Source organism: Ipomoea nil, unplaced genomic scaffold (assembly GCF_001879475.1).
Source record: "Ipomoea nil cultivar Tokyo-kokei standard unplaced genomic scaffold, Asagao_1.1 scaffold0937, whole genome shotgun sequence".
NCBI classification, from domain to species: domain Eukaryota; kingdom Viridiplantae; phylum Streptophyta; class Magnoliopsida; order Solanales; family Convolvulaceae; genus Ipomoea; species Ipomoea nil.
Genome location: NW_017617365.1, coordinates 2,173,647 through 2,244,648, shown reverse-complemented (window position 1 = coordinate 2,244,648; position 71,002 = coordinate 2,173,647). Strand labels below are relative to the sequence as shown.

General features: G+C 37.9%; 5 protein-coding genes across 6 annotated transcripts; 2 read left to right on the top strand and 3 right to left on the bottom strand.

Moving 5' to 3' along the window:
• The first annotated feature begins 11,805 nt into the window (after positions 1-11,805).
• LOC109179649 (endochitinase EP3-like) lies at positions 11,806-13,607 on the top strand. Its single transcript, XM_019329142.1, has 2 exons — positions 11,806-12,244; positions 13,044-13,607. The coding sequence occupies exons 1-2, from the start codon at positions 11,839-11,841 to the stop codon at positions 13,454-13,456; spliced, it is 819 nt and encodes a 272-aa protein (XP_019184687.1). The 5' UTR covers positions 11,806-11,838; the 3' UTR covers positions 13,457-13,607.
• Positions 13,608-18,336: 4,729 nt separating this feature from the next.
• LOC109179615 (vegetative cell wall protein gp1-like) lies at positions 18,337-19,128 on the bottom strand. The gene has a single exon (XM_019329112.1). It carries the CDS (start codon positions 19,126-19,128, stop codon positions 18,337-18,339), a length of 792 nt encoding a protein of 263 aa, XP_019184657.1.
• Positions 19,129-24,920: 5,792 nt separating this feature from the next.
• On the top strand, positions 24,921-26,500 carry LOC109179651 (stem-specific protein TSJT1-like). Its single transcript, XM_019329144.1, has 3 exons — positions 24,921-25,465; positions 25,661-25,781; positions 26,145-26,500. The coding sequence occupies exons 1-3, from the start codon at positions 25,010-25,012 to the stop codon at positions 26,327-26,329; spliced, it is 762 nt and encodes a 253-aa protein (XP_019184689.1). The 5' UTR covers positions 24,921-25,009; the 3' UTR covers positions 26,330-26,500.
• Positions 26,501-30,259: 3,759 nt separating this feature from the next.
• On the bottom strand, positions 30,260-32,686 carry LOC109179614 (chitinase 6-like). Its single transcript, XM_019329111.1, has 4 exons — positions 32,487-32,686; positions 32,202-32,344; positions 31,288-31,653; positions 30,260-30,672 (listed from the first exon to the last, which is right to left on the bottom strand). The coding sequence occupies exons 1-4, from the start codon at positions 32,684-32,686 to the stop codon at positions 30,260-30,262; spliced, it is 1,122 nt and encodes a 373-aa protein (XP_019184656.1).
• A 20,550-nt stretch (positions 32,687-53,236) lies between these two features.
• On the bottom strand, positions 53,237-70,411 carry LOC109179563 (chitinase 5-like). 2 transcript variants are annotated; one of them, XM_019329061.1, is made up of 4 exons: positions 70,199-70,411; positions 69,830-70,084; positions 69,317-69,732; positions 53,237-53,304 (listed from the first exon to the last, which is right to left on the bottom strand). In XM_019329061.1, the coding sequence occupies exons 1-3, from the start codon at positions 70,362-70,364 to the stop codon at positions 69,320-69,322; spliced, it is 834 nt and encodes a 277-aa protein (XP_019184606.1). In that variant the 5' UTR covers positions 70,365-70,411; the 3' UTR covers positions 53,237-53,304; positions 69,317-69,319. The 2 variants fall into 2 exon arrangements, with proteins under 2 accessions (XP_019184606.1, XP_019184605.1); XM_019329060.1 differs by having other exon boundaries at positions 69,830-70,411.
• Positions 70,412-71,002: the final 591 nt, after the last annotated feature.

Below are 71,002 nucleotides of genomic sequence, written 5' to 3'. Positions count from 1 at the left end.
AATTTTGGGTTGTCACACATATGGTATCAGTCGCTTAAGTTTCTTCCTATGGCCGACGCTACTGACAGTACTGCCGGTGTCTCTTCCGGGCGGACTGTTTCTGATGTCGTTCTTCCTTTTCCCGTTTCTGCCACCACTTATCTCTCGTCTGTCCACCATTTTATATCCATAAAACTCACATCCCGAACCTATTTATTTTGGCGTACCTAGCTTGTGCCGTTTTTAACCACACAAAACGTCCTGGGATTCGTTGATGGGTCGTTCCCTTGTCCGGCTGCCACTGTCGCATCTCCGGCGTCCACTTCAGACCCTCCGGCGTCGGCGGCCTCGCCTGGTCTCTCCGCAGCGGCATGGGTGATTCGTCAACTTGACATACATAATGTTTTTCTCAATGGTCGGTTGGCTGAGACTGTTTATATGCATCAACCTCTGGGGTATGAGGATAAGGCGCATCCTGATTATGTGTGTCTCTTGCAGCGATCATTGTACAGACTGAAGCAGGCTCCTCGTGCTTGGTACTTGAGTTATATGAGTTTCTCGTTTCGGTTGGTTTTCGCCCTTCTAAGACTGGCGTTTCATTGTTTATTTACTCTATTAATGGTGTTTTTGTGTATTTTCTGGTGTATGCCGATGGCATCCTTATTATGGGCAGTGATTCGAAGTGTGTTTTTGGTTTGTTCAGTCAATTGTCTTCCGTTTTTAAAGTTCGTGATATGGTGATCCCACTTTTTTTTCTTGGTATTGAGATTGTGTCTGTGGCTGATGGTGTGTTATTGTCTCAACGTTGTTATATGGGTGATATTTTGAAAAGAGCAGGTATGGTTTATTGCAAGGCTTTGGTTACACCGCTCTCTGTGGCTAAGTCTAAGGTTGAACCTTATGCTGATCCTGCTCAGTACAGAAGCCTTGCTGGTGCCTTGTAGTATCTAACGGTTACTCGCTCGGATCTTTCTTTTGCTGTTAACAAGCTGTGTCAGTACATGCACTCTCCTACGGTTGCTCATTAGGTTATGTTGAAACGGGTCTTGCGTTATATCAAAAGTATTTTGCATTATGGTTTACTTTTGCGCAAGTTTTCTACGAATGTTTTGCATGCTTTTAATGACTCTGATTGGGTTGGCTCGCTTGACGACTAGAAGTCTAACAGTGGCTACGCAGTTTATCTTGGTTCTAATTTAATTTCCTAGTCTTGTCACAAGCAAAGGACTGTAATTCGTTCGTCTACTGAGGCAGAGTATAAGGCACTAGCGGATGTCTCGGCTGAAGTTACTTGGCTTGTTGCCTTACTACGTGAGTTGGGTCTGCCTCTATCTGTGTCTCCTAAGTTATGGTGTGATAATTTAGGAGCCACTTATCTCTGTGCTAATCCTGGTTTTCATGCTCGTACTAAGCATGTTGAAATAGATTATCACTTTGTACGTGACAAGGTGTCTAAGGGGGAGCTTCAGGTGAATTTTATTTCTACAAAGGACCAGATTGCTGATATCTTCACTAAGCCCTTGGTTGGACCTCGGTTTACTCAGCTGCGTGACAAGCTCAATGTTGTTAGTCACCCCACTTGAGCTTGAGGGGGAGTGTTAGAAATATATCTTTAGTAATTATATTCTAGCTTGGACTCTCTATCTTGTGTACTTTGTGTAGGTCTCTATTGTATTTATTATCTTTGCAGTTTCTATTATCATCAATAACAGAATACACGTTCTCATCAATTGTACATACCCTTATTGACACTTTATTATATGATTTATCTTAATTATAATAAAGTCATATGGTCTTGTGAAAATTAAATGTTGATATTAATGGTTAAATGTTGGTATTAACACCATTTAATTTTCACAAGACCATGTTGATATTAATAATTAAATGTTGGTATTAACAACATTTAATTTTCACAAGACCATATGGCTTTAAGAAGCATGCATGCACACCACATGTGCAACCCCAAAGTCCATAAGTTTGAAATTAATATATAGCATAGCTAAGCGGCCTAATATTTAAGATTGTTGATGCGCATATCAAGGACTACGGAGACAACGATGCGTTATTCGTGGATTCATCGGATACTATCCAACAACACTCTCCAACTTAATTGAAGTGAAGTAGGCTTAGTAACATTAAGATTATATTCTTGAATTATTAGTTCTCATCTTTTATTGATTACACACGATAGTATTTGGAAGAAAAAATCAATGTTCGAACTAAGATTGTGATTGTTTGGTCTTTAAAGGTCAATTGAATGTTTCTACATCTAGAGTTAGAAATCTCAAAGTTCTAAAAATTTTGATCCGTGGTGATTCTAAAATTGTAATTCTATTACTATTGTAATTTACTAAGTTCTTAAAAATTTGTAATATTAAATACTATGTACTAAATTTTTAATATAGTTTAAGATTTGTAATAATCACCCACCTTAAATATTATTTTAATTGTAAATATATTTATGTTCATAATTTTATCATAGGAATTCACACATAATAATTATTAAATAACAAAAATTTTATATATGAATAAACCTCATATAGGGTATATATATTTTTATAACATATTTATCGTGCATGGCACGGGACAAATACTAGTTTGTTATAATATGCCCATTGCATGATTAAATTAATGCTCAATATGAAAATTAAAATATGTAAAAATTTAATATAAATTTTAAATATGAAATTTAATTCATATAAAATAAAATTGATTATTTTTAATATAATCAAAATGAGTACTTTCAACTTGTGATAAAAATAGTAGTAGAGATGAGTATTGTTGTAGGTAGTTATAACTCAAGTATTGCTCTGTGTACAGTGTACACTAATGACATTCATAATCTTTCAAGATGATGATTCAAAAATAATTAATATCTTTCAATTTGTTTTAAAGGTCGAATGAAAAAAAAAATCAAACTAATAAGTAAATATTAATATATTTCAATTCTTATCACAAAGAAGAAAAGAGTTACAAAAGGAATAAAATGAAAAAAAAATCATGAGTTCCTTTTTTTGCGTACACTAATTTATTGTTATAATAATAATAATGTCCAAACAAAAAAGAGCATTATTCTTGTTGTTGTTGATGATGATGATGTTGTTGTTGTTGTTGTTAAAAGGTTAGGAAATATTTTTCAATAAATCAAGTTAAGAATACAAATTAGTTAAGGTAGTGTTTGGAAACCTGAAAATTTACTTTTGGAAAATGAGTCATTTTCCATAAAATGTTTTCATTTTTAGTGTTTGGTTGCATTCTGAAAAACTGTCTTGGTTTGTTTGGTTCATTTTCTGGAAAATGAGTAGAATAGTATAATTAAACATTTTGGCTCAGCTTAGGGGATCTATACACGGGCGCAGGGTAGCTAGAGCCCCCCCCCCCCCCCCCCCCCCCCCCCCCCCCCCCCCCATTTCTTAGTTTTTCTTTGCAGATGTGATAAGTGCCAAAGATGCTACATTTTAAGTGGTGTTTAAAAGGCATATTGTGCTATAATTGGAGTCTTTTGAGCCTAATACATGTTTAGAATGGCTTACTTTGATAGAAGTTAGGAGCAAGGACTAATTGCAATTGCCTTTGTAGGAAAAGAGCAAAACATTGTCAATTAAAGGGCATTTCGGCGGCAGTTTGGTGATTGGAGCATATCTTGAGCTAGGAGTGTCCAAATGAGGTGATTCAATAGGCTATAGTTCAAAAACTTCAAGGGCTACAACTTTGCAGAAGACAAGAAGGGCAAATTCCAATGCACACACTCCCACGCACGTTGGGACATGCGTTGATTGAAGGTAGAAAGTTCAACGCACCAACCATCGCGCGTTGGACAGTGCGTTGGATGGTCACTTTCGCGGAAATTTCATATTTATCCTATTTAAAGGCCTAGTTGCGGGATGACTTGAGAAGATATCATTTTCCCTCTTTAGAAATCAGATTTTAGATTCTTGGATTAGGGTTTTAGCTTAGATTTCCATTTTCCTATCTAGAAGACTCATTGTTCTACATTTCTTCAAGGATTGCTAAAGACATTGGATTGAAGATTTGGGTAACATTTCTTCTATGCTTTGGATTTCATATCTAATTTGTGTTTGTGATTTATTGATGATGATGAGTTGCTAGATTTCAAGGATTTGGATTGGAATTGATTTATGATTGTGTATTCATGCTTTGTGTGGATTGAATGATGAGAATTGATGTATGGTTTGTCCTTGAATGCCTATGTTGTAGAGGTGTGCATATAGATCCTCTATCCATTGTAGGATCCCCATGAAAGAGGAGTGTGAGAGTGGGAAAATGGCAAGAGATTGCATTTTCCTTAGTCTTGCCCTTGCAATCCCCAACCTACGATCCGAGAGGGCTAGGTTTGGGGAGGAGATGGTAGACCGCCCATCTAGTGTTTGATAAAATGCCTCACCCGACTTAGAAATTGAGAGTTTAGGTTCTACGCAACATAATGTTTGTGCCTTAGTTCTCCCATTAGGTTAGTCAAGCCTTGCACAATCTCTTATCCACTTTTGGACCAATGAATGCATGATCACGAATCCTTTCCATCCAAATCCCTGTTTTACCTTCTTACTCGTTTCCTTTATTTCCTTGTTTTCTATGCTTGTTTCCACACACAACTTCACTTACTCGTCTCTTGCACCTAGACTACCTTGTTGATACATTGTGACAACGGATTGTCATGCACTTTGCTTACTCCCATTTGTCATCCTTGAGTTTGACACTCGGGAGTTCCAAAATCTTCGTTTACACTTTCTTTCCTATCCATCACACTAAAACTATAACATCAAAATGACGCCATTGCTGGGGATAGCAATAGGTGCTAAGTGAAGTGTGTTCACTATGAGAATCTTGGAGTGTATCAATATGAGTTCTAGGTTGCCTATTTTAGTTTACTTGTTATCCATTGTGCTCATTTGTTCCATCTTGTGCACTCATATTGTTGTTAATTTCACCATTCCATTGTATTGCCTTGTGATTCCAAATTTGTTTTTATTTCATTTGCACTTTGTGTGCTTTATTTCTTCTCTTCTTGAACATTAAATTGAAATTGCTTTGAGCTAACTTGCAACTACTTTTAATTGCAAAATCTTTCTCTTGTACTTTGTGCTTTAATGCTAGATTAATCTTTGAAAAATGGACTCTCAAAGTTATGATTTCCATGATGAATCTATTGAATCCTTCCATTCCTTACCTTACCATTATCCCTACCAAAGAAACACCCCAACCATATGCTTATTCCTACAATCCCCACCCCCAAATCATTATTACACTCAATCACCACAAGAACCATATTTTCAAAATGCCTACTAAATTCTCATGAAGCCTATCATTCTCAATCCTATACCTCTTAGCCAACCCAAGCCTACTCCCCACAATCCTATACTCAATACCTACCTACACCCACTCTCAAGGACCCTATAAAAGGAAAAATGGAGGAAGAAATCACCCAATCACAAACAAGGATAAAGGAAACCCTTAACCTAATGATGAAAGAGCTTACCAAGAACATGGAGATGGAAGCCCAAGATAACGCTTTGAGAAGTGTTGATACACTCCCGGAACCAAAGAGGGTCGAGGATAATCACATGCTAGATGAAGCCCCGGTGCTTGAAGAAGTCCCAATCTACGATTTGGAAAACCAAAGAGGGTTGGAAAATGAATAGGAGAGTGATGAAGACATGGAGGTGGTGTGGGAGGATTAAAGGCCTAATGATGACACTATTTGTGGTATCATTTCCAACCCTACTTGTGTTATGTCGTTTGCAAATTCTTGTGCTAAATTGTGTTCTTGTGAGAATTTGCATGATGTTTGATGATTTTCTTTGTAATTGTGTTGAGTCATTTGCTAAGGGGGGATGTTGAGAAAATTGTGAGTTGTGGTGATGAGGGGAGTGTGAATGGAGTTTATGAGGAAGGAATAAGGGAGGCCATAGCAAAAGATGAGAATAGAAAATTTGAGGTGCAAAAATGAGAAGAAGGGAAGGACCTTTGAAGGCATTATATTGTACACCATTTGAGCTTAACCATGTTCGGAAGTACCAGATACTTAGGGGCATTTCTCAAATCTAAGGTGAACGGGACACATGGTCTGGTTCCCCTTCGTGTGTGTTCCGACGTGTAACCCACATTTTTGTCTAGCCTAAAACATTAAAAGTGGCGTTTCTTGGGAGGCAACCCAAGTAATAATTGTTTTTTCTTTTATTTTACATCGTTCTTTATGTTTGTAGTTGTTTTGTTTCGTGCTTTTTGAGCTAACATTGCAGGTGTAACACCCCATTTTTCTTAAACTTAATTAACAGACTAAACCTTTAAAGATAAACTAAAGCAGTGGAATAAACTTTACTAAACAACTTAATAAAGATCAGGACTATGTGGTCTAATGGTACCTGGGTTGGACTTTCATTTGGAAGGTTGTAAGTTTGAGCCTCAGTGGAGGCGTTATTGGCTCTTTGTGTTTCAATAGGTTGAGAGAGTATATGAATAGAGGTGTCACCGCCATAGTCATCTTTTACGGTGATTGCACAGGCTAGCATCGATCAAACTAGGGGATAAGCCCCCGGTGTCCAGCACCATCCAAACAAGGGTAGTCAACTACAAATCAGGCTAAGGATAAACAAGCTAAAATAAAATAGTTTTACTAGCATCGATCAAACTAGGGGATAAGACCCCGGTGTCCAGCACCACCCAAACAAGGGTAGTCAACTACAAATCTCAAAAAGTAATAACATCAAGAGTTTAAACTACAACTAGCTATCTATGCTAATCTAGTCTAACTCGTACTCTCTCATGAACTGGGTCCACCTGAAATGGCTTAACAAACAACAAGTATAAAACAAACTCGTTAGCACGAAGCTAAGTATAACGCCACTCAACCCTGTAAAGTACTACAGTATATACTTTTGGAAAACAGCTTTCTCATACTTAAATCAAGTATTCTCAAACACTTAAACAACATATAAACATGCTCATCATGGTTTCTATATGATTGCAACATAATTATTCAAATAAGCATGCTTTCACAGATATTTGACTTATCAACAAACTCATACTTTCACATATTTATCTTATCAATAATCTCATAACATCATATATCTCAGTAAGCAATCTCATGCTAACACATAACTCAATAAACGATCTTATGCTATCATATAATCTCAAATCAATCTCATGCTATCATATACTCATCATGCAATCTCGTGCAATCATATAACCTATAAGCAATCTCATGTTATCATATACATAATATGCAATCTCATGCAATCATATAATCTATAAGCAATCTCATGCTATCATATACTCAATATGCAATCTCGTGCAATCATATATATTAAGGTGTGACAAAATTTCCTAAATTGCTTAAAAGCCTATGTCATGATTAGACGTTAAGTAAAGTAAGCTAACTAAACGCAGGAATGAACCTTAGCTGGTTTAGCATGGTATATCCCACATGACAAGCGACCCTTGGGTTGTTAATCACACCCTAAGTCTTGCCACACAATTCTCTCTCTGTTTCTCTTATTTGATCGCCTTGCGTCTAAGCTTCGAGGACGAAGATTCTTGTTAGGGGGGAAGAGTGTAACACCCCATGTTACGCCCTTTAAATTCGGATTAATCATTTAAATTAATCCCATTAACAATAATTAGAAAGGGTTTAATTCAGTCAGGACCCCTTAATTAATTAATGTGGTCCACGATGGATCATGGACCCTCGCCTGATTTAAAGCCTTAAAGCCTGTTAGAAATAAAGAAAGTGGACCTTTACTATTTAGATTCTAATTAGGATTCCCAAGCCTATATATAGGGGATTAGAAAGCATTTAGAAACCCCACCACCCATACTCCTACTACTCGAAATTCCCCAAGAAAACCTAGCCAAGGAATCCACCACCACCAAGCTTAGGGAAAGATCAATTGGAAGGAAATCGTGAAGAAAGATCCTAGGAGTTGTGAGAGATTAAATTAATGCTAAGAGGTAACCCATGTCTTACAAAACCTATTTCCATTGCTATCGTTTATTTATTGGCTCCTTTGATAATCGTATGTATGATCTTGTAATTATGCCTTGATAGAGCTTGTCTTGGGGTTTATATTGTGATTGCTTGATGTTCTTGGTATTCGTAAGTGTTTATATGCACGATCTTGTGTTCTTGTGGTTCTTGATGTTGTTGAACAACTATGTGTTTATTCTTGAGTCTTGGCATGATTAGAGCTTGTTTTTAGGATTTAATTGTGTTGGTTCTTGGCTTATTCTTGATGTTCAAGTCCCTATTACTGTTGTTGTGGATTGGGAAGCGTTTGGACTTGAATTTGGGCATAATTGATGAATTCCCGGGATGAGAAATTTAGCCAAGAAGCATGTTCCAGCGGGTAGTCGGTGGGGAAACGAACCCCCACTCGACCACCCACCGGAAAGAGGCCCTTGTTCCAGCGGGTGGCCGGCGGGTGGTTGACCACCCGCCGGAAGTCCCGCTGGAACATGGGCAGTCCGGCGGGAGGTCGTCCTCCCGCCGTACCGTCCACTGGTACGAGCGGTGCTGTGTGTTGTTTTCCCTCGTTAGTCATTTTCCCGTGTCCCGTTATGTCTCGTTTGGCGTATGCGAGTCTAACATGATGTCTTAAGTGTCGTAACGTGATTTGTGGGTCGTGTCTAAGAATGTGGTCTAAACTTATATTGTGTGGGTCCAAAGTATGGTTTATGTTATTCCCCATAGGTTGTATGTTTTGGTTGATATCCCGTGTCGTTATGAGTCTATTCGTATGTGGTGTCCCTTTCCCTGGTTATCCCTTGATAAGATTGTTGTTGAGTTTCGATTGTTGTTGAGTCTCGATTATTGTTGCCCATGGTGATGAAAAGATATGAGATTTGGGGAAAAGATATGTTGGAGGTATGATGCACTGCGAGTTCTTGAACATTGTGCTATAGGCACGGACCACTTGATTATTGTGCTATAGGCACGGATCATGTTATGTAATGGCACTGCGGGTGCTCGATCATTGTGCTATAGGCACAGATCATGTTATGTAATGGCACTGCGAGTGCTGAGAGATCGGTGGAACGATTGGATGTTATGTTGGAGGGGAGCATGCAGTGCTCCGGAGGGATAAGGGTGTGGAGTACAGGGTGGTCTGGAGGTACAGGTTGGAACTGATATAAGGTTGGAGAGGCATAAAGGTTGGAACTTGGTATAAGGTTGGAACATGGGCGTGTCTTGTTATGTGATCTTATTATTGTCTGTTATTGTTGTCTTGACTTGTAGTCAGTGTTTGCTATGTGTTCCTTATCGTTGTCTTGTCTTATGGTGTTAGTTTGCATGCTGGTATCTTGATGTGGTCTTAACATGTCGGTATCTATGATATACTGTGAGTCATGGTCTGGACTTAGCTTTAAAGCTAGAGTTGCTTAGGACTATATCTATGTATTCCCAAGTCTCAAAATGGTTTTCTTATATCTATATATTGTACTCAACGCGTGGGAGTGGGTTACTTAGCATTATTCGCTAACGGTTGCTACACCATATGTTTTTCAGGTACAAATCAGTAGTACGAGAGTGCGCGCGCTAGACAAGATCATGGTTCCTAGTACAAGATAGTCCTAGTTTAGTTAGACGGCCTGTGAGCCACGTTTGTATCTGGATAATGTTTACAGTTTATGCGTTGTTTATTTAGTTTAGCCTGTGCATCTAGGCTCTCAAGCTTAGATGTGGCATAGCACCCCGATACTTGTGTTTAGTTCTGCTCTTTAATGATAGATTCACCTTTATCTCATGGGCTTTAAATGTTTTAAAATAGATTGAAAATTAGGGGTGTTACATCAGCTACCAAGTCTCCTTGCTCAGATGATCTTCCAACACCTTTTCAAAGAAATAGATGGTTTAGTTTGAAGTTGGACTTTAGAATTCAAATGATTCTCTTTGTTTATCAGACTAAATATTACTTGAAAGCTTAGCTTCTTTTTCTTGTAATCTTAGGAATTCGTAAGATCAACATCTTGTTTTAAGCATGGGGCCATCTTTTTATAGACGATGAAGGAGGTTGAACGCCTATTTGAAATTCAAATATGTCAATTGTTACTCAAGTAAGTGGTAGTCGTCTAAGAACTATCGCCATCCCCAAAATCATGCTGCCAAAGTTATGATTTGCGCTCCTATAGTCCTTAGGGTACGTAAAGATAGTCTCCCTATTTGTGTAAATGAGGGCTTTCAAGGACAAAAACTCTCTTTCTAATTATCACCCATTTTTTCATGGTAGAGCTATTATTGTCAAATAAGCTGGAATGTGTCAAACGACGCTTTTATACCTTTGCATCCTCGAAAACTTTCTAGCATTAACGCATTTCGAGGTTGATGCATTCTTTTTGTATTAAGAGACTAGCCATTGGTCTTTTGACAACCATTGCGAGAAGTTAATCAAGATGATCACATAACTATTTGTGCCAGGCATACTTCTTTCAACTAGCTTCTGATTTTTGTGTATTTGTGATATTCTATTTTGTTGGTTAACTATCTAACTTATCTGTTTGATAAAATGTCTTATCACAAACCCTAAACTTGTTTGTTCGAATAATTATTGCAACAACGATACGACTAAGTGCAGAATGTAAATCAAACAGAAAGTAAATGACACAAGGTATTGTTTACCTAGTTCGATACACAAGTATATAAGTCTGACGTAAGGTTAGCTTGAGTCATGTGATACCCACTCAATCCTTAAAACATTATTTGCTACCTCCCAAAGGTGCTAGGAACCTTGTAGCCTACGTTTCCCAAGATAAAACAAGCTACACTCAAACAAAAGAACCGACGAACGAGAACATAGTTTAGATTACAGAAAATTGAGAAGGAATTCAGTGTGTAAAATCTTACTAAGTCACTCATTTTGGGATTTGATTTGCACCCCGTTGCGCACGAGTAAGAATCTCAATGCTATACAATTCAATATACATACATTTAAAAAGCTCTTGTATATATAGTGGTGCAAATCCCCATACTTTTCCAATGTGGGACAAAGGCTACTTTTAAGCCTTTTGACCTTCATTTTTTAATTCAAATGACTCTACTTTGAAAATCAATTGCTCATTAACTCATTATCCGTTTTGAGCGTACAATATATCAATCTCTTCGTCTCACTACGGAGAACACGAATACACTTTGACCCCGCCGAAATCAGAAGTGGACCCACATATATTTGTACCACAAATAACCACTTACAATGCCATTTTAATACTATTTTTCAAACAATCTCCCACATAAATGAAAATTGATTTTCGGGTTTGGTTTAAAAACAGAACTACTGTGGTCTACGGTATTAATTTGTATCATCAAAATTTACAATTATTTGTAACGTACAATAATAATTTAGTAGAAATTTATGAATTTAATAGATGTTTTTAAATAATTTGTTTTACATACACTGATGCCATTAGACTATATATAATATAAGGTACTTGACAAATAATTTTTTTATTAACTAACATCTCACCTATCATCACACATGACACAACCGTTCTATCATGCAACATTACAACGTCTTCTCTTCTGTTCCCAAATGTAAAAGGCATTGAAACGGAGTAACAAATTCTTAACTTCTGGAAGTTCTGTCTTAGACAGATTGATTCAAAGTCAAAGTCAACAAATACAACACACTATTTTTACACCATTAACATAATTAAGAGTTTCATACGCATAAAAGTCAGAGTGGACAAATACACAAAAAAACTTTGCGCGTTTTCTAGTATAGTTCACAATCATCATTCACGCATTCATACATTTACCAATATGCATTAATCACCTCAGTTTGACTTTGGGCACTATAAATACTCGTATCAGCAACCCACACATTCATCATCACAAACAAACACTTTCGAATGTTAAAAATGGTGAATTTTTGTTCAGTTTTGCTATGCTTTGCCCTTATTGCATTCTCCCTAGGGTTGAGTTCGGCCCAAAACTGTGGCTGTGCTGAGGGGCTGTGTTGCAGCAAGTGGGGGTTTTGCGGCACCGGTGACGACTACTGCGGCCAAGGCTGCCAGCAAGGGCCGTGCAACACCGCCGCTAGCAACGGTGGCTCCGTGTCCGACATCGTCTCCGATGCGTTTTTCAACGGCATCGCCGATCAGGCGGATTCCAGCTGCGAAGGGAAGGGGTTCTACACGCGTGCCTCGTTTCTTGAAGCCGTCAAGTCCTACCCGCAGTTCGGAACCGTCGGGTCTGTCGATGACTCTAAACGAGAAATAGCTGCGTTTTTCGCCCACGTTACTCATGAAACTGGACGTGAGTTTTTTTTTTTTTTTTAAATACTTCTATGAACTGCATATAAGTTACTTCGATTTATTTGTTTATTGAAAGTGAATATTTTAATTTACAAAGATAATAAAAGAATTAAAATATGTGCACTATCCCAACTAAAAGTCTAGCTAAATCAATAGTTGAATTTCACATTTATGTTTATATATTATATACTGTCAACACATCACCTCACCTTTGGTATTAGATTCACTCTGATATCAAATTGAAACATATGTTTCATCTCAACTAAAAGTCTAATTTGATAGTTGAATCGAACCTTTATGTTTATGGAGATGTTTTGTAAATAGTTGTTAATTAGCTGATTAGGTTAGTGGATTTGACGACTTTATAACATTAGCTGATTGTAGATAAATGTTTGGTAAATTAGTTTGTTAGCTGATAGCTGATTACATGTAAAATGATTTTCTCAAAAAGCTTATTGAAAAAGCTGCTCTGAACATCTTTTTGAAGTTTAGCAATTTGAAATAATAAGCTGTTACAAAAAACTAACTAATCAAACACTCGGTGTTTAACCAAGTCAAACATCTAATTGTGATCAAACAAGCCAAAATTAACTATGTTACTAAATAGGGCGTATATATTATATGCTCAACACGCCCATCAATTAACTTTGATATCAAATTGAAACCTATCATGTGTTTCATCCCAACTAAAAATTTAAGCTGATAGTTGAATTGCTCATCTATATTTATATATAATATGTTCAACAAAATGATCTTGAATATATTATCTTCTAATTAGAACCCGTGCTACACCCATGCAGATACTTGCTACATAAACGAGATCAACGGCGCCTCCGGAGATTATTGCGACGAAACCAATACACAGTACCCTTGCGCAACAGGGAAGATGTACTACGGTCGTGGACCCATCCAACTATCCTGGAACTTCAACTATGGACCGGCCGGCCAAAGCATTGGTTTCGACGGCCTAAACAACCCGGACATTGTCGCCACTGACCCAGTTATTTCGTTCAAGACCGGCCTGTGGTATTGGATGAACAATTGCCATTCTCTCATCACCTCCGGTCAGGGTTTCGGTGCCACCATTCGCGCGATCAACGGCCAGCTTGAGTGCGATGGTGCCAATTCGGAGACGGTTAGCAAGAGGGTTGAGTATTACACCGAGTACTGCCAGCAACTTGGTGTTGATACTGGGGATAACCTCAGATGCTAAGATATATAGGACAATAAAATGTAATAAATGCTAGATTGTTGAATATCTAGTCTAGACTAGACAATAATGTCCTTAGTTATACAATTGTTTGTTTATATATTCACATAATTATGTAATTTATATGAATCTTTAATGATTCATTATTTACATATATTGTAAAATTTTCATACTATAAAGTTATCATTATAATATTGTAAAGAGAAAATTACACTTTTGGTCCTGTGACTATTGAGGTCTTGTTAATTTGAGTACTTGACTTTAAAAACTATCAATTTAGTTCCGTAACTATACAATTTTTAACACATTTGGTCCTTCCAGCCAAATCGACGGCCAAATGTTGCCAGAAAAACTTAAACCTTGTTAAATTTTTTCTTCTTGGGGGCAAAACAGTCATTTACATTTAAAATAAAAGTGAACAGTTATTTGCTTCCTTCTTCGCGTACCAGTTGATGCAATGACGAGGACTGGGCAGTTGACGGCTTTTGGCGAGAACGCGTACCAGAACTACGACGAACTTGGCTTCTTAATTCGACGATGGCGACTCCAACATCAGTTGATGGCCTTTTGGCTCTCTTCCCCTGCTGCTGGAACTTCCTCTTGCTGCAGGATGTCGCCGGCGCTGAGAGATGGCGGAGGCGAGCTGGATTCTCCGGTGATGTCGCTGCATCTCTCATCCTTCAAGCGTCGTTGGCTCCCGGTTGCCGCTGTTTCATATCCGCGTTGCTGGTTTTGGGTCGATGACGGGAAGCTTTGGCATTGCAGCGAGGTAGTCCGACGAAGGCGGGCTTGGGTTCCCTGCGAAACTGTCGCTGCTCCCCCCCCCCCCCCCCACCCCCCTCAGGCAGCGAGGTAGTCCATCGGAGTCCTCGATCAAATGACTGAAGATTCCTCTACCGAAGGTCTGAATTTTGGCTTCCAATCAGAATCTCCGTCTCAGTTCTCACTCCAATTTGGGAACGAAAATTGGACACAACAATAACTCTGCAAATTCCATTGATCGACAAACACTCTTACCAAAAGTGTAATTTTCTCTATTGTAAATTATTATGGTCTAAAATGTTGCATATTTATTTAAAATATTACAATATATTAATAGTGTTAGTGGTTGTAATAATGTTAAATATTAATAATGTTATCCCTTGGATAATGTGCCAATTTACGAAAGGCAAAAATAGCCGAGAATGATGATGGGCAAAAGACTTTGTTCATGTTTGGTAAAATAGTTTGCATATCAGTCGATTTTAGTTTATTTGATCATTATTAACTGTTTGACTTGGTTAAGAATCAATATAAGTGTTTGGTTAATCAACTTTTTGTAATTTTAAAATGCTAAAATTCAAAAAGTTACTCAAATCAATTTTTTCAATTAGCTTTTTAAGAAAAGAACGAAATTATCAAATAGCTATCAACAAACAGTTAATTTACTAAACACATTTCTACAATCAGTTAATATTATCAACTTGTTATAATCTCTAACCCAAAAATCAGCTAACAACTATTTACAGAACATCGCCTTTATTGATTATCGTCGATCCTTTGGTAAAACTATATAAGTTGTGCTACTTATCTAAAAGTTCTTACTGCTTAATTGATCCTGAAAAGTCTTGTTGTGTCTGTAAAAAGTGTTGCAAATATTGTAAAATTTTCTTATTATAAAGTTAGCAGTGTAAATTATTATGGTCCAAAATGGTGTATATTTATTTAAATTGTAAACACACACAAAAAAAATTGTATATATGTATATATTAAAATTCCAAAAATTGGGTCACAACAACTATCATATCGTCTAAAATGCGGGTGGCTCATCAAACAGTTTCGATATGAAACGTCAATTTCAAGATGAATGTCGAGAGAACTCTGATCTGTAGAACTTCAATGTGATGAAATGAATGCCTCTATTAATAGGAAAGAAAATGTGAAACTTCCACTTCATTTCAAACTCTTTGACATTATCTCAAAATAAATAAATAAATAAATAAATAAACATTTGAGATGATATAATGAATTATCTAAAAAGTATTTAGCCATTACTATGCTCAGGTTCATGATCCTATTACAATTATAATATTTTAAATTAAAATATAATTTGAATAAATTTTTATCAAATAATTAAATTAATTAGCCAAATAACATAGCCCAAATCACTAAGTATAGTATAGCTTATCTGCTACAATTGTAAAACGCGGATCGTAGGGTCACAGAAAGACTTAGACTTTCCGCGACCATTGTGAAATTGAAAAATGTTGAACATCCACAACTGTTATTAAAAACGAACTGTCGCGGATTATTAGTACATTTTTATAAAATAAATAAAAGGTATCTGCAACCGTTTCTAAGCTGTCGCGGAGGCCCATTTTAAAATAATAATAATAATTTTTTTTATTTGCAAAAAAATGCTTCACGCATCAGGCAAATCCCATACGAAAATCTCTAAAAATAAAATAAAATAAAAATCAAATTACAGAAATTAAACAAATCAAAAACGCAAAAACCAAGTATAAACTCGACATCAAATTCCAACAAAGTTTCACGATATGATTGGACAAACAAAGCATATAATACTGAAAAAATAAGGGCAAAAAGTCTTGGAAAAAATAAAACAAAAAAACAAGGCATGTAATTCTAGAAAACAAGGGAAAAAAAACAAAATAACAAAACCCAATCGTCTGGCGGTCATGATTTCGGTTCGGCCGAGGTTAAGCCGTCATATGACTTTCTTTCTCCGAAGGTTTCTAGTGAAAACACTTTGTAGATATAGCGGTGCATGGAAAAAAAGATAGGGAATGAAGATTCCCCGAATGTCGAATTCAAAGATGACAAATTCAGAGCTATCGAAATGGGCCAATCCAGCACGTACAGACTAATCCGTCTCGAGTTAGACCACAAACGGGCCAGGCTCGTTTTTTTACACTGGTTGGGATTACAACCCAGCCCGTCCTAAAAAAAATTAAATAATTAATTACAAAAATTGTTATTATTAATTTATTATTCACACACTTGTCTATTTATCTAATATTCTAAATTCCTAACAAACAAAATTAGTATTTATATTTAAAGATTTCTAGTTTCAACACAAAAATCAACAATCAACATTCAACAAGGTTTAGATTCTAACTCTGTGGGTGAGTTTACGACCATTTCAAGACATAGCCCATAAGCATCGACGTAGCACTACAGTGATACACGGTTAAAATCCCAGAGAAAATAAATGAATTTCTTGCCTTGAGATGCTAATTCACTTTTCTAAACACACACTTAAAAAAAAAAAAAAGTTATACATTGTGAGAATGAGAAAATAATGTGTATTCCATCATCAACCACAGTATAACCCAGAGTATAAATAGTGGAAATACTAGCAATAACTCCACACCTATTCTACAGGAGATAAAATATAACTATACAGACTTAATCAAATAGACTAAACATGTGAACCACAACTAATGCTTAATACGCCCCCGCAAGATGGAGGAACCATCAGCTACACCAATCTTGGACCGAAACTTCTGAAACAGAGCACGCCCCAACGGCTTTGTCAGGACATATGCCACCTAATCACAAGAGGGGATATGCCGAACGGATAGCAAACCTTCAGCAACCATATCCCTGGCAAAGAAATAATCTAAAGCAAAATGCTTCATCTGGGAGTGAAAAAATCGGATTCTTACAAACATATGTAGCACCCAAGTTATCACACAATAGGGACGGTGGTTGATGCAAGCGAATACCAGCTTCACGTAGTAAGTTCTGAATCTAAACTAGCTCAGTCGCAGCATGAGCTAAAGCCCGGTACTCAGCCTATGCTGAAGACCGAGGCACAGTTTTCTGACGTGCAGACTTCCAAGAAATGATATTAGTCCCAAGATAAACGACATAGGCAGTGGTAGAGCGACCTTCATCCCATAAACTCCCCTAGTCCGAGTCAGAAAAGGCAGTCAAGCGCAAGGGAGCATCAAACTTAAGTAATAAGCCAAGATGAACTGTACCTTTTAATTACCTGAGAACACGTTTGGCTGCTTGCCAGTGGTCTAAATTCGGTGCATGCATGTATTGAGCCAACTTGTTAACAACATATGCCACATCTGGTCGGGTGATGAGGAGGTACTGCAATAGCCCAATCAGACGGCGGTAGCCTTCACCATCCGCAACCTCGAATCAGAAGCCATTGGAGTGGACACAGACTTTGCACCATCCATCTTGAACTAAGCTAGAATATCTGCGAGATAACGTCCCTGAGATAAAAACATACCGAATGTAGTGGTTATGACCTCAACGCCTAAAAAGTGATGAAGCAGGCCGATGTCCTTGAGTGAAAAACGGTTGGCCAATTTAGCCACAAAGGCATTTAAGTATGCAACACTATTACCAGTGAGAATAATATCGTCGACATAGACCAAGAAGTTCACCACAACCCCATCAAAGATATAGACAAACAAAGACGTATTTGCCTTTGAGCGCGTAAAACCTGCAGATATCAAGAAATTTGACAATTCCAAGTACCAAGCACAAGGTGCTTGTTTCAGTCCATACAGCGCCTTACGAAGCTTACAGATATAGGACGGATTATGGACATCAACGTATCCAGGCGGCTGCTCCATATACACATCTTCGTATAGAGTGCCCTGTAAAAATGCATTGTTGACGTCTAGCTGCCTGATAATCCACCTGTTACCCAAGGCAATCGTAAGAATAATTCGAATGGTGACCGGTTTCATGACCAGACTAAAAGTTTCAAAGTAATCTCGTCCGGACTCCTGCAAAAACCCTTTGGCAACCAAGCGTGCCTTGTAACGATCCACCGTACCATCTGGTTTTCGTTTGATACGATAAATCTACTTGCAACCTATTGGATTGTGACCACCCCGTGGAACAAGTACCTAAATCTAGTTTCGACATAATGCGCTAAATTCATCATCCATGGCATCACGCCATAGAGGATCTTTTAAGGCTTGCATAACATTAGAAGGTTCAAGAGAAGCAGGAAGTGGATGCACAGTGGCGGAGTTCAAAAATTTATCCCCATAATATTTTGGGTTTTTGGTTCGAAGACGCTGGGAACGTCGAGGTATTGCAGAAGAGACTAGAACACTGTTGGGCGGTGAAGGAGTTGGGATATATTCAGACATAGAGGAAGAGGACGACGCAGTGGAGGATTCTGACGAGAAAGACACAGAAGGTGACGCTGGAGCCGCCAACATCGTGGAGAACGGGGGAGGTGACGGCGGCGCCGGTGATGACGTAGAGGGCGAAGGGTGCGACTCTGGAACCAGCGACGAAGCGGAAGACTGGGAGGGTGACTCAACCGGCCACGACACGGAAGACTGGGAAGGTGACTCTGGCTCCGGCGATGACGCAGAGGCCGGAGTGGGTGACTCCGAAACCGACGACGACGCGGAGGAATGAGTGGGTGACTCCGGAACTGACGACGACGCAGGGGAATGAGTGGGTGACTCTGGAACCGGCGACGACACGGAGGATGCGACTGCCGCTGGACCTGGTGACGACGCGGTATTAGGCGAAGTGAAGGTAGGCTGACCAGTGGCTGCAGCATTCTGATATTCAGGAGGTGGTGACACTGCATTCTCTGAGTTGAGGTTAACTGGGAATGACGAGAAGAGTGTCTGATGTGGCACGGGTGGATGGTAAATTGGAGATGCAACATTTGGTGAAGACATTTTGGAGACTTTCAAATTGCGAGCCAAACCTGTAGACTTGGAAAAAATATCATCTTGCGCAGGAAAAATATTTTCTATAAATTTTACGTGTCGAGACACATACATTCTTTTAGAAATAGAATCCCAGCATTTATAAGCAGATTGGGGTGTTAAGTATCCCAAAAAAATACAAGGCGTGTATTTTGGTTGTAATTTGGTACGTGTATAAGGGCGCAACCAAGGGAAGCAAAGGCAACCAAACTTTTTAGCCTTTTAAAGTTTGGTAATTTGTGGAAGAGATACTCAAAAAGAGACTGATTTTTTAGAATCGGCGTGGGAAGCCGATTTATGAGGTATACAGCGGTTTGGACAGCATGAGACCAGAACGAAACAGGAAGAGATGCACTGTGTAATAAAGCTAGAGCAGTTTCAACTATGTGGCGATGCCGGCGTTCAGCTGTGCCGTTGTGTTCAGGGGTATGTGGGGGTGATGTAAAGTGTGATATCCCAAATAAATTAAACATCGGGATTAACTTGACAGATTCGCCGCCGTTGTCAGAAAAGACAAACACAATGTTGTAACCAAAGAATTTTTCGACCAGACGCTTAAATTGCGGGAACACTAAGAATACATCAGATTTTTTTAAGGGGGTACAACCAAATGTACTTGGTAAAAAAATCTACAAAAATAACATAATAGGAGTAACCGTCAATGGACTTCTCAGAAGTACTCCATACATCGGTGTATAGTAACTGTAGAGGTTTGAAACTAGACAACGAGTTTTCTGCAAAAGGCAACTTATGACTCTTGTTGATATTACAAGAGGTAAATTAAATGCTTCAATGTCTGCAGATTTAATACCTAACCCGTAACACTTTATTAGTTTCTTAAGGGTTCTGTTAGAAGGATGACCAAACCGGTGATGCCAGGATGCAACGAAAGATTGAAGTGAAATATTTATTTGTGAAAATTGCTTATTAGGTGTGTAGTAGACATCACAGACGTTCTCCCCCTGCAGAAGTGGCGCCCCCGTGACTAGATCCTTCACAAAAAAATAAGTAGGAAAAACTTCGACAGAAACTCGATTAGATTTGCATAACTTTGACACAGAGACTAGATTAGTATGTAACCGTGGAACGCATAACACATTACTTAGGCACAGGGAACGAGGTTTAGCAGGAAGAACAGTGTGTCCAGTATGAGTAATACGTAAAGTCTTACCATCTCCTAAGCTTATTTCATCAGGCCCCCCGTAATTAGAAAATCCATGCAAAGTGGATGTACTGGGTGTGGCATGATGGGAAGCCCCACTGTCAAACATCCATTGAGGGGAAGTTGCGGGAGTGGTGGTGGTTGAGTTGGCCACTGGTTGAGAAGTACGTGTATTTTGAGCGTCATTGAATTGGTAGTTGTTGTCCCGTAGAAAGTTAGCCAGCTTCCTGCAAAACTTGGTATCATGGCCCGAGAATTCGCAGAAGTTGCAGAACCGTCCTTGACGGTTAGTGGAGTTCTGGCCGCGACCACGGCCACGGCGTCTACGGGAGTTGGTGTTGCTAGACTGATCACGAAATGAGCCGAAACCATTTTTGGGCACTTGCCGTTGGGTGACATTCACCGTGGGCAAATACGAAGATTGGTCGGTGCACTGTTTCATTGTGCGTTCGTATTCGGTCAGAATAGTACCAAGCTCAGCGTAAGTAACCGCTGGTTCACGTACTTGAATCGCTGCCATGATTAGATGAAACTCATCACCTAATTGGGTGATGGCATGAACAACAAGATCCTCATTCGAGATAGGGTGTTGGGCTAAAGCCAAGTCATCAGCAACAGATTTCATGTCTTGAAGAAATTCTGAAATCGTCCGGGACCCACGTGGATTTCTGACCAGCTTTGCTTTGATGGATATAATCCGTCATTTTAAGGAGCTAGCATAACTGGCCGTAAGACAGGACCATGCATCTGCGACTGTAGTGGCAGAGGATATAACTGGTTGAATGGTGTCTGTGCAGCTACCAAGAAGAGCAGCAAGAATTATCTGATCTTGCCGTACCCAATTCGTATGAGCTGGGTTTGTCGTTGTTGATGCAACATCAAGGAATGCAGCAGGCTCCTTAACAGTGCCATCAATATAACCCAACAAGTCAAGACCGGTGAGGGTCGAACGAACTTGGCGACGCCACACTGGAAAATTCACATCGGTGAGGCAGATCGAGAAGTTAGTCGGGGCGGACAATTGAACGATCACAGTTGTGGACGTTATCGCCATAAGATTGAATTGGAGAGGAAAAGAAAAAAAAAAACAATCTCGTGAGAGTTAGGCTCTGGATACCATGTGAGAATGAGAAAATAATGTGTATTCCATCATCAACCATAGTACAACCCAGAGTATAAATAGTGGAAATACTAGCAATCACTCCACACCTATTCTACAGGAGATAAAATATAACTAAACAGACTTAATCAATTAGACTAAACATGTGAACCACAACTAATGCTTAATATACATTACGTTTCTAGGACTAATTTTCTTCCAAAAAGTCGAGAACGGGAGACGACAGAGCTTAGCCTTCGCAGAGAGACCGGGAGACTTCTGAGGTCGCAGAACACTAAACCGCCACTGGCAGCGCGCAGGTCAGAGGTCGCCGGTCGCTGGTTCGCCTGGTCGCAGGTCGTCGACAGTTTTCTTCGGCCTTCGCTTTCGCGGCTTCGGTGCTTCGCACTTTGCAGAGAATGCAAAGAACTAGGGATTTTTATTTTTAGGGGAAAATGGGAAATGTCCGTGGGCCTCTTTAGTCAATTAATATTAAAAAAAAAAAAAAAAAAGGCCAGCCCGTTTAATCCGGATAAAATCCTGGTTAAACGGGTTGGGTTGGGATTTCTCCCACCCAACCCGCTAGAACACGGGTTAAACGGAGGGGTTGGGCATGTTTTGACAACTCTAGACAAATTTGGAAGCGTTGAGGTGTTTAAGCGAGATGAAGAGAAGCTAGAGCTTGTCACTTACCAGATTTAAAGAGAGAAATTATCATGGTGTAAAGAATTTGCAAATAAAGAATGCAAGAGAGCAAAGCAATTAAACAAGTAAATCAAGGCCAGCCCCTTTAATCCGGATAAAACGGGTTGAGTTGGGATTTCTCCCACCCAACCCACTAGAACACGGGCTAAACGGTTTGAGAAATTTTTTTATTTATTTATAACAAAGGCTTTTAACTTGGCACCAAAAATAAAGAGATAAATACATGAATGAATAAATTTTATACATTCCCAATCACTCGAAAAAAATAATCCTATCTCCTAAGCTAGATTTACTTTCTTTAATATCTATGGAATTAGATTTCTAGTTGATCTAAAGGTGAAAATTATTTTTCACGTCTTAAATTTCCAAGAAAATTTGATCTTGACTATCAAACACCCTCTAAATTCAAATTTTTAGGTTAGTGCAAGTGTGCAAGTGATCAAAGTAGATAGTATGCATACCTATTCTAACTAAAAATATGAACTCAATAAACATTAAATGAGTCTAATAAGTATGGTAAATCAACTAGTATAAGACAAATTAAAAAATGTGCCAACAAGAGGCCGTAGCAAAACCTATATAGTTGTCATTTGAAAAAATAATAAAAATTTTACTACTTATTTTTATAGATATGTGTGAAAATAAAAAGAAAAAATTTAAAAGTATATAATTATTTATGAAAATTTTGAAACATACCATAAAAATTGATAGGAATAGATGAAAAGCTTGTCTATTTTAGATAGAGAAAAAAGTATGTAAAGAAAGTTGAAAAGTTTGGGGTTCGAAGTTTGAATTTCAACTATTTATATATGTGAATAAAAGTCTACAGAAATTCTATTATTATAGTGTCTATATATAAAAGTTAATAAGTTTTTTATTACAAGTAGATTTTTAAAGACTCCATAAAGATCTGAATCGAATACGAGTACTTTTTTAAAGACTAATTAAAAGATTGAATCGGATACTATTAGACCTTTAAAGTGTTTTAAAAGTTATATTGAATTCAATTAAACTTTTAACGAATACAATTAAACTTTTAAAGTTGTTAAATGTTTTTAAAAATTTATAAAAGCCTTGATTGAATACACACCCTAAAAGTCTAAATCAAATACTAACGAACTTTAAAACTTTTTAAAAGTTTGTATCGAAAACAAATAGACTTTTAAAAAATTTTAAATGTTTAAATCAAGTATCATCAGACTTTTAAAGTCATAAAAATATTTAAAAATTTATAAAAATATAGCTGGAATACACCTCTAAATAATAGAATCAATAGTACACACAAAAAAAAAAAAAGTACGGAGTATAAATTATATTTTATTTTAAAAATATTTTAGTATTTCTCCAGGGGAATAAAGTTAACTAGACGATTACGTGTGTGCATGCCATAAGTCAGCAATTCTATCATAACGATCAGACAGAATACGATGTGCTGACTAGGATATGTGCCAATTTCAATCCGTCGTGTTACTGTTGTGGTTGTGGATAAGATCTCAAAGTCTTGACCAATTCCTCGTACCTCCCAAAACATAACATATTAAATTTAAGAGTTAATTCCACAAAAATTTTCTTGTCTTTGGTTGTAATTTTAAATTTAATTTGAGACTATATTTTTTTCATTTAACATTTGTCTTTCTCTATGACTTTTCTATTTTTAGTAAGGGCAATTTTGTTTTTTCATATTTTTCTTTTGTTATTTTTTCAATTTTAGCAAGTTTAATTGGTTTAGAACTTTAAGTAACCTCTGATTTTTAATAACCATATTTTTCAACCGGTTTTTAGTAAATTTCTAAACCAATTAAACCAGTTGAAACATGAAAAATAACAAAATAAAAATATGAATAGACAAAAATGTCCTTACTAAAAATTGGAAGAGTCATGAGGAAGACTAAAAGTGTTCAAAAAATAATTTTAGTGATGTTAAATGATAAAAACGATAGTCTGTGACTAAATTTGAAATTGCCACAAAAAAACAAGGGATCTCTGGTGGAATTAACTCTAAATTTAATTATATCGATTCACAAGTTGTGCGGAAAAAAAGTGTATAATAGTAATTATGAGAACAATAATCTAAAAACATAATAAGTGTGAATGAAAGTTATACCTCTCATTTATGTCCGTTTTTTCCATTAAGTTTTTTTTATACATTATGCAATAAAGGTTGTACATTAAAATATTTTGGACAAACATACCCCTACCATTATAACTTCCGTTACATTTTCCACTATTGTTTCCATTTAGACGGAGAAGCTCGCTGGCTTCTCCATGAACAGAGAAGAGAAGCTAGCGAGTTTATCCGTCACCACCGCAGCCAACGAGCTTATCCGAAGTGTCTAACGAACGAATTCGCCGGCATCGAACGGACGAATCCGTTGGCAATTATTTTCTTTTATGTTTTTTTTTTTAAAAAAAAATATTTAAATAAAATGTCATGTAGATGCCAAGCAAGCAAAATTAACTTGTTACTTTTTTGATAAATTGTTAAAAAAGGTAATTGCACACTTTTAGTAAGTTTAAGGGTTTAATTGAATTTTATATATATATATTTTTTTGTTTGAGAGGCTAATTGCACTTTGATGGTCTATTTGACCCTTATCCCAATTTTTTATTATTGAAAATGAAAACTAATATAATTGGCCACATGGCCTATCTAGCTGCAGTAGTTGTGTTGTTTATTTAAGAAAAAAGAAATCCACGCGTTAACTAATATATCCAAATGGATAAAGTTGAAACGTGGAATATGATTCTCTTCCTTCTCATTCATTCCTATAAATTCTGCAACAAATTAACCAAAACCAATACCATATTCAGTCGTCGCAAACATACATTATATTGTTCCTTTTAGAGTATTTTGCAAATTTGCAAGAAGAAGAAAGAAGAAGAAAATGTTGGCAATTTTCCAGAAAGAGTTGGTGAATCCACCAAAGGAGCTAAGTAGCCCAGCCTCATTGGGGTCATCTATGAAGGTTGTCCCACCTCAAGAGGCTATCAACAATTTCTTATCTGCGAATCCCAGCAATGGGTTTTCTCTAGGATTTGGTGATAAGGCATTTCTGGCATATTCCTCTGCTCAACCTTGTTCAAACCTCGTACAGCAGAGGTTGTTCTGTGGGGTGAATGACATGTACTGCATCTTCTTGGGGAGCCTGCACAATCTGTGTTCACTCAACAGGCAATATGGGTTATCAAAGGGGGCCAATGAGGCCATGCTTGTGACCCAAGCATATCAGACCCTCCGAGATAGAGGCCCCTACCCTGCCCATCAAGTCCTCAAGGATCTGGAAGGCAGCTTTGGGTTTGTGATTTTTGATCACAAAGCTGGAACAGTTTTTGCTGCTCTAGTAAGTTCAATTCCCACCCCTTCAAATCTTGAAATTATGCGACTTTAATTTATTTACAGACACAATAATTACATGTACAAAATATATGTTAATTGTAGACATCTAATTTTTGAACCAGTGTCCAGGTGCAAGATGGGCCCTGGTCCATGGTATAACAATTAACTAACTTCTGTGTTGGCCTGGTATTGTGGACAGGGTGCTAATGAATCAGTGAAGCTCTACTGGGGCATTGCAGAGGATGGATCTATAATGATCTCTGACAATGTGGCACTCATGAAAGCAAGTTGCGCCAAGTCATTCGCCCCATTCCCCCATGGTATGTATTAGCCCAAAATTCACTACTGGAAATTATGAAATTTCCAACCACTTGAAAGTAATCTTAAGTCAAGTCGAAAGCAAAAGGTGATCGGAAATAGCAACAAAGGATTTTTCGGATACCAAAAGTGATCGGAACAAGGTTTTCGACTTGATTTAAGATCACTTTCAAGTGGTCGGAAATTCCATAATTTCCAGTAGTGATCTTGCACACTGTACTAGATTTATGATAATTTCTAAATCGACACCAAAATGATTAAAGATCCAAATAGCATAATGTTTGGATTCAGTACAAAAGTCATCAGAGTCGATTAGGAGCTTAGAAGTTTCCTATATATAATGAGTTGACAATGGATGGGTGCAGGTTGCATGTATCACAGTGAAAGAGGGTTGATGAGCTTTGAGCATCCAATGAAGCAGATGAAGGCAATGGCAAGAGTTGACAGTGAAGGAGCAATGTGTGGAGCTGACTTCAAAGTTGATCATTACTCCAAGGTAGTTAACACAATAATGCCAAGGGTTGGAAGTGAAGCTAACTGGACTCTTTGATGGCATGCAGCAACAACAAAAATTCTGTTTTGAGTTTGATTAGGTAGTGTTTCCTTTGATTCTTTTGTTTTGATTGAGGTTTATAGTACTTGTTTCACAAAATGTACTTTTGTTTCTTTGAATGTAATCAATCGTGGTATATTGTCAATCAATTGCATCACATTGCTGCAATAAGTCTCTCAAACAAAATTTAAACTAACAGAGTGCCACCGAGTGAATCTACCTAGAATGGTGAATTTGAAGAAAGAGATGAATGTACAGCAAAGGATAGATGAAGATGGGTATTGCTGGAATAATATAATATTTCTTATATTATTATTATTATTAGTAAGAGGAAGAAGAAGTTATGGCGAGAAAGTAGGGAGGATTAAGGGAAGTTGAAACTTCAAACGGGTTACTTTATATAAAGGCTCAGGGATCAACAGACCGTGCCAGGCTCATTAGTCGTAATAATTTGTATGTCTTAAGACATACAAAAGGAAGGGATTTTACTTCCATTATCGTTGTACACACTAATCGTTGGGAACCAAGTTTGTATTCTGAGCCATATTACTTTTGTTGCTTCTAATTTTAACTCTTCATATATTTCTACTGACTGTAACTGCTATTCAATTTTGATGCTTTTTATTGATTAGTTATTTGACTTGCTTTCCCCCAATAGATGCTCTACTCATCATAGGACTACCTGATGGTCCTACAGCTCATTTTAAGCTCTCATGACTTGTCCTGCAGAAGGATCTCAAGGTGGGATAATAAGATTAAATAGAATGATGGTATTGATTAGTTGTGGGCATAGGAGGTGGTGGTGTTGATCATGAGTGAAACCTCATGTAAGTTTTTTCACTTGAAAAGTTTTAAAGATATCTATATATAGAAGCCAAATTATTGAACATGTTTTTTTGTTTATCTTTCTAGTTTCTATATATATCCATCAATTACCTCATATTGCAGTTTGTGTCTGAAAATTGGGACTGAATTAGAGGAGACATTGCAAAGCTACAGGAGGCATTGCATTCAATGCAAAAACAAGTAGAGGAAGCAAATATAAGAGTTGTCTTAGATTCTTGCATGTTTTAGTACAAAAGATGTATAGTTTAATAATCTGTTCTCTTGCATTCTATGTGGAAATATACATGTGAAGCCCTATAGGAATTCTCTTCAAATGAATTTTAGTATTTGTTTTAGAGATCCACTGCAAGCATGACAATATTTTAGGACAGGAAGAGTACTTAATTGTGTATGTAGTTCCATACTTACTGTGCTCAAATTTTGCCTAAATAAATTTTCATTATGTTTTTCACTTGACATTTATTGCAGATTCTGGACTCACTTAGTAATGGCTTATATGTTTACCTTCTGGACATGCTATTTATTGTTCTAGCAATACTTTTGGGAATATCTTATTATTGATCAATCTATTGTATTTTAGTACAGAAAGATATGTTGTATTTATAAGTATTTAGGGTTTATTATATACATATCTTCACAATTAATTGATTTTCTTGAGTTATCCTTGTATTGTATTGTACTTTGATATAGTTTACGTATTTTGATTTTCTTCGTATAATGTATATATATATATATATATATATATATATATATATATATATATATATATATATATATATATATATATATAATTTTTTAAAGGTAACTTTTCGCGACACCCTCTGTAATAATTTTATTTTTTTTTAAAATGCTTTCCGCTACACCCGCCCTGTAGCGGGTGTAGCGGAAAGTCATAATTTTTTTTTTAAAAAAATGACTTTCCGCTACACACGCTGTAGGTGTAGCAGAAAGCTAGGCACTTTCAGCGACACTGGATTTCGCTACACTTGTACAGGTGTAGTGGAAACCCTTTTAAAGGTGTAGTTGATGTGGTTTACTGTACTAGTGCTTCTGCGTACTTTTCTCCTTCCACTCCATGGCCATGGATGCTTTTGTACATGTACCTGCAATACATATAGTGGATTTCGACTTGGCTTAGTCTAAAAGGCCCGTGATTTTTACCGTTGTGATTTCCATAGTTAAATATCCTTGGGTACTGCTTATTTATCAATTTCCTGCAAATACTTTATCACTTTATACTATTCATATTTTTCTATGGAGAAATCTATTTTCTCCATCAATGGTGCATTTGTTAAGAGCTAATTAAACACTCAAATTTAATTTGTTCTCTATCTCATATCTCACATCAACAAAATACACTTTTCACACAAACCTCATTTCAATCACTCCACCTAATAATTTTGAAGTTCCGATAGAGATCGTGGTTATAGATTGCTCCACTCAAACAAAACGTACAACATTTGGTTGGTCGATATGAATATAATTAAGCTGACAAGCTCAGTGTACCAGCAAGACGCTGACCAGCATAATGTACTAGCAGACGCCTACTTACTAGGTCCTCAATTTGTCTTCAAAAGAAGTCCTAATTAAGTTACTTCACCATCCGGAGAAATCATAAAGTAAACCGCCAGCAAAGATTTCAAAAGCAGTTAAGATGAAAACATCTTGATTTCTCCTAGCCATGGGAGGAATAAAAGACAATTGTTGCCCGGTTTCTTTTTAAATTCGTGCAAACTCTAAGGAAAAGGACAAAAAGTCATTACAGAAAATGACAAAAGTACATTTGTAGCACATTGGAGTTATTAGTGGCGGAGTTGGACACCTGTTGCGCTGGGATAACATATTAATTAAGAAATTCTAGAAGATTACCAGTCTACCATCACTTTTATCGTATAAATAGAAGACTCCAAAGCTCAAAAAGACTGAATTACTTTGTTATTGTTGAATCACTGTGCAATTTTAGAGATAGATACTTGAAGCTTTCATAGTTCATATATCCAGAGCCACTTAGAGCTTCCTTGTGAATTATCCAGATTCATTGTCGTGATCAGTTACTTAAAGGCGACTTTGTGGTTGACCCTTGGAGTGGAGATTAGTGTTGAAGATTAGAGGGGACATCCGAATCGAATGAACATTATTGAGATCAATAGTGCTTTGCGGATACACTGTATGATCAGTTCACTTGTATTTTTGAAAAGATACTAGTAAAATCTTCGTTGGACGTTAAAGAGAAGAGAGAAGTAAAAAGTTGTCGAACTACTATTTCATTATCTCTTTCTCTCTCTCTGAATCTCTTTACTTTATACTCTTATATTTCAACAAATTGAAACAGTTATATACACACGCTAATACATCTTTAAGATGATTGAAAACTTAAAATAAGCTACAAAATCTTGAAGACTTCTGCTGCCTATCACCTTGCTATCAGCTAGTAATAAGCTCTGTTTTTTTAAAATTGGTTTAAGTTACAATTTTTGAAAAAGTCTATTTAACTTTTAAGTTCACATTGCTTGACTAATGATGCATTCAAGTTTGGTGGTTCAGAAGACTGTTTCACAAGTTCAAGTTGTACTGAGGTACCTGAAATCTGAGCATTCATACTGATAACGTGTTGTTAAATCAGACGTATTCTCGTCTGAACAATTGTATCATTCTAATTGTAGGGAAGTAAATGAGATCAGAGAGAATCATCAATCATTTGTTATTTATCCTTCAATCCAATATATACACAATATATAGAATTTCAGTATAACTACAAGTTTATTAATTAATGTCTACACATATTTATTTACAATAGAATTGAAGTAATAAAACAATTTGATTCACATAGTAAATTAAATTGATTAAAGAAATTTAAAATAGGCGAAAATATCATCTTAGAACAAGCATGTGAGGCAAACATCACTTTATTAATGATTGGGTACTCTTACAAGTAATCCTCTCGTTAATTTTATTCGAGGATAAAAGACAAAGAAAAACAAAAAACAAACTGCGTTATTGTAAACCAATCACACAATACATGCCATGCATGCAAACAGAAAATAAAATTTAAAAACAGGCCAGGAGTGGAATTACATTATCTTAGCAGGTGAGGTTATTACCGGGATCAACACCAAATTGCTGGCAGTATGATTGGTAATACTGAACCCTAGCGTTAACAGCCGCAGGATTAGCCCCATTGCATTCAAGTAGCCCGTTGATTGCTCGAATGGTGGCGCCAAAACCTTGACCGGAGGTGATGAGAGAATGACAGTTATTCATCCAAAACCACAGGGCGGCCTTGAAGGAAGTAACTGAATCTGTGGCAACGATGTCTGGGTTGTTCAGACCGTCGAAGCCGATACTTAAGCCAGCCGGTCCGTAGTTGAAATTCCAGGACAGTTGGAGTGGTCCCCGACCATAGTAGTTCTTTCCTGGAGTACAGGGCCACTGTGTCGTGGTCGCGTCACAGTAGTTTCTGGACGTACCGTTGATCTCGTTTATGTAGCACATATCTGAAACAACAAAGTAAAATGTATAGAGTTAATACCTCCAATGGTCCTCCGAGTATTAGCTAGCTAGCTAGTATTAGGAGTTAATAACCAAAATGGTCCCTCAATTATGCTATAATTACCAATTTGATCCTCGACTATTATTCTTACCCAATTAAGTCCCCAACTATGTAATTTTTACTTAATTTAGTCATTTGTTAATTTAACTGTTTGTTAACTGTCAAAAGTGGGAATAAAGTTGTAATTTTACAAGCTTTTTCCTTCATCCTCATTTAGCAACGCCAAACCATGCAGCAATAAGCTCTGGTCGGCTTCCAAACCTGTCAGTGTCGAAGTAGTGGCCGGTTGTGCCTCGGAGAGCCCAAGAATTTGATATCAAACGATTTTTTGATGGTCGAAAGCCGATCGGAGCGTATTGCTACATGGTTTGGCGTTGCTAAATGGGGAGGAAGGAGAAAACTTGTAAAATTACAATTTTATCTTCACTTTTGAGAATCAACAAACAGTCAAATTAACAGATGACTAAATTGGGTAAAAATTGAATAGTTAAAGACTTAATTGGGTAAGAATGATAGTCGAGGATTAACTCTAGTATTAGCTTAACAAATTACTACTTACATCCAGTTTCATGAGTAAAGTGGGCAAAAAATGCGGCGATTTCCTGCCTAGCAACGATGGCGGTTCCAACTGTCCCAAACTCGGGGTATGAGTTGGTGGCCTGAAGAAACGAGGTTCTTGTGTAGAACCCCTTCCCTTCGCAGCTTGGAGCCGACTGACTGGCAATTCCATTGAAAAAGGAATCCGAGACGATGCTGGAAACCGGCCAGCCATAGCATGGCCCTTGCTGGCACCCGGCACCGCAGTAGGCATCCCCAGTGCCGCAAAACCCCCACTGGCTGCAACAACTATCCACACCACACCCACAGCTTTGGGCTGAGCTCAACCCTGCTAGCCCTAGCCACAACGCAATAACAGCTAATAAAACTGAACCAGAATTATTCCCCATATTATATATATTAACAAGTGTATGTTAGTTTGGGATGAATCTATATGTGGATTGGTTGCGGATTTATAGTGTACAGATTAGAGGGTTCCTTTATCTATGATGGCTGAAATTAAATGAAATTTGGATGTAATTGCGCGCTGGCAGCGAATCTTACGTTAAAAACATTATAATATGACGGCAGAACTACAAAACGTACGTGTATAGTGCCTGAAAACTTTTGACTTTCTATAAATTAAATCTAAAATAATTATTCACAATTATATTATATAAACGAAGACATATATTGCATGTGCCATTGCATGAGACATTAATTGCTGAGTTAATACCCATTTTGGTCCTCCGACTATTATCTAATACTCGATTTACTCCCAAAGTATTAAAAATATCCAATTTAGTTCTCTAACTTTTAAAATCACACCCAATGTGATCCTCCGTTACAATTGTCATCTATCCACCGTTATTTTGAAGGGTAAAAGCGTCATTTTATTAGATAAAGCACATTCCTCCCTAAAATGAAGCTGCATACACAACAATACCCCTTCGCTGCACGGGTCATCAGCATATGCGAACACATACACTTTGTCCACGACTATGAGATCCTTTTTTGAGAACCTAGAAGGGTGGAGCTCACCATTGTTCCCCACTGTCAAGACCTTCTTGGCAACCTGACTAATTGCATTTTTTAGTGCAGGCCTCCAGATTCTCCTCCAGATGCCTCGGGTCAATGGCTTGGTGTTTGATTAGCGCTAGGGTTGAAGTTTAGCGTTAGATTGGGCGTTCTGTTCTGAATCAATTTCAGATTGATTGTTACATGAGCTTCAGAATGTCAAGCACCTCAGCTGTCTTCCTCGACGAGATGAACCCCAGAGAGTTCACATCCTGGTTATGCTGCTCCAGGCTCTGGACATGATTGGTGACAGGGTTGCAAGGAACTGCAGCTCTGAGCAGTAAGACGCCATCGCGATTTCTGCCCCCTTGAAGCCATAATCCAAGCTGGGATTTCGCCCACATGACAGATTTGAAGGCAAGCCATTGTTGTAGTAGTCATAAACATTTATGGACTCGCGACAGAGGACGAAACGGGTTTGGACCAAATAAAATGACTTCTTTACCCTCAAAATAAAGGTGGATAGACGGCAATTGTAACGGAGGACTACATCAAGTGTGATTTTAAAAGTTAAAAGACTAAATTAGGTACTTTTAATACTTTGGGACTAAATTGAGTATTAGTTAATAGTCGGAGGACTAAAATTAGTATTAACATCTTTAACCAATTAAGTCATTAACTTTGTAATTTAAACACGATTTGGTCCTCCGTCTATTTGACCGTTTATTGACTGTGATTTTTGAGGATATATATGTAATTTTATGGTCCATCGTCGATTTTTTAAGGTTCCGGTTGCATTTTCAGACCGCACTGTTACATTTGAATCCACCGCCGAAAGCAATCTGCCAAATCCTGTTGCCTTTCTTCATCCTCCCTTTGGATTCAATGTAGTTGAGTTCGTACCAAAGTGAAGAAGACAACGTGTTTCCAAACCGGTGCAGCGTCATCCTGGAGGCCTCCATGTGCTCCGGTGAGAGCTGCGGGTATTTCTGGAGATCGTCCATGACGGCGCGGGCGCCAGCGTTTGTGCAGAAGTGTTTGAAGGACCAAATCGTGTTAAAATTGCAAAGTTAAGGACTTAATTGGTTAAAATTGAAAGTTGAGGACCAATTTGTGAATTTAGCTATAGTCGAGGGACCATTTTGGGTATTTACTCTTTAGAATATAAGAACATTTATAATAATAATAATAATAATAATAATAATAATAATAATATAAATGGTGGTAGTGTGGTGGTGGTGGTTATGGTATAGTGGTTGTAGTATGGTGGTGGCAGTGGTGTTGTTGTGGTGGTGGTGGTATGGTGTTGGTATTGTGGTGGTGGAGGAGTTGGTGCTGGTGGTAGTGGTAGTGGTAGTGGTGTAGTGTTGGTGGTGGTAGTGGTGGTGCTACTGTGCTAGTACTTGTGCTGTTGTGGTGGTGCTAGTGGTAATGGTGGAGTTGGTGGTGTGGTGGTGGTGGTTGCGATGGTAGTGGTGTGGTGGTGGTGGTAGTGGTGTGATGGTGCTAGTGGTAGTGATAGTGGTGTTGGTGGTGGTTTAGAAATTAAAAAACAACTTCCCAAAAAAAAAAATGGGAGCTGAGTCATTTTCCAAGAAAATGAATGTATTTTCTTTAGACTAAACAATCATTTTCTTTTGACTCACATTTTTCACTCTTTAAACACTGGAAACACCGAAAAATGATTTGCTTAAATCATTTTCCTGGTTTCATGGAAAATACTAACATATCCTTACATCAAAATAATTAACAAAGAAGCATGCAAATACTTTTTCCTCACCATGCATGGTAACATTTTTTCCCAATGGCTTTGGAAAACAAAATACCAGATCGAGGAAATTTGTGAAAATTTGAAACATAATGTACTTTTGTTTGAAGATTAACTGTATAGTCTTAAAAGGATCTTTGTCAAAACTAAATTTGCAAAGCGAAATATTAATTTTCAAAAGATCACCAAAGTGAAGATTATGAGAAAATGGCAGAGATAACGTAAGTGCATAAAGTAAAAGGCATAAGAATATATAGACTAACAAATCATTTTGGGTCATATAATTATATATGTATATTTTATATACGTATGTATTATATGTGTAGTACATATATTATTTGTATGTAATTAATATATATATATATATATATATATATATATATATATATATATATATATATACACACACACACACACACACGTGTGTGTGTGGGGCGTATAGTATATGATGGTAAATATGTTACCGGTAATAATAATATCAGAATAACGGATTGTAACAGTAGTTGTATTGCTTTAGTTTCAGTATAAAAAATACAGTGTGTCTTTGTCCAGAGTATTGAACGTGTCCCCTCAAGCTGAGGGGAGCAACTACTTATACAAAGGTGCCAACGGTAACAACATGGGACATAAATGGGGAGCCAAGCCTTTAATTCTCTCTCATCAATGGTGGCTTCAATTGCAATAAAGGTGACACCTGTTGGAATTCTGTCCGATGGAGTTTTGCCCGTTGGGTCTCCATGTGGTGCCGGGTCAAATATGGCGCCGGGTCTGATGCCCACTTATGATCCGGGTCGGGTGCCAGCCCTATTATCCTGTCACCAGTCCCCCATACTCCTGAGTCTACAGATGTGTTTGAGTTGACTTGGGAGTAAGGCTGAATCTATCTTGAGGCTGCGCAGAATCCTGAGTGATTTAGGATATGCGATTTTGTTTTCCAAATCCCTCATGATTTGTGCTTTCCAAATCCTTTCCTGCCCGAGCGGTTTGAGCACCTCTCTATCAGCTCTTGTCACCATCTGTCGGTTTCTGCGGTTTATCGTTACCATTTTTTTTCTCCTTTATTTTATTTTTTTTTTTTTTGCGGTGTGGGCCGGCTTCGGGCTGGGGCGCCGCTACAGCTGGCCGAGGCGAGTGCCCCGCCCTGTGGCCGAGGCACTGTGCTTCGGCCACACGCCTCAGCCACTTGGCCGAGGCAAGTGCCTGGGCCAGATGGCTGAGGCGTCGCTTCGGCCACTTGGTTGAGGCGTGTGCCTCGACCCTCTCTTTTTTTTTTTTTTTTTTTTTTTTTTTTTTTTTTTTTTTTTTTTTTGTTTTTTTGCGGCTGAGACTGGCTGCAGCCTAGGCTGGCCGAGGTGCGTGCCTTTGGCCGATCGCGGCCGAGGCGTCGCCTCGACCGGTCGTGGCCGAGGCGTGCACCTCGGCCGATCGGCTTCGGCTTATTTTTTTTTCGAAGGCGTTCCATGGATGCCGAAAATGAACTTGCTTCAATAAACAACATGAGCAGACCATTTTTCCGAAGACGCTTCGTAAATGATGATTATGCTTCAATAAACAAACATGGCCGAACCATGAATACAAGATATTATCCCAAAAGATTTCATAATATAAACCGGGCGGACCGCGATTACCAAGCACTAGTCCCAAATGACTACCAAAATATTAGGGAAAAACTTAATCAAATGTTCCGAGTTCCATACCCGGTCGATCATCCTTGCAGATGGTGTGGCCTTGTAGATCCTTTCTGCCAATCTTTTTGCACACTTTTACGTAACAACTGCGGGCTGCTCGCTGGTCTCCTCTGACAACTCCTATCCCATTCGGTGTAGGGAACTTCATACACAAGTGTTCCACCGACACTATGGCCTTGAGGTTCTCCAGTGCCGGCCTCCCCAATATGATGTTGTGCGCACAAGTGAGTCTTACCACAATGAATTCCATGTCAAGTTTGCGAATTTTAGGGCTCGTGCCTATCTCCACTGGTAAGACCACTGACCCCTCTGTCTCCAATGAATCACCCGTAAATCCAGAGAGTGGGGTACGTACTTCTTTCCGCTGGTTCTTGGGTATCCCTAACTTGGTGAGGGCTTCGTAATACATCACATTGACTGAGCTTCCCGTGTCGACTAAGATGCGGTGGACAATGACATCGTTGACGTCCATCTCAATCACCAGGGCGTCACGATGGGGTAACGGGCCCTCTGGGAGGTCATCATCAGAGAAGGTGATGGCCTCCTTTCTCTGTTTCTTTTCTCTGGGAAGACTCACCACTTCTCCCACGTATAGCTGCCAGCTCCACTTCTTTCTTTCCGCAGGCGTGTCACCCCCTGCGGGTCCACCATAGATAAAGTGTATGGTGTGCTTCTTTTGTCGTCTGGGCGCGACCTCGGTTTCTTTCTCGTTATCATTCTGCTCAGATATTTGGTCATGTTCTCTTTTTTTTGGCGTTCGAGGTGGACGGCTCGGTGCCATCCTCATTCCTCCAGACATTTTTTGGTGGATTGTGTTGTGGCTGTTGCTGCTGCTTGGATCGCTTGACGAAATGTCGGAAGTAGCCCTGCTGGATGAGTTCTTCTATTTGTCTCTTTAAAACGTGACACTCATCCGTATCGTGGCCGGCTTGCCTATGAAACCTGCAGTACTTTGTTTGGTCTGACTTTGGGGAAACCTTCATGCACTCCTCGGGGAATTCTACCATTCCCATCTCCTCAGCTTGCTTTAGGATGACACTGATGGGATGGGTAAGAGTAGTTAAATTATGCAAGGGGACCAGGCGAGGTCGTTCGTGGTCTTGGCCTTTTCCTGCGGTCGGGTGGTTCGAGAGTGGTGCCTGGCTGGGCGAGTTCCCAGGCTTCCCACCTTTCCTACCATCCTCTTCGTCCTTCTTATTCCTGTCGACGTCCTCTGCTTCGGAATAGCGGTTAGCCGTCCTTATCAGATCTTCGTAAGAGCGGGGGTGGTGGGCATTCAGCTGCTTGTGGAAATACCCTGATCTTAAGGCATGGATAAATATCGGGATTGCCGCCTTGGAGTCGAAGTCGTAGACATTACTGACTTCCTTTTTTCCATTATATTAGGAAGTCTTTGAGGCTCTCGCCTCTATTTTGCTGCACTACACAGAGGTGAGAGAAGGGTTTCTTACGCTATATGCTACCGGAGAAGTATGTCAGGAAGCTCTTGGACAACTCCCCAATTTGAATCAACTCATCCGGGATGGTGTTGAACCAGTCTTGGGCCGCTCCATCCAGAGTGGACAAGAACGCTCGGCACATGATGGCGTCCCCTGCCCCGATCATTACCATAGTAGCCTTGTACCTCGTCATGTGAACACGTGGGTCAGTGGCCCCCGTGTACTCCTTGATGGCGGGCAACCTAAAGTCCCTCGACAAAGGTACGTCCATGATGCTTGGGGAGAATGGTGTTGACATCCGTACCTCGGGTTCCGGCGACTGCTCCCGTGCCTCCACCCTTCTTGCTAAGTCTTCGATTCTTCTCTGCAGCCTCTCGACCAGGGCCGACTCGTTAGGGTGTCGGCGTGGGGCCGGCTGCCGCTCCTCCAAGTGTCGGTGTGGAACCCGCTCATCAGCGCGTCGCTTCTCTGCCGAGTGCCGACGCGGAGTCGGCTCATCGACGCGTCGCTCCTCCAAGTGTCGACGTAGGGCCGACTCATCAACATGTCGGCGTGGGGTCGGCTCCCGAGACTCGCCCACCTCCTCTATAGGTGATCTCTCAGCTTCTCTGTTTTCGTGTTGGCGAGGGCCTCTGGTAGAGGATCCCTCGGCATGTGATCCTAATCTTTGCCGCACGGGCGCCCTCTGTCCCAATCGTTCTGGTGCAGATTGGGAAGGGCCTGGTTGTCGTCTGGCCGATCCACTTCTTTGGGTCTCTACCCCTATTTCCTACGGCCGCGGCGGGGACACTTGGCCTTGCAGTCTCACCGCCACCTGATTTAGCGCCGCCATCACTGCTTGCTGAATGACATCGGCGGTCGCCCGGAGGTTCACGGCTTGATTCGCCCCTCCATTGTTGAGTTGGTCTCGAAGGTCCCCGGGCCTCCCGCTGTTGAGCTGTTCTCGAAGGTCCCCTCCGCGATTGTTAGTGAGTTGGTCCCGGAGGTCACCTAAGGCATTGCCATTGTTCACGTTGCGGGAACCATGGGGGCTGTGGGACACCATTCTTTCAAGCTTGCTGTTGAAAGAGGAATGAGTTGTGTGTGTAGTCGCCTACTTGAGTATTGGACTTAGGCTCTTAATGAAAGCACCAATGACGGTAAATATGTTACCAGTAATAATAATATCAGAATAACAGATTGTAGCAGTAGTTGTATTGCCTTAGTTTCAGTATAGAAAATACATTGTGTCTTTGTCCAGAGTATTGGACGTGTCCCCTCAAGTTGAGGGGAACATCTACTTATACAAAGGTGCCAACGGTAACAACATGGGACATAAATGGGGAGCCAAGCCTTTAATTCTCTCTCATCAATGGTGGCATCAATGGTGGCTTCAGTTGCAATAAAGGTGACACCTGTTGGAATTATGTCCGTTGGAGTTTTGCCCGTTGGGTCTCCATGTGGTGCCGGGTCAAATATGGCATAATGTACAACCTTTATAGCATAATGTACAAAAAAATTTAATGGAAAAACGGATATAAATCAGGGGTATAACTTTTATTCACACTTATTATGTTATAATATATATAGGGATGCACTTAGGTGCGAATAAGTGCTCAGGAGGGAAATGCGAACGAATCAGCGCGCGACACGTATCCAGATCTACTAACTTTAAAAAAAAATACGGTGGCATTTTCGTAAATAATTGAACATCGAAGTGTAAGTAAAATCACTTACAAGTGCACCTACTTTCACCTATAAGTGCATGAAATTTTGCCTTGTTAACATTCACTTTCCGCAAACATTCATGCACCTGGGTGTGCTTATAACTATATGTGCAACTATTTATAACTATAGGTGCACCTACTTTCACCTATAAGTGCATGTAATTTTCCCTTGTTAGCATTCACTTTCTGCAAACATTCATGCACCTGGGTGTGCTTATAACTATATGTGCAACTATTTATAACTATAGGTGCAACTACTTATAACTATAGGTGCACCGTGCACCTACTTTCACCTATCAGTGCATGTAATTTTGCCTTGTTAACATTCATTGATCTGAGTTCAGAGGGTAGTAATACCCCTGAAAACCACTCGCAAACATTCATACACCTAGGTGCAACTACTTATAACTATGTGTGCAACTACTTATAACTATAGGTGCAACTACTTAGAACTATAGGTGCAACTAAGTATTGATGCTCAGTGTAAATTTTTACTTGCACCGATAATACATTTTACATGCACTTGTAATACATTTTACCTGCACTTCGATGTTTAATTATTTACGAAAATGCCACCGCGTTTTTTTTAAACAATCAGTGTTTCTCATCCATTAGATCTGGACACGTGGACGGACAGAATCCATTCCTATTTCGCGCCTGGGCGAAGCATTCGCACCTGAGTGTGATTATATATATATATATATATATATATATATATATATATATATATATATATATATATATATATATATATATATATATATATATATATATATATATAAATAATATATATACACGTGTGTTGTTAAAAACAAAATATATATTTTGGTTGTAATTACCTTAATAGATATATATTGTATGCTTTTATATGATAGGAATCTTTAGGTAATTAACTAAAATTATTCTTTCCATTAATTACTAAGTTGACTAGGGTTGGATGATGATCAATATAGATATTCTCTTCCTTCTTTTTTCCTACCTTGGCCGATTCTACTAGCAAAAAAAAAAAAAAAAAAAAAAAATCCTCTCTTCTTCCCGTCTCATCATTTCCGAAATTCTAAAAAAAAAAAAAGAAAAAATTCTTCTCCTATTCTTCTCAATAGTTGAAACAATCTACACAGGCTTAAGGAGGAGAACATAGAGCATTAAAAGATTAAAAATATTTGGGAAGAATTTGTTCCAAGTAAGTGCTTGTCCTTTATCTTACTTTGCCAATCTTTGTTTAAAAAAAAATGAATTTTTGATTGGTTGAAAGTTAGGAATCAAATGAATTGTTTTATGAAATGATCAAGTGTTATCTGAAAATTTTGGTATGATGTATTAGTAAAAAATACATAAATATGTGATTTTGGTTGGTTGATTTTGTTGTATGAATCATATCTAGATACTTATTACATTGGCAGGCGAATAATATATATTTGTAGCTAGCATCTTGTTATAAATATCTCATTCATTATGGACATTATTGTTGATTTGTAACATATGTAACAGTTATGTCATTTAGTATAATACTTAATGATTGTACATGTGTATATATTCAGATATTGAAATAACAGAATGATGGGTCTCTTGGCTTATTGTGTTCTTCATCACTTCTCTATCTTCTTTATCTAAATTCCCATTGGTCAATATGTTTGAGCTAATAGGCTTATTACAACACGTTATCAGACTTTGCTCTACATCAATTGATAAATCCGGTGGCAAAGACGAGTGCGAACCCTTTTTTTTCGCCACCCTGATCTAACGACAGCTCAAATCCGAAGGTTTTTTATGCGGATGATTCAAGATCTGGTGCCGCGAGGTCGCCGAAGAGGTCCGATCGGATCGTGAGAACCCTCGGACGATTGTCGGTATCCGATCGGACCACCAGACATCAATCTTACCTCAACCCGAGCACTATCCATACCAATCAAAACATGACCGGACGGCAGATTGACCGGCAAAGCCGCCATTGACGAAACCTGGGACGATCGCGAGACTTCACCATAATCGTCCGATCACCCATCTGTTGAGGGCGATCACCATGGGAAGGCCGGACGAAGGCCTCGGATGACCTTGGTAGAGGTTCACCGGCCAGTACACATCTGATCGCCTCCTGGGAGAATCGGATGGCGTTGATTGAATCGAGATACCGAGGACGACGTGCTCGGAAGATGTAATATTTAGAGTAGCATTTGCGGCTGCGTTTCTGCTCTTACCATTGCCTCAAGTACTTCATTTGTGCTCCCCCTACAAATGAAGTACTTGAATAATGATATTAACATATCCTCCGGTATCTTCGAGATACAAAGACATGACATTTATGTAAAAAACCATGATACGGTTTTAATAGGCTACTTGGGTACTGGTTGTTGTGTTTGATCCCCGCAATGCCAAGTCCAAACTGGTTATACAATGAATTTCCCTAAATGTTCAAAATGAGGACAATGACACTTGTGTTGCACAAATGTTATACGAGTTCTAGAAGAGCCATAAGATTATTGTACACTACTCTAGTGACAATCCAAAAGATTTGTCCAATCCATCTCTTCAAATTTTGAAATATATGTAGAACTTGAAGATTGTTATCTTCACGGGGAGACAGGAAGTACGAATCAATTCGGAAGATTGGACGTAAAATCTTGAAGATTAAGTCCATAAAAGACTAACAGTTGCGCACTATTTGCAACACAACGGGAAGTACATTTACTTGAATCAATCCGGAAGATTGAACGTAAAATCCTGAAGATTAAGTCATAAAAGAGTAATAGTTGCGCACTATTTGCAACACATATATACATAAATATCATGTACTCTTTTCCTCACTAGTTTTCTCCCATTGGGTTTTCTAGTGTGGTTTTTAACGAGGCATGAGTATGATATAGTAATGACAATGGGGAAAAGTTGCAAAATAATTACTTAAATGGACAAACCCCAAAATCCTGAAGATTATGCAGTTTGCGCCTTGAAGGCTTATGGTTGTACTCTTTTTCCCTTAACTAAGTTTTTCCCACAGGGTTTTCTTAAGTTAATGTTTTTAATGAGGCAACCAATACAATATATGTTCTTACATATATCATGTACTCTTTTCTTCAACTAGGTTTTTTCCCACGTGGTTTTCCTAGTGAAGTTTTTAATGAGGCATGTATATATTTTCTATTGTACTCCTTTCTTGTCTAGGTTTTTCCCACCGGATTTTCCTAGCAAGTTTGTTATTGAAGCAAGATTGTCGACAAATAATGTCCAAGGGGGAGTGTTATAAATATCTCATTCATTATGGACATTATTGTTGATTTGTAACATATGTAACAGTTATGTCATTTAGTATAATACTTTATGATTGTACATGTGTATATATTCAGATATTGAAATAACAGAATGATGGGTCTCTTGGCTTATTGTGTTCTTCATCTCTTCTCTATCTTCTTTATCTAAATTCCCATTGGTCAATATGTTTGAGCTAATAGGCTTATTATAACACATATGAGATTATTCCCAGGATTAACACTAAGCTGCTGGCAATACTTGGTGTAATACTCAAAATGTACTCCGTATAACACAAATATTCATTATATGTTGCTTAAAATTAAATTTCATAATCCATTATATTCTGATCTATTCACCCCATTTTATACTTTAATCATTTCAAACGGGACCATCAAGGCATATATTTGGACTTTGTATAGTGAGGGTAGAATTGACAAAAGGAAAAAAATATTGAAAGTATAATTGGTAAAAAGATATAATAATATACATTAAAAAAATCAAAAGAATACGAAATGCACTTAATGCCATTTTCCAGAAGACTCCCCCAAGATAGAATTAGGGGAAATAATGGTCACAGGTATTGCGAAATAATGGTCACAGGTATTGCTATGTATGTTGAGGTCTGTTTCTTAATATTTCAACACAATATATGGAGTGTGGCTAACAGATGTTTAATAATTTTTCTAGAAGAGAAGCTCTTCTTTGGGTAATATGTTTATACTTTTGATAGTTGGTTATAGAAGAAAGAAAGTTTAGAAAGCCATGAAAAGAAACAAGGATTTTTTGAAAAAAAGAACTCAACTGATGACTTATCTGATCTCCAAAAAATCAAAAGAATACGAAATGCACTTAATGCCATTTTCCAGAAGACTCCCCCAAGATAGAATTAGGGGAAATGGTCACAGGTATTGCTATGTATGTTGAGGTTAAATCTGTTTTGTCGGGAAAGTTCTACAGATCTAGGGTTTTCCTAGAGGCAGCTGACGAGCAATGATTTTTCAAATTACTTCATCTAGGGCTCAATATCTAGCTGCTAGGTATATTTATTAAATAATTATTTTATTATTATAATTATACATTCATAAAAGCATGCATTAAGGTTGGATTTAGCATATTATTAACTCATAAAGTCATTACTAAAATATCAAAAAAGGTGGGATCCATACTTTAATGACCCAAGATAGGTCCAAAAAGCTTGTTCGAAATAGGTTCTAAAGTCCCAGAGACGCATAAAATTAAAGTGTGCTCAAAATTAAGGGAAAACCGAACAAGCTGCATTAATTAGTAGGTCATAATATAATGCCTAAAAATTAGCCTAAGGATCCAAAATTAAATGATATTTTAGGGTATTCTTCTAACCAAATGTTAGAAATATACAAATCAATACATGTATTATACATGTAATCTAACCTAGCGGAAGCATATGATCGAGCATTTCCAGCCATAGTTGTAATGTCCGTTATATTGCTTGAAAAACGTAAAGAACTAGGATTTGTCTACCACTTGATATCCTGAGAAACTAGACGGTGTAGTCACAAAGAACACAGGAGCAGTGGGAGGACCATACATATATATAACCTATGCGCCATCATTATAGGTTAAGTAACGGAAACCGTTATTTTCGTTTCAAACCACAACATACTGGCCATAAATGGCATATTAACTTGCACCATTTAATAGTGTTATTATAATGAAAATGTTACAATTCCCTCTCTCTTTTTGATGAAATAAGGGATTACCTAGCAGCTAAAATCAGCTAAAATCTGTTCTACTTGCTGCCTGCTGCATGCTGTTTGTTTTCTCTTTTTTTTTTTTTTTTTTTTTTTTTTTTAGCTTATTAAGTAGACAGGGGCCTTATGGTCTTTTTTTTGTTTTCCCTGGCAGTTATAAATGCCTATATAGCTATGTATGTTTGTTGTCCTTCATATCCTTTTTCATATATTCACAGTGTAATAACCAGAGCTCTCTCTAGCTCTTTCAATGGCAAACACGTTGTTTCCTTTCTAATTTTGAAGCTTTCCAACATGGTATCAGAGCATCATTGGAGTTACGCCGCAGTAGTCACGGCGGGAATTGAAACCGGTGATGAGAATGGTGGTGATCAAGCTATGTCGTCCGATCAAATTCCGATGAACCCTAGCCCTATTCAACGCGTGGAAGAGTTCCATGATCCTATGTACTTACACGTAACAGAGAATCCTAATCTTGTGCTCGTTTCCCCTCCGCTGTCAGAAGTTAACTATGCGACTTGGAGCAGGTCAATGAGAATTGCACTTGAAGTTAAGATTAAGTATGTATTTGCTGATGGAAGCATAGTGAGTCCTGGAGAATCTGATCCTAGGTTTCTGATCTGGAGAAGATGCAACAATATTGTATGTTCATGGCTTTTTAAATCTCTCGGTCCTACGATTGCAGAAGGAGTGTTGTATTTCGAAGTTGCAGCTGAGATCTGGAGTGTTCTTAAGAGAAGATACTCTCAGGTCGATGCTCATAAAATTGCAGAACTGCAGAATGAAATTTACAGGTGCACTCAAGGTAATCTTTCAATTAATGACTATTTCACAAAATCTAATGCTCTATGGGTGAAAATGAACGCTATGAGGCCGATTTCTAAGTGTGAATGTGTACCAAGGTGCTCTTGTGCTCTCATCAGTAAAATTCAAAAGGAAAAAGAGGAAGATCAGATTATTCGTTTCCTGGAAGGACTGAATGAAGAGTATGAAAACGTTAAGTCCAGAATTTTGGTTATGGATCCTATCCCAGTCATGGAGAAGGTTCTCAACATGGCACTAAAGATGGAGAGAAAGCTCAGGAACTCTGGCATCATGAAGAATTCTGATTTGATTCAGTCCAATGCTATGCAAAACACAACAGTGCAGAACTCAGATGATCAAACTGTTGTGGCTGCTGCAACCTCTTTTAACAAAAGGAAGTTCAACAATAACTCTGGAAAAAGTGTACCTAAGTGTACATTCTGTGGCAAGCTAGGACACACAATTGAGAAGTGTTATAAAAAGCATGGATTTCCCCCCAGGATGGATTCCAGGTTACAAATCAATGGATAAACAGGCTCAGGATTCTCGGCAGACTTCAACTGCTTCTGTGAGTCAAGTAGGTGATGTAGGCCTCACTGCTGAACAGTTTCAAAGGCTTGTGACCTTATTGCAAAATCAAGGTCAAGGGAGTTATTCATCCAATAATGCAGCTGTGACCTTGTCTAACACTGGAACCAATTCAGATTTCAGAAAGACTACAGAAAAACATACTGAAGGCAAGTTTATTCTTAATCCCCATGTTAATACTGTTCTGAATTCCCTTGATGTTTGGATCTTAGATTCTGGTGCAACAGACCATAACACTTGTTCCTTGGACTATTTTGAATCTTATTATGATGTTCATGGGATATTAGTGAAGTTACCTAATGGGAAAACTGTTAATGTTACACACATGAGGGACATTAGGCTTCACATGGATATACTACTGAAAAATGTTCTGTTTATTCCATCTTTCTCATTCAATATTGTTTCTGCTAGCAAACTGGTAAGACAATCAAAGTATGAGATTATTATTAGGGCTGATTACTGTAATATCCAGGGCCATCTTGGGATGGTGGATGGTTTTGCTAAAGAGAAAGGGGGATTGTACCTGATCTCCCACCCTCCAATCAGGAAGAAAGCTCACATTGTTCATTATGCTAATAACCTCACTGAAATGGTTTGTAATAGCTTGTCTGCTGAGATATGGCACAATAGGCTGGGTCATTACCCAATGAATAAAATGCAACTGTTGAAAGGAGTGAAAATTGCCCCTTATACTACTGTTGGTTCTGCTTGTGATGCATGTCATTTTTCCAAACATAAGAAATCTCTTTTTCCCTTAGCAATAGTAAATCTGAGAAGTGCTTTGACTTAATACACATGGATATTTGGGGCCCTTTTCTCTGTGGCTTCCCTTAAGGGAGAACATTATTTCCTAACCATTGTTGATGATCATAGTAGATATACTTGGTTGCACTTAATGAAGCATAAGTCAGAAGTCAGATCAATATTTCACAACTTTTATAATTATACTTTCACTCATTTCAATGCCAAGATTAAAACTGTCAGAACTGATAATGGGAACGAGTTTCTGATGCAAGCCTTCTTTAATGAAAAAGGGATTGTCCATCAAAGGTCATGTGTATATACCCCTCAGCAGAATGGAGTGGTAGAGAGGAAGCATCAACATGTCTTGAATGTAGCCAGGGCTCTGAAATTTCAATCTGGTCTTTTTGACACTTGTTAGGGCCATTGTGTTTTGCATGCTTCTTATCTCATAATTAAACAGGCTGCCTACTGAAGTTTTAGATGGTCAGACTCCTTCCCAGATATTGTATGGAAAAGATGTTGATTACAATCACTTAAGATCCTTTGGATGCCTATGTTTTGCTGCTACTATTTTACAAGGGAGGAACAAGATGCAAACAAGAGCCAAGAAATGCATTTTCTTGGGATTTCCTGCCAATGTGAAAGGCTATATGGTGTTTGATATCATTGACAAAAATGTTTTTGTTTCTAGGAATGTGGTTTTTCATGAGCATATCTTTCCCTTCAAGGGACAACACTCAGGGCCTAATTTTGACACTACTGCATTAGATAGTCCTGGTCCTCCTCTTCCCTTGATTCCAACATATACTGAAATAGATTATACTATGTTAGATCCAGCTAGCAGACATAATAACAGTGAAGTGATCAAAAATACTTTGTTGAATGACCATTCCACAGAAATTCAACCTGAGCAACAACAGACACCAGACATCCATGTTGAGCTTTCACAATCCAGGAATTATTCCATTGATCATGATCATTCTCATGACACACAATCACATTCTGTGAGTGATCTCAGAAATACTAATGATCAGGTTGATCAGCAGCAACCTAGGAGATCTATGAAAGCAAGGAACCTTCCTTCAAAGCTACAAAACTATGTCTGTCAGACTGCCACATCCAACAACACCAATGCCAGAACATCTCCTCATTCTATAGAGAAGTTCATTTCTTACCAAAATCTACCTCTTGCTCATAGAATCTGTGCAGCTTCCATTTCCTCTTCTGAAGAGCCACAATCTTATCAAGAAGCAGTGTTGTATTTGGAATGGAGACAGGCTTTGGAAGCTGAAATAGAAGCCTTGAATCAGAACAAAACCTGGATGTTGACAGACTTACCAACTGGTAAATCTCCCATTGGTTGTAGATGGGTATAAAAAGTGAAGCATAGAGCAGATGGCTCTATAGAAAGATATAAGGCCAGATTGGTTGCAAAAGGCTACACTCAACAGCTAGGTGTAGACTACATTGAGACTTTTTTCTCCTGTGGCTAGAATGACCACAATCAAGACTTTCTTAGCTGTGGCTGCTATAAAGGCTTGGGACATTCAGCAACTTGATATCAACAATGTTTTTCTACATGGAGACTTGGAGGAGGAATTCTATATGGTTTTACCTCCTGGTTTTCAAAATGATAAGCCAAATCAGGTTTGCAGGCTCATGAGATCTTTGTATGGCCTTAAACAGGCAAGTAGGCAATGGAATGCCAAGTTGACTAGGGCTCTACAGGTGCATGGCTTCCAGCAATCATCAGCAGATCCTTCCTTGTTCACTAGACAGACAGGAGCCTCTTTCATTGCCCTATTGGTGTATGTTGATGATATTCTGTTAGCAGGAACAGATCCTATTCAGATTGATGAATTAAAGCAGTTATTGGATAGAGAGTTTAAAATCAAAGACTTGGGTCATTTGAACTATTTCTTAGGCATTGAGGCTTTTAGGAATGATGCTGGAATCAACATTTGCCAGAGAAAGTATGCTTTAGAAATCCTAAAAGAATATGGTTTTTTAGAAGCCAAACCAGCTAAGACTCCTGCTGTCACAGGTCAAAAGCTAAACAATTGTGATGGGGTTCTACTTGAACAACCTGAGATCTTTAGAAGGTTGATTGGGAAACTCTTGTACTAAACCAATACTAGACCTGATATATCATATGTTGTTCAGCAGTTGAGTCAGTTTGTGGAGAAGCCAAGAGATGTTCATATGATAGCAGCTCATAGGCTGTTAAGATATTTAAAAGGGGCACCTGGAAAAGGCATATTCTACTCTTTTAATACATCTGTAAAGTTGCAGGGATTTTCAGATTCAGACTGGGCAACTTGTATGGATAGCAGGAAATCTGTGACTGGATATTGCATATATCTTGGGAATTCATTGGTTTCATGGAAAACCAAGAAGCAAGCAACTGTCTCTAGATCATCTTCTGAGGCAGAGTACAGGGCTTTGACTTCAACAACTTGTGAAATACAATGGTTGTTATTCCTACTAGCAAATTTGAAGGCAGGACTCACCACTACAGTGACCTTGTACTGTGATAACAACTCTGCCATTGCCATTGGTGAGAATTTTGTTTTCCATGAACGTACTAAACATATTGAGATCGATTGTCATGTGGTTAGGCAAAAGATCAATGAAGGAATCATCAAGCTTCTTGCTGTTTCTTCACAAAATCAGACTGCAGATAGTTTCACAAAAGCCTTGGCTAAGCCTTTGTTTGATAAATTTCATGATAAGTTGGGCCTTCAAGATCTTCATGCTCCAGCTTACAGGGGAGAGATGAAATAAGGGATTACCTAGTAGCTAAAATCAGCTCAAATCTGTTCTACTTGTTGCCTGCTGCATGCTGTTTGTTTTCTCTTTCTTTTTTTTTTTTTTTTAGCTTATTAAGTAGACAGGGGCCTTATGGTCTTTTTCTTTGTTTTCCCTGGCAGTTATAACTGCCTATATAGCTGTGTATGTTTGTTGTCCTTCATATCCTTTTTCATATATTCACAGTGTAATAACCAGAGCTCTCTCTAGCTCTTTCAATGGCAAACACTTTGTTTCCTTTCTAACTTTGAAGCTTTCCAACACTTTTTCAGTAAAAATGTATAACACAAATAACACATACAAAAAGATGTCCACAAAAATGTAAAACTTTCATTAGGTCAATATATTGTTAAACTCAAAAAGGAGATGAATTGATAAATTGAAATTTTGAATAACTATTCAAGATTAAAATTTCAACAACTTGACTAATTAGTAATTAAGTATAATTTTTGACAATATAAAAAATGAGAAAATTGTTAAGAATAAATGTAATTAGATTTTGATAAGGCAAAAGTGTCAACTAAGATTAGAATTTACATCGAGACAAAAAGTTTCAATTACTACAATATGGGTTTTGTTGAAGCTCCTATTTGAAGGGAAATAAGATTGAAATTTCATGAAAAATAATTAAATTGCAGGAAAATGGATTCTATTGTTTGGTTGGTGAAAAAAGTTATTGAGAATATAGATTCCATTATTTGATCGGATTTGGATTGGTAAGGAATTATGAATATGAAGACAATTATAACCCTACACAATAATAACAACACTAATAATAATGATAATTAAGAAAAAATTGTGATGCATAATTGTTCTACTTGTTTTCCATAGAAATCTAAATACGAAGATGGGCCATGAAAATTGTTTTCCTTATTCTTAAGGAAAATGTTTTTCAATGAAAAATATTTTTCATGAACTAAACAAAGAAAAAGGTTAGTTTTCCTCAAAGGTAAGGAAAACACATTTTCCAACAAACCAAGAGTGTTGAAAAACATAGATATTTCAGCAAAAGCTTAATTGCAGACATCATGATAAGGTCACATCATCACATATTGGATGGAAGCAACAAAAGTTTACTAAGGGGTGTTGCTATTTGCACCACCCTTTGACTAAAATGAGGTATAAAGTACATTGAAAGTATAAAAAGGTGGTAATTTATAATAAATACATAGGTGGTGCAAATAGGCTAATGGATGGTCAAAATGCTATTTACACCACCTTAGTAAAACAGCATTTATTAGATTTAAGTAATAATTAATTAATTCAAAATTTAATTTATTAAAATTAAAAATAAAAAAAATAAAAAATAAAATAAAAAAACAATGAAACGTGCCTTCTCTGGTGAGGAGAAGGCAACTGGGCTGCCTTCTCCGGTGAGAAGGCAGCCCAGTGGGTCGCCTTCTCACCGGAGAAGGTGACGGATCTCCTTCTTCTTCTTCTTCTGTTTATTTATTTATTTTTTTTTAAATTTTACTTAATATGTTAAATTTAAAAAAAAATAATAAATATTACTTTTTGACTACATTTATTAATGGTGGTCAAATAGCACTTTACTTTTTGCACTACCTATAAAATTATTTGACCTATTATATAGGTGGTGCAAATAGCAAAATAGGTGACTAATAGTTGATCGAACTTCAAATTAATAGTGAGAGATTCATAAATATTCTCTTATTTTTTGCAGCCACTTTTTGCAGCCACTAACACATTGGCTCAAAGTTCTAGGTAGATATATACATGCAATCTTCGAAAAGAGGTTTTGAAGATTGTGCAAAGTTAGATCTTATGGATATACTATAAGCAGCCATTTGCCAACTATCAAAATTTTTAAAATCTATGCAATATAATAAATTAATTATTTCAAAGACACTTTTCTTTAACAGGCGGATTCAAAATTTAGCAATAAATAGAAGGATACACAAAGAAGAGACATAAAAGATAAATTAAAAAGTTTTTAAAACATTCTCAAACATTAGAAAGCTCAAATCGTCAAGAATCTTTTGTATAAGAGACTAATTAGCAGCATTCAGAAAGAACTTATTCAATTTAGTCTCTTAGTTGGAGTGCTTCTCAACTTTGTGTGGATTTTTGTATTATCTACCGTTGTGTAGATAGGGGAAAGTAATAGGTCATGTGAAAACCTGAACAAATAAATTGTTAGCTTTGTGCTCAACTCAACTTAATTATAGTCACATTGAGGTTAGTGGGGGTGTTCAATCGGTTAACCGAACGATTAACTGAAGTTTTTTTTCTTTAACCGTTAACCGAATCGAAGTTTGCTCTACCGAATTAATCGAACCGAATTTTTTTTTAGTTAATCGGTCGGTTAACCAATTAACCGAAATTTTTAACCCTAAATTAAAATTTAAAATCATAAAAATAACTCCTAAAATAATAAATCCTATTAAAATAAAATACATATCATAATAAATTCATATCAAAATATACACAAACAATTTGGAATTAGAAAAATTAGGGATTTGATGTTTTGAGCAGATAGGATTAGCCAAATTAGTATATATATATATATATATATATATATATATATATATATATATATATATATATATATATATATATTGAAAGGTTCCCGTGCGGTTGAATGCTTCCCGTGCGGATGTGCGTTGGATTAATGTGCGTGAGATTTGTAATCAATGTGCATGAGTGTTGTGCTTAATATGCCTAAGATTTGTACTTAATGTGCGTGAATGTGTAAAATGCAGTAGGAAATATTGATGTCAGCTTCTTCCCCATCCCCAGTAGCCATTTGCCCCCTCCCTGATGATGATGATGCGGAGGCGAGCTATGGTGGTTAAGAATTATGGGAATAATACAACAGAAATCCACACTTCGCTGCTGTGCAAATTTTACTGTGCTTGCGTCATTTATATAAACATTCAACTGCATTGAAAGTAGATGATAGTCCAGAATCCATGGCCAAATTGAAGGAAGAAGTAACAAGAAGCTTGGACGTTAATGTGCGTGAGTTTCTGTTCTGCTTCCTTCTGAGCTCGTAATTCTGAAATACGCACGCACATTAAGCACAAATCTCACGCACATTAAACACAATACTCAAGCACATTAAGTACAAAACTCACGCATATTAACATGACGCACATTAAGTACAAATCTCAGGCACATTGAGTACAAATCTCAAGCACATTAAGTATAAACCTCACACACATTAATCCACCGCACATCCGCACGGGAAGCTACAAATGCACCTGATCCCTTCCCTATATATATATATATATATATATATATATATATATATATATATATATTAAAACATGGTTAGCTGTTCTGTTAATTGACCTTTCGAACCGAATTAACCGTTAAGCGAAGTTTTAAAATTGCTTTATTATGCTCCTTAATTTTTGTTTTTGTCATATATATCCCTCATATTTTCTTGTTTATATATATGTTTTGTGAAATGATCAGATAATGATTTTCTGCTACTTACGTCATAATCACTTAAACTCTCAAATCTTTAAGTGACCCTCAATTAATATTCATTCTATGTTGCTAAAATTATCATAATCCATTATATTCAGATATATTCACCCCAATGTAGACTTTAATCTTTTCAAACGGGACCATTAAGGCATATATTTGGACTTTGTATAGTGAGGGTAGAATTGACAAAAGGAAAATAATATTGAAAGTAGTATAATTGGTAAAAAGATATAAGTGTACATTACAAAAAAAAAAAAAAAAAAAAAAATCAAAAGAAATGCACTTAATGCCATTTAATCATTCACAAATTTTGTTTTAATTCTAGTTAAGAACTAATGTTAATTAAAGAAAATGTCAAAAATAAAATATGTGAAGGGTAAAACTTGAAAAAAAAAAAAGAGAAAAAAAAAGAGAAGTAAATGTAGAACATAAAAAACAAACATTTAATACCACTTATAATAGCAACACATCCAATTTTTATTCAAGTTATAGAAGTAACACCATTAGGTCCTATTAAATTTTAAACATACATACCTAGCTAGCTGAATACATAAGATGAAGCAATCGTTATACCCTGCACCACAGCGCACATAGCACTGTGCGCCCCGCACCTCCCAAATCGACGTTGTTTTGGTAAGTTATGTAGGAAGTTGACGTGATTATGTGTATTTGTTTATATAATTATGTGTATTTGTTTATACAATTATATGTATTTTTTTATACAGTTATGTGTATTTGTTTATACAATTATGTGTATTTAATTTGTTTATACAATTATGTACATTCATGTATACAATTATGTGTATTCTAGTATAAAATTATGTACATTTTTTAACATGAAATTTTTTTTATAAGGAAAATTAACCATCAACACTGGATAGTGAAATTTCAAAAAAAAAAAAAAAAAAAAATTTAAAACGACGTCGTTTTGCACCAGGGCGCACAATGCAATGTGTGCCCCGGTGCACAATATAAATTGCCAAGATGAAGCCATTGGGCCATCTAAAGTCCTAATACAATAATAACATACATCATCATAAATATAAATACAATGGTTCCTAACAAAAACATTACTTTGTTTGTTATTGATCATATATTGATACTAAATATATATTCAATAGGGGAGCCGCCGTAGCACGGCCCTTCTTGGCATCCTTCGCCGCAGTAGTCGTTTCCAGTGCCGCAATACCCAAACTTGCTGCAACACAACCCGCGGGAAGCACATCCACAGTTTTGGGCTGAACTCAACCCTAGGGAGAATGCAGCAATAAGAGCCAAGCATACAAAAACTGAACTAGAATTCCTCATCATATTCTATAATGAAAAGTTTAGTTTGGGATGAATCTCTGTGCTGCAGATATAGGAGTATTTATAGTACGTGTAGAGAGCGTTTCTGATGGCTGCTAATTAACTCTTGCCATTGTCTGTCACACACAAACTAATTGTGCACCTGACGGCTAAACAAAATATGACAAATTATGCTGTGAGCACGTGTCCACCTTGCAAGGTAGGCACGATTTCATATCCATAATTTTTATACTATAGATTCATAATTTCTATACTGTAGATCCATAATTTCTATACTGTAGATTCATAAAATTTATACTTTAGATTCTAATTGTTGAACTCTGTTTTCATAAACCAGAAAACTATATGTTCATAATTGATAACTATACAATTTAGAAATTATGAATTTACAGTACAGAAATTATAAATCTACAATATAGATATTATGAATCTACAGTATAGAAATTGTGGATATGAAATCGTGACTACCATGGTGTGCACGTACTCACAACCAAGGTTGCAAAACACGTTAGGCGCCCCCTAGGTGCCTAGGGGGCACCTAGCGCCTAGGCGCCCGATTAATTTTATTTTTTAAAAAATAATTTAAATTAAAAATTGTAAAATTCACTAATAAAACATAAGGTTCTCATAGTTATTTCTTACAAACTATTTACGTAAGTGGTTGTAAAATTGTTCAAAAGATTGTTTACACCATCTAAAAAAAAAAACTAAAATTAAGAGCTAAAGAAGAATTTTTTAAAAAACAATACTCGATTTGAAGAAAAAAATTGTCCAAAAGAAACAACTGAGTCAAAAGTTATGCCTCAACAAAATTTCTACCCTCAACCTTAAAAAAAAAAAAAAAAAAAAAAATAGGCCGAACCGGCCGGCTAGGTGGTGTAGGCGGCCGCCAAGACCGCCTAACCGGTCGCCAAGAAGGCCGCCTAGCCCCTTCCTCGCTGCGGCCGGGCGGCGCCTAGCACCTTGGCGCCAATTAATCGCCATCTAAGCGCGATTTTTGCAACACTGCTCACAGCATAATGTTCCACAAAATATCTTATTTATTCGGTGATTCATATTCATATATTTATGAATGCATGCATGACGATTATGATATTTTTTGTGTATTTGTTGACTATGACTTTTTATCATCTCAAATTCTCAATTGCATTTATGATGTGTATTCATTTACTTTGCGTTTGCGTCCACTGCACCTATCTGACTTTGAGTTTTTAAATTATCCTCTAGAAAAGTAAGACGTGTGTGTATATATATATATATATATATATATATATATATATATATATATAGATTTAGGTGCTCGTGCGGGTGAGGGCTTCAGGTGCGGTTGTGCGGTTTAATCTGAGTCATTCATCTCGCTTTAATCAACGTCCAGGATTATCAAAGTTTAAAAAAAAACGCGGTGGCAATTTTGTAATTTTTGCATCTAGGTCAGAATTAAGGTGAGCGGATCTGTGATTAATGTGCGTGAGTTTTGTGCTTAATGTGCGTGTGTTTTGTGCTTAATGTGCGTGAGGTTTGTGCTTAATGTGCGTGGGGATGTGCTTAACGTGAATAGTTGTTAAAACTTAAAGTTTGTGAGTGAATACTTAAAGTGTTGGTACCGTTGGTAGAAAACTTAAAGTTTGTGAGTGAATACTTAAAGTGTTGGTACCGTTGGTAGAAAACACAAATAATAATCAAAATAAGATTATTATTTTTCTGGAAATAAAAAGATGAAGAAATTTGGCTAGTGCTCGTGTGCGCCGACACGAGCTCGGACTTGAACACCCCCCCCCCCCCCCCCCACGCGCGAGAGAGCCTCTATGCTATACAATTCTACAAACTTCAAAAGAGCTCTTCTATATAAGGGGGGAAAATCTTCATTCCAAAGCAATGTGGGACAAAAGCTCACTTTTTCCCTTCATTTTCCAACTCAAATGGGTCTACTTTGAGAATCAATATCTCATTCACCCATTATCCGTTTTGAGCGTACAATATATCGATCTCTTTGTCTCACTACGAAGAATCCGAATCCACTTTAACCCGACCCAAATCGGAAGTGGACCCCACTGATAATTGTACCACAAAATAGCCACTTAACATGCCATTTTATGCCATTTTTAGCTATTTTTTCCAACAATCCCCCACATGAATGAAAAATTGATTTTCGGGGTATTTTGAAATCGGAAACAACTGTGTTCAAACGGTCGATCCCTGCATAGGATAGGTAGGGAGTCACTATACCCTTTGAACCTTCCCTCGTGAAGATATGTTTACTCTACTGGCTGTACGGTAGAACGCGATGTCTTTGAACCGACTGCCGTTTGTGTAGACGATGACATATCTCACACAGGAATCTCCCAACCATGCTCTTGCTCTCATGAGTGTGCCCGTTTTGGTCGTGGGTCACCATTCCTGGTTCTGCGAGAGTTTCTAAAGAATTGTGCCCAACAATTCTCCTTTGAAGCGACCCTCACTTCTCTCTAACATAGGTGATTCTTTCTCGAGTATCCCGCATACTCAAGAATCATTAAAGCATTAACATGCTAGCCTCTTGCGGGAGTCACTGTTTTAACGAGGAGTGGTAGGGAGTCCGAGACCCCCACAGTGACGCGCTCCGTTCCATAATTTAGTTGTCCCATTGAACCTAGGTGCCAGTCAGGTTGGGTATCCACTATAGAACTTTTTAGTCTAAGGGCAGTAGACCCATTCCTCATGTCAACTTCTCCACAACTTCTCTTCCTAACCCTTTGGTCAGCGGATCCGCTATATTGTCTTTTGACTTTACGTAGTCAATCGAGACAACACCAGTTGTGAGTAGTTGTCTAATGGTAATATGTCTACGACGCACGTGTCTAGACTTACCATTATACATATGACTCTGTACTCTCCCAATTGTGGCTTGACTATCGCAATGCACACATATTGGAGGTACCGGTCTTTCCCAATTAGGAATATCCTCTATAAAATGGCGTAGCCATTCAGCCTCTTCACAACCTTTGTCCAAGGCTATCAGCTCAGATTCCATCGTGGATCTAGCTATCACAGTTTGCTTAGAGGATTTCCACGCAACGGCTGCACCGGCTAGTGTAAACACGTAGCCACTCGTGGACTTAGAGTCCTTAATATCAGATATCCAATTCGCGTCGCTATACCCTTCAAGTACAGCGGGATATCTCCCGTAGTGTAGTCCAAGATCACGAGTATACCTCAAGTATCTCATAACCTTTACTATTGCCTTCCAGTGCATAACACCAGGGTTACTCGTATATCTACTGAGTTTACTAACCGCATAGGCAATATCCGGCCTAGTACAGCTCATAAGATACATCAAACTACCAATGACCCGAGCATATTCCACTTGTGAAATACCTTCTACGTGGTTCTTGGTTAGGTGAATATTTGTATCAAATGGTGTCCTAGCCACTTGCCTATCATCCTTGTTAAATTTCTCAAGGATTTTGTCAATATAATGTGATTGGCTTAACACGAGACCATCAGGTCTTCTAATGATTCTAATCCCGAGGATTAAATCAGCCAAACCCATATCCTTCATGTCAAATCTCGCATTTAACATGTTTTTGGTAGACTTGATCATCCGATCATTACTACCAACGATGAGAATATCATCGACATATAAACAAAGAATGACGTAGCCGTCTATCGTTTCCTTAACGTAGACACATTTGTCACTTTCGTTTATTTTAAACCCGTTAGTTAACATCGCATGGTCAAACTTCTCATGCCACTGCTTAGGCGCTTGTTTTAAACCATAGAGCGATTTAACCAACTTACACACTTTCTTCTCTTGGCCCGGAACCACGAACCCTTCTGGTTGTTCCATATAGATTTCCTCATCTAATTCGCCATTTAGGAAAGCGGTTTTCACATCCATTTGATGAACTTCCAAGTTCCGCAACGCAGCTATGGCAATTATCATCCTAATGGAGTTTATTCTCGTCACGGGAGAATACGTGTCGAAGTAATCGAGGCCCTCGCGTTGCCTGTAACCCTTGATTACAAGCCTAGCCTTATACTTCTCGATGGAACCGTCCGGTTTCATCTTCCTTTTAAAGACCCACTTGGATCCTAAGGGTTTACTACCCAGAGGAAGATCAACCAGTTCCCAAGTGTGATTCTGTAGAATAGAATCCACTTCACTTTTTATAGCCTCTTTCCACATTGGTCCTTCCGTAGAAGTCACGGCTTCTACATACGTTCGAGGCTCGTTCTCTATCAAACAGGATAGAAAATCGGGTTCATTTTCTAATAAACAAGTTAGAGTACCTTAATCGTACTCTAACAAGTAAGTTAGAAAATCAGGACCGAATGTTTTTCCAACTCTCGCCCGCTTACTGCATCTCGGCTCGAGCTCGGGTTCTCTCTCGGATTCCCCACTATCATTATCCATAGTTTCGTCAAACGTTCGTTTTGACGTACTTGGTCCCTCGTTGGACCTACAAGGAAATATATTTTCAAAAAAATATGCATTCCTTGATTCTATTATCGTGTTCTCGTGTACGTCCGGATTATGAGACTCGTGTACTAGGAACCGATAAGCACTACTATTATGTGCATAGCCAATAAAGATATAGTCCACCGTCTTAGGACCTATCTTTACTTTCTTAGGTGTTGGCACCAAAACTTTGGCAAGACACCCCCACACTTTCAGGTACTGGTAGGAAGGTTTCCTACCGTTCCACAGCTCATAAGGAGTCTTATCGAGCTTCTTTCGGGGTACCTTATTCAAAAGGTAATTACTTGTCAAAATCGCCTCACCCCACGCATCTTGAGGTAGGCCCGAACTTATAAGCATCGCATTCATCATATCTTTCAATGTACGATTCTTTCGTTCGGCAACACCGTTCGATTGAGGTGAGTAAGGTGCAGTACGCTCGTGTATTATCCCTACACTCGTACAGAAGTCACCAATAGGTGCATCGTACTCACCACCTCGATCGCTTTTAACCTTCTTAATTCTCCGATTAAGTTGGGTTTCCACTTCATTCTTATAAAGAACGAATTTATCAACGGCTTCATCTTTGCTCTTAAGCAAATACACATAGCAGTATCGTGTGCTATCGTCAATAAATGTGATAAAATACTTATTACCACCTCTCGTTTGTATCGATCTAAAATCGCACAAATCACTATGGATTAATTCTAGTGGTTCAGTTTCCCTTTCAACCGATTTGAAAGGTACTTTCGTTAGTTTTGCCTCAACACAAATTTCACACTTGTTATTTGTGTCAATATTAAAATTAGGAATATGGTCCATGCTAATTAATCTACGCATAGAATTAAAATTAACATGACCTAGTCTACCATGCCATAATTTGAAGACTCAAGCAAGTAAACAGAATTAACTTTGCTTTTATTGATAACAGGAATTACACTGAGCTTAAAGAGCCCATCAGTTACATATCCTTTACCAAGGGGTTTTACTGGGAGATGAATTATTAGGAATAAAGTGGGAATTTAAATTTCAGTGTTTGGTTTACATGAATTGAATTACTGAGAATTTCAATTTCAATGTTTGGTATACATTGGAATTGAAAGGGAATAAGTAGTATAAAGTCAAACAAGGGAATTTTAGATATATGTTTAATTATGTTTAAAACCCCCAGGGGGGGGGGGGGGGGAGGGGAATGGGATTTTAATTCCATGAAAATGAGGGAATTGCAATTCTATAGAATTGCAATTCCTTTCAACCAAACAAGAGAATTTTGTGTCCTTTGGAATTAGGTGGGAATTAAGTGGGAATGGAATTAAAATTCCCTTCAACCAAACACCCTGCTACGGAATATAAGATTGAACACACCCTTTCTTGCCATATATATATATATATATATATATATATATATATATATATATATATATATATATATATATATATATATATATATATATATAGGCTTTGAATCTGGTGCAACCCCTATACTAGATGAGCTCATGAGATCTCATGATATCCATTGATTCATTTTTCATAAATAGTTGAGATTATAAGAGATTGTGAAAGTAATTAAAGATATATTTAAATCAAAAGGATTAAATAGTAATTGTAGATATATGTTTAATTATGGATATAATTCAATTGGAATCTTAAGCATTATATTAGGGAGATTATGAATGGAAATTGATATTTTAAATAATTAGGGACCCTATCAATGGTAATAATTAATTATATTTTGTACATCTAAAATTTTAAATTATAGAAAAATTTTACGGCGGTGCGTGCGTGGGTGCGGAATGTTGTGTGCGTTATATAGTTTGCCATGGTGTACACCTCCTGTTACAGAAAACCGCACACGTCATTCCACACCCGTGCACACGCCATCGTAAAATTCCCCACAATTAAAAAAAAAAAAAAACAAGCCCAATACTATATCTACGTTTCGCACACGCCCGAAACTAGTAAAACACAAACCAAAATGTACATACCTGTATCACGAAACGCACATACCAAAACGCATAATTTTATGAAAAAAACCAGCACGCCATGATGTACGAGCCATGTTACAGTAAAACGCACACAGCATTCCACACCCACGCACACACCGCCGTAAAATTCCAAAGAAAATTACTAAGAGAGAGAGAGAGAGAGAGAGAGAGAGAGAGAGAGAGAGAGAAATATTGACTAAGGAGAGCTGAAATAACGCTACAAATCTTTATAAACATGGAAATAAATGGAATGGAAAGTAATAAATATAGTGGTTAAGGACAAAAAAACCCATGCTTCATCTAGAATCAGTATAACATGTGATCCAAGTGGTAATCAATCTGAATCGTCAAAAAATTAAAATCAACGATCAGGAAATGTGCTCACGGGCTCGGCTGACTAGGGGGTGTGCACTGGATTCAAAATCTATATATATATATATATATATATATATATATATATCGTTGAGTTCAGGTGCGGCCGCGCCTTCCCGTGCAGTCAATGCAACCGCACCAATAGTTATACAAATATACCCATCAATGTTAGGAAATGCACAACAAAAAACGTACAAATTAGGTACGTATCACCAAAAACACACCATTATATATGAACAAAAGCACCACACAGTGTTTAGAAATGCACCATTAGGGGTGGGGAGTTATATGGTGTATTTTTTTGGGTGTACGTGTTGTGAATTTTTTGGTGTATCTTTGCATTTCATTGTTGTGTATTTTTCTACACTATTGGCGTATTCTTCAAAAGGCCGCACGAGAAGGCCCGACCGCATTTGAACAAACTCATGGATCAAATGCAAGACTTTTCCTAACTGTTCCTACTTAGTTTTAAGTTTTATTATTAATATGGATTAGAGTTAGGATCTGCGCCAGGAAAAAACACTAACTAGAACAAGAAATAAAAGGAACCAGACACCAAGGCATGTTCACGCAGTTCGTAGCCTCACTCTTATGTCTGCGGGGTCACTCACGTCAGCCCAATCCACTAGATAAGCAACAAGGAATACAAAGGAGGAGTACATTACACACTCACGCATAAAGTACACTACTCCAGCGCCTACTCCAGCATCACCATGTATTTAACGTGCAGGCTATCTTCATCACAACTTGAACCAGTTGAGAAACCTTCACCACTTGGATAAAATGATAGAATAACAAGAGGAGGATTTTAGGAATGAAATGTAGAAATTAATCGCTTAAATCTTCAAGTTAAGAATAATCACAAAGTAGCAATTTATATGAATAAATTGATAACTTTTTGGTCTAAAAATGTGCAGCTTCCAACTCCTCAAATTAAGCTGTATCATCTTATTTAAAATACCATGGAAGTAGTGACTTGACCAAAATAAATGTTTGAAAAAGTAAACTGCTAACTGGAGCACGACCTGACCTTGATCCAGAATAAAAAGACTACTTTATTTTGACAACTAACTGCTGACTGGAGCACGGCCTGACCTTGATCAAGCATATAGAATTGATTTTAAGCATGACTGAGTTGTTGTTTGTGCGGAAAGTACTTGAGGTTATGTGTGCTTGACAAATTATTTTCAAAATCTATATTCTATAGTACTTTACAGGGTTGAGTGGTTTTATACTTAGCATTAATTTGCTAACAGGTTTATTTTCAAACTGTTTTTGTAACTCTTTCAGGTGGGCCCAGTTGTTGAGCGCACACGAGTTTAGTATAGTGCGTGGATGAGTAGTAGAGCCTAGTTAATTTCTGTTGGTTGTTGACTAGTTACTTTTGTTGATGTTAGACTTTTGTTAGTTGTTGGATTCTTAGATTATTCTTTTGTTGTTGTTGAGCATCGGGGTTGTACCCCAAGCTTTAAGGTAATAATGAAGTTGATTGTTTAGTTATCTTTCCTTTTTAGCCTGTGCAGTCACCTCGAGTGGTGATTGTCGCGGTAACCCCGTTGGTTTGTTTAAAATAGAATTAAGTTTTGAAATCTTTCTTTTATTTTGTGCTTAGCTTTATCTTATTTAGATAAGTATTTGAAAATTTAGATTAAGAATAGTGAGGTGTTACACGTATGTACACCTCCATCTTTAGGTCTAAGCAATATCTATTGCTTCATAGTTATTAAGATTCTGTCTTGCATTATCATGTACAGAAATCTCTTAGCTAGCCTGCCCCTCCTTTTGACCTTACTTGTACTTCATGAATTTATTTCTATATGTTAATGTAGTTAGTGTTTTTCCACGGAACTTTGGTGTATCAGTGTTAGTGCCAACAATATTCCTCTTGCCCGAACTTACAGTTCAGCTAAGCATCAATCTAAATCTAGTTGATGTTAGTTGCAATATAGGCTGTTCAATGGAATTGTGTTAATATATAGTGTGTTGATAATTTATTGATAATATTGTGTTGATGGTTAGTATTAGGTTTATATGTAGTGTATGAATTTTGATGGGATTTGAGGATGAGAGCTATGAGAGGGGACGAGTGAGAGAGGGGAGGTTCATGAGGTAAGATCAGTAACTGTTTCATTAGTCTGGCAAGAAGCAAAGTAAGCAACATATATACAAGGTGATAAGGAGGTAAAGGAAGTTGCAACAAACTGATAAGCCAATTTACAAAAGAACCCTTCTAATTATTTTCGTCTTCATCAGCAGTGTCACTGCGCTCCATTACCTCCCCCCCCCCCCCCCCCCCCCCCCCCCCCCCCCCCGTAAGCTGGAGCATGGAGGTCTTGTATGCCCAGCTTAGACTTGAAGCAACCATACTGTGGAAGGGGAAGAGGCTTTGTAAAGCCATCTGCTACTTGGTTGGCAGATGATACATGTAGCAGCTTTATTAATCCTTGGTTCAACTTTTCTAGAACAACATGGCAATCAATATCGATGTGTTTGGTGCGCTCGTGGAAGACATGATTCTCGGCAATGGCAACTGCCGATTTGTTGTCACAAAACAATGTTGCTGGCATAGTTGTTTTAATCTGCAAGTCATTCATCAAATATGTCAGCCATTGGACTTCACAAACTGTGGCTGCAAGGGCACGGTACTCAGCTTCGGAGGGAGATCTTGAGATAGTGATTTGCTTCTTCGATTTCCAGGAGACAAGTGAAGGACCAAGGAACACACAGTATCCTGTTATAGACCTACGAGTATCACTGCATGTCGCCCAATCTGAGTCCGAAAAAACCTTGAGATGCAAAGCAGTGTGTGTGGGATATAGCAATTCTTGACCTGGAGAATTCTTGATATACCTTAGAACACGACTGGCTGCTAAGTGTAAGTCCGTAGGAGCATCTACGAACTGGCTTAGTTGCTGGATAGCATAGGTAATATCTGGTCTGGTAGCGGTAAGGTATAATAATCTGCCAACTAGCCTTCTGTAGGTACTAACATCTGTGAGGGGAGTGCCTTCATTACACATGAGTTTCAGTCCTTGGATCATAGGTGTTTTCACTGGTTTACATTCAAGGAAACCAGCTTCTTCCAAAATGCCTAACACATACTTGCGTTGGCACAAGTTTAACCCTACTGCTGTCATAGTTGCCTTAATTCCCAGGAAGAATCCCAGCTGCCCTAAGTCTTTGATCTTGAATGTAGTATCTAAGAATTCTTTGAGATACTGAATCAGTTCCATTTTGTCACTAGCAACGAGTATATCATCGACATAGATGAGTAGGGCAATGAAGTTGTCTCTGTCACCCTTAGTAAACAGAGAAGGGTCAGCCTTGGATTGCCTAAAACCAATTCGAACAAGAGCATTAGTGAGCTTTGCGTTCCATTGTCTACTAGCTTGCTTAAAGCCATAAAGAGACCTGAGAAGCTTGCACACTTGGTGTGGTCTTTCACTTTCAAAGCCAGGAGGCAATACCATGTAAACTTCTTCATTCAAATCACTGTGCAAAAAGGCGTTGTTGATGTCCAATTGATGAATAGGCCAATTGTTGGACACGGCTATAGCTAGGAACGTACGTATTGTGGTTAACCTTGCCACGGGAGAAAAAGTTTTGAGATAATCAACACTGAGCTGCTGAGTATAACCCTTTGCCACGAGCCTCACTTTATAGCGTTCTATTGTGCCATCTGCTTTCAATTTTACTTTGTAAACCCATTTACACCCTATGGAGGTCTTTCCTGGAGGTAGATCAACGAGTTCCCACGTTCTATTCTCCTGGAGTACAGTGATCTCTGCAGTCATTGCCTTTTGCCAACAATCATGTTTCATAGCCTGGCTGTAAGTTCTTGGCTCACTAAGAGAAGTGATAGTCATGGAAAAGACCTTGTGGGAGGAGGCCAGGTTGTCATAAGTTACCACCTTCGATAATAGATGTGGTGAGGTTTGTGTGGGGTAACTGCATCACAATAATAATCTCGCAATTTGCTTGGTATTTGATGTTGTCTGTTTGATCTACGGGGCTCAATATCTGGAGTTTGGTGTATGGTCACCATTTCTTCTTCAGTGTTGCTGTCAGTACTAGTATGACTTAGGCCTGTTGGAGAATTGTCGACGTCGGGCCTAGTGTCTGAATTAAACATAGAAGGTGATTCTTCATGCACCTGAGGGCTCAATTGTGGCAAAACATGCGAATTTTCTGCTGATGGTTGAAAGATGAACTCTTCACAGTTCAGAGGAACGTTGGGCAGCGAAGGGATTCTGGACTCTACTGTATGTTCATTCTGTTCAGCCAGAGGAAACTTATTCTCGTAGAATATCACATCTCGTGATACAAGTATGGACTTATTGATCACATCATATAGAACATAACCCTTCACTCCTGCAGGGATTCCAACAAAAGCACATTTCTTACTATGCAGTGCCATCTTGTGGCGTGAGGGAGACAGATCAGCAACGAAGCATAGGCAACCAAATACCTTAAGATTATTAAGGTCTGGATTTTCCTTGTGTAGTCTATGATAAGGGCTAGACCATTCAAGAACAGACGAAGGTAGTCTGTTGATCAGATATACTGCATGAATGACGCATTGACCCCAGAATTCAAGAGGGAGTCTAGCTTGGAATCGGAGAGCACGAGCCACATTTAGGACATGTTGGTGCTTACGTTCGACCACAGCATTTTGTTGAGGCGTGTAAGCACATGATCATTGATGCACTATGTCTTTTTCTGCAAAGAATTCCTTCATGTTGAACTCCAAGCCATTATCACTCCTTATAGTCTTGATTGCCACACCAAATTGTGTTTAAATGAATTTGTAGAAGTTCTTCATCAGTTCTCGCGTTTCAGATTTATTCTTCATCAATCTCAGCCATGTATATCTTGAATGATCGTCTATTATGGTGAGAAAGTATCGCTCTCCCCCTAGTGATTTAACTTGAAATGGGCCCCAAATGTCGGTATGGATGAGATTAAAACAAGCAGTAGCCATAGTATTACTTAGAGGGAAGGGTGAGCGTTTTTGTTTTGCAAAGTGGCACACATCACAAACAGAATTATTTGCATTCGAAGCATAAATATCACTGCGAAGATGAATTTTATTTATGGGGAAGTGTCCCAATCGTTGATGCCAAACATCAACACTAATACACTGCATTGCAAAATGTTTATAAGTATTGGCCTCTGGTGGTTTGGCTTCTGGTGGTTTGCACAGCGAGTACAGCCCATTCTCTTCCTTAGCAAAGCCAATCGTCCTCCCAAAGACCCCCCGAAGTAGACACTGATCAGGAGTAAACAACAACGTACATGATGAGCTTTGCAAAAGTTTACTGACAGAGACTATATTGAACTTGAAAGCTGGAATATGCAAAGCATTTGTCAGCCATAATTCATTGCTTAGTTTCACGTTTCCCATGTGTTCCACGGTAATGCATTCACCATTGGATAGGTTGACCATGGCTCCCTTAACAGTGTGATACTCATCAAAAAAATCAAGACAACATACTAAGTGGTCAGTGGCACCAGAATCAAGTATCTAAGTTGATGAGGTCAAAGTAATTGAATTAACAAGTCTGAGATCAGAGTACTTGCCTTCAACGTCATTCGAAGCCTTATTGAAGTTTGGAATAAGGGATACAGCTGCAATAGTGGGAGCTTGAGTCTGTCCTATCTGATTCTGAAGGAGAGACAAGAACTTCTGAATCTGCTCAGGTGTGAAGCCATTTTCAACATTTGTCGTGGTTGCTGCAACCGGTTGTTTTCCCCTAGATTTGTAGCCCGGTATCCACCCAGGGGGATATCCGTGCTTTTTGTAACATTTCTCGACCGTATGTCCCGGTCATTCCACAGAAAGTGCACTTTGCATTCTTGTTGTTCCCACCTCCTGCATTCATATTCTTCTTGCCATTAAAAAGATTAATGGCTGCAACTACTTCATCTGTGGTGCCTTGGCCTCTCTGGACATTATTTGCATGGCTGATTTCAAGTCCATTCATGTTCAGATTGGTGATATTTAACTGCCTTTCAAAATTTTCCGCCATAACATAAACTTTGTGCATCTCCGAAAGAGGATCAAGCACAAACACTCCAGATTTCATTGAGTTATAATCATCATTAAGGCCTTGAAGAAACCTAATGATCTGATCGATCTCACGATCCTTTTTGATCTCATTCACAAGATCGCAGGAACAACGTGGTTCGCATTTACACATCGGAAGCGCTGAGAACATTCATTTTTTCCCAGAGCGTACGACATTTGGTATAATAATCATTTACAGTGAGGCTTCCCTGTTTAAGGCTGTATATATCACCTTGCAAGGTTGAAATCCGATGTGGATCGCGCTGTGATAAACGCCTCCTCAGATCATTCCAGATGTCCTTAGCTCTGTCCATATACATGACGCTTTGAGCAATTGTTGGATTGACAGATTTGAAGATCCACGAGCATATGATCAGGTTGCATCTCCTTCACGCAACATATTGAGCATGACTTCTCTCCGGCGCAAGGATGCTCCCATCAACAATGCTCCACTTATTTTTGACTTCCAGAGCGACGTCCATCGAGATGTTCCACGATCCGTTGTTATTGCTACCGGTGAGCGGAGGACTTACGACAATCGCATTAGGATTCTCGTTGACATTGAGATACAGGGAATTTTCGATATCATCCAAGTTGCTGCTTCTCTGCGAATCGCGATTCCTTTGCGGACTGGCTACAGGTGTTGCTCGAACTGGTTAGTGGTTGGATGGCGGAGCTGGTTGTGCTCCCTGACTGGATTCTCAGATTTCGGAGATTGCTGCAGCGTAACTAATCCGCCATGGCTCTGATACCATGATGAGATTTGAGGATGAGAGCCATTAGAGGGGACGAGTGAGAGAGGGAAGGTTCATGAGGTAAGATCAGTAACTGTTTCATTAGTCTGGCAAGAAGCAAAGTAAGCAACATATATACAAGGTGATAAGGCGGTAAAGGAAGTTGCAACAAACTGATAAGCCAATTTACAAAAAAACACCTTCTAATTATTTTCGTCTTCATCAGCAGTGTCACTACGCTCCATTAAATTTCGTATAATTTTTTTTTTAAAAAATACGGAGATTTAAAAATAAAAATGAATTTTTCTTTTTAAAAAAAAAAAAATAATAATAATAGAAATAAAAACAATCCGCTACCCTTCTTTTGTAAAAAGGGTAGCGGATGCTTTAAAATAATAATAATAATAAATTAATTGTATTTGCTACCCTTCTGTTTAAAGAAAGGTAGCGAATGCTTTAAAAAATAAAATAAAATAAGTGAACTGAATCCGCTACCCTTGTTAAAGGGTAGCGGAAAGCTCGAGGCTTTCAACGTATCTCATATCCGTTACTCTTGTACAAGGGTAGCAGATGTGCATATCTGTACTAGTGAATTAATACATAAGGAATAAGGTTCTTTCGGATTTTACCTTCTTATTATTATTATTATTATTATTATTATTATTATTATTATTATTATTATTATTATTATTATTATTATTATTATTATTATTATTATTATCATTCGAATTCTTATTAAATGTGATACATGGAAGGGAGCAGGACGCTAGCTATGTCAGGCTTGTAACTGCCATGATTTGGTTAGTAAAGTCCGGTGAGGTTGTGACTTTTACTTTTTCATATTATGTGAGCTCAAATAAAGATTGAAAAAATGTAAATTCACACTTATATGAATCAAGTGGGAGATTGTTAGAAATAACTTATTTCTAATGTTGATTCATATAATAAAGTTTGTAATTCGATAAGGTACTCACTGTGATGATTATTAACGTATAATGGCGGAATTACCGGGTGAAATTCCCTCTCTCATTTTGTTAAAATTTAAATTTTTAAAGGGTTAAAAGATATATGATTGAGAAAGTTATGGGCTCTTTGAAGAATATTGCCTTTTATGGGTGCCTTTAAGAAATACTGTCAATAATATTTAATCAATTATTGAGGCAGTAATCTTTCCAGGTTTGACTCATCACATCTTTCATAGACCTAGGAAAACTCTCGGGATTAGGGTTTTCTAGTCTCCATATCATCAGGAGGTGATTAAGGTATACAGATCAAAGAGGTGAAAAACTTTGTTATTTATTCGATTTTCAAATTTCATCTCTAATGGAATCAAGTAAGTTTTGTCTTTATATATGTTTTAATTAAAGATCCATTATCATATACATTTTGTTTGGTTGATTGATTTGGTTTACATGAGATTCATTATTAATTGTGCTTCTGCATTTATGCTATAGCGCATAACGGAAATTGATTAACAAATTCCTAATCCAATATTAACATCATCAAATCTAAGTAAAATGGTTCCTCACAAAAAGGTACAACTTATACTACTTGAAAAAAATGTAAGTGTATAGCACAAATAACACACAAAAATAGTACTTATTTTTATAGCACTTATACTAGCAACTAAATTTTTATTTGAGTTAAGAAGTAACACCATTAGCTTTATTCATTCTATCTTGCATGTGTAAAATTCCAGAATCCATTAAATATTATTCACCAGCACCCCCCCCCCCGCCCCCCACCCTTACTCTTTTCAAACCGGACTGTCAAGCCATAATGTTAAAGAAAATGTCAAAATAAAAATATGTGAAGGGTAAAATAAACTTGAAAAAAAAAGAAGAAGAAGAAGAAGTAAATGTATAACAGAAATAATACACACAGAAAGAAGTTCCAAATATACCACTTATAACAGCATGCAACATATTCAATTTTTATTCAAATTGAAGAAGCTAAGTAACATCATTAGCTTGCTCTTATTAAATTTTAGATTCTATAGATAGATGTTTTTTATAAAACATACTTTTCATCAATTAAACATTACTTTGTTTGTTATTGATCATATATTTATACTAGATATATATATTCAAGTATATATCTAGTATTTATTTATTACATTGCCGCCGGCCAGGTGAATATATAATATATATTTGTAGCTAGCATCTGAGATTATTCCCAGGATTAACACCAAGCTGCTGGCAATACTTGGTGTAATACTCAACCCTCTTGGTAACAGTCGCGGAATTAGCACCATTGCACTCAAGCGGGCCGTTGATAGCCCGAATGGTGCAGCCGAAACCCTGACCGGAGATGAGGCAAGAATGACAATTGTTCATCCAAAACCATAGGGCAGTCTTGAAGGAAATAATGTTGTTGGTCGCAACAATATCTGGGTTATTTAGGCCATCGAAACCGATGCTTTGGCCGGCGGGACCGTAGTTGTAATTCCAGGATAGTTGGATGGGTCCACGACCGTAGTACATCTTTCCCGGTGCACAGGGGTACTGTCTGTTGTTCTCGTCGCAGTAGTCTCCGGATGCACCGTTGATCTCCCTTATGTAGCACAAATCTGCATATATATATATATGGGATCGGATCAGAGATTAAAGAAGCGAATTAAAGCTAGATAGAAATTTATATTAAAGAAGATAAATAAGCAAACTTACGTCCAGTTTCATGAGTTATGTGGGCGAAAAACGCAGCTATTTCCCGCTTAATGTCATCGGCGGTCCCAGTGGTTCCGAACTTGGGGTAGGACTTGGCGGCTTCAAGAAATGAGTTTCGCGTGTAGAACCCCTTTCCTTCGCAGCTCGGACCCGCCTGATTGGCAATTCCGTTGAAAAACGAATCTGTCACGATGTTAGACACCGACCCGCTTCCGCTTCCGCTTCCGCCGCCTCCAGGGGAGGAGTAGCACGGCCCTTCTCTACACCCTTCGCCGCAGTAGTCGTTTCCAGTGCCGCAATACCCAAACTTGCTGCAACACAACCCGCGGGCAGCGCAGCCACAGCTAGGGGTGCCGCCGTAGCACGGCCCTTCTCGGCATCCTTCGCCGCAGTAGTCGTTTCCAGTGCCACAATACCCAAACTTGCTGCAACACAACCCCCGGGAAGCACAGCCACAATTTTGGGCTGAACTCAACCCTAGGGAGAATGCAGCAATAAGAGCCAAGCATACAAAAACTGAACCAGAATTCGTCATTTTCAATAATGAAAAGTTTAGTTTGGGATGAATATCTGTGCTGCAGATATAGGACTATTTATAGTACGTGTAGAGAGGGTTTCTGACACCTACTAATTAAATATTGCCATTTGACCATACTATCAAATAATTTACATTTAGTATACAAATAATAATATATTTTTAGTATATTAAAAATGACCATTATATTCAAGAAAAATACATTATTTAAATACTGAAAGGACATCATTATGTATAATGTACTTTCAGTATATGAATAATGTACTTTTATTATATTAAAAATGTAATTTTTGTTATAGTCGACACAACACTATATAGACCATGGTCGATCTACACAATAATTTGTCCTAATTGTGATACCCGTGCGGGCACTCCCTATTAAATCAGTGATTGCACCTGATGGCTAAATAAAATATCTTACTTATTGGATGATTTATATTCATTTTTCTAAGATGTTGAATCCCAACCTTAAGGGCCGGTAATTCATATTCATATATTTATGAATGCATGCATGATGATTATGATATTTTTGTGTATTTGTTGACTATGACTTTTAATCATCTCAAATTCTCAATTGCATTTATGATGTGTATTCATTTACTTTGCGTTTGCGTCCACCTATCTGAGTTAGAGTTTAA

Bases quoted from the DNA above. Each gene is read 5' to 3' on its own strand.
- LOC109179649 (XM_019329142.1), top strand. From the start codon at position 11,839: ATGTTAAAAATGGTGAATTTTTGTTCAGTTTTGCTATGCTTTGCCCTT. The intron at 12,245-13,043 runs GTGAGTTTTTTT...ACACCCATGCAG, and splicing joins CGTTACTCATGAAACTGGAC to ATACTTGCTACATAAACGAG.
- LOC109179615 (XM_019329112.1), bottom strand. From the start codon at position 19,128: ATGTCTTCACCAAATGTTGCATCTCCAATTTACCATCCACCCGTGCCA.
- LOC109179651 (XM_019329144.1), top strand. From the start codon at position 25,010: ATGTTGGCAATTTTCCAGAAAGAGTTGGTGAATCCACCAAAGGAGCTA. The intron at 25,466-25,660 runs GTAAGTTCAATT...TATTGTGGACAG, and splicing joins GAACAGTTTTTGCTGCTCTA to GGTGCTAATGAATCAGTGAA. The intron at 25,782-26,144 runs GTATGTATTAGC...GGATGGGTGCAG, and splicing joins ATTCGCCCCATTCCCCCATG to GTTGCATGTATCACAGTGAA.
- LOC109179614 (XM_019329111.1), bottom strand. From the start codon at position 32,686: ATGTGGGCGAAATCCCAGCTTGGATTATGGCTTCAAGGGGGCAGAAAT. The intron at 32,345-32,486 runs GTAACAATCAAT...AAATGCAATTAG, and splicing joins CTTGACATTCTGAAGCTCAT to TCAGGTTGCCAAGAAGGTCT. The intron at 30,673-31,287 runs GTAAGTAGTAAT...TTGTTGTTTCAG, and splicing joins CTTTACTCATGAAACTGGAT to ATATGTGCTACATAAACGAG.
- LOC109179563 (XM_019329060.1), bottom strand. From the start codon at position 70,364: ATGACGAATTCTGGTTCAGTTTTTGTATGCTTGGCTCTTATTGCTGCA. The intron at 69,733-69,829 runs GTAAGTTTGCTT...ATATATATGCAG, and splicing joins CATAACTCATGAAACTGGAC to ATTTGTGCTACATAAGGGAG.